The following is a 72089-nucleotide window of genomic DNA, read 5'->3' as shown; positions in this document are numbered from 1 at the left end:
CATGATTTTTTTACCTTACAAAGCAGTTCAATGTTTTCTAGCAAAAGTTAACTAAATCTCTATTGGCGTAAAATTTCTTTATGTGTTTCCTAAGCCTGTTTCCTAGCCTTGCTAACACCACAGCATCTTTTTACTGTCACTTCATTATCCTCATCTTTTCCCACAACAGAATTTAAAAACAAGAATATGGCTTCAACTCAGCCCTAAGAACTAGCAATGCTTATCTTCATATGATGACAGAAGCATAATTTAATGGTTATATATTATTAGTTTGTATTTAGTAATTCACTTTTGTGGATTTGTAATCTCTTACTAGAGAACTGTAAATATATAATGAAAAAAATTTTCTGGTCCAAAGGACCTTTCTTCAGTTACTGTGCTCTTTCATGTTTTCCCTAATGTTTCATAAGGAAAAGTTAGTAATTTTTCTTTATTTTTGATAGAAATCACATCTAAAGCTGACCTATTTCACATTGTTAGACATTCTTTCTCATTTTTTGTCCAAACTGGTAGTCATGAACATAAAAAAAGTGTATTTAATATTAGTCTGACATAGTGGCTGTGCCATAAAACTAAATCATGCCGTTTGAGGAGATTGTTATATTCACAAATCTGTTAATGTATGCATATGGGAGAGAGGAAAGGATACTGAAAGTCGTGATGCATCTTTTATTGAATGATTATGAAATAGTGCATTCTGGAATGACTACAGTAGCATCTGCAAAGCTGAAGTAAGACATCACTGTCATTGATTTAGACTTTTACGTTTTTACTTTTATTAGTAGGACATGAGTATATTTTTCAAGTTATAATGGGAATTTGCTCTGTACAATTTTGATTCTAGTTACAATTATTATCATTCCAATGCATTGCTATTGCTCAACTCAGAATTTTAACTATTACTTTCCATGAAAAGAGATTTAGTTGAAATACCTGCCTTCGGTAAGAAGGGAAAATATTTCAATACCATGCAATATTTTATTTTTAATAATGTTTTATTGTTTTGAAGTAAAAGAATATTCCATCTTTTGTGGTGGGAATACAGTTAAATTTATACTTGCATTTTCATGTTAGGATATGCAAAGGCTGTGCTGGGAGCTGAAGGTAAAACCATGGCACAGTAGTGAATAGACCATATCAGAGATAAGAATAAACTAAAGAGTGTCTCCTGGCTTTCTTTCCAGTCATATCTAAAAGTGAAGCTGAACTTTAGTTATTGTTGCCCTCTAACTGTGCTAGAGCTGTTAGAATTTAGTGTGAAAATGCTTTCTGATGAGAGTTTTATAACTGTCTTTTTTAGAGCAGTGAAGAAAATGTTAAAAAAAAAAAAAAAAAAGAGTATTCCACAAACAACATCTGGGTGCTGGACCAAGACCTGACAATCTATGTTCTGTTCCTGTCTCTGAATGTCTGACTGTGCTTAGTAACTCATATAACCACTTTAATCATCAGCTCTTTTCTGTTTTATTTACTTTAAGTGAGAAATAATTGTATCAGGGACTGTTTGGTAATATGTATGCTCAATGTCTTTAAATAAGATTACAGTTTTAGCTGAGGCTTCTCTCCCTAACTCCAAATAAATAATCACAAGAACTTCCTATTGAGCAGTTTGTGTTGTATTTCACAGATGTAAACTAAAGCAGTGTTCGTACACACTTTGATTATGTGCTAAAGCAATTAATGTAGTATTCCAAATCCTGGGGGGAAAAAATATTTTTAAGTACTTTCCTGTAATTTTTTTAATCTCTTCTCATGTTTGCACAGAACATAACTGAAAGTTTGCTATTGATTGAGCTACCTTGGTGACATGGGTGACCAATAGCTTAATCTAACCCACAATTCCTTCTGGCTGTTTCCTGTGAGAGATGAATAACGAAACCTAACTCAGTCCAGCAAGTCATAGTGAATGTTTAATTTCTGAGAGAAAGAAAAATTTTAGAATCCTTATTTCCTTATACATGCAGGGGAAATTCTGATCAGTACAATTTTTGGAGGTGTAATTGTAGAATGGAAGTGTGTGCACTTTAGATGTTTCCTATGTTTGCTGGTTATTCTGCTTTTTTTCGCTATTTTTACTTGCTGAATTGGTTAAAAAATGATCAGCAAACATAACAAACAAATTGCACTTTCCTCAGCTGAACTGTGTGAAAGACCCCAGAGACAATCCAAGCAAGCCTGGCACGGTCCCTCAGGAGCCTAGAAATTCCATTGGCCTTTTTAAGACTGTCTTCTCTGGGGAACAAATCCCTGCAGCTGCTTTTAAAAGTTGAGGGTTAAAAGCATTTTTGTTGCTGAGAATGCACATTGGAGCACATGTAATGCTTTAATGTGCATTTTAAAGTGAAAATACAATACAACTTTTCAGAACCCTTGAAAAGAATCACAGACTTGCTTCTGTGGGTGAATGAATTCAGAACAGTACTTTCAGGCAGAGCTGACTGACACTCTGAATATCCCTTGTAGAAGAAATTTTGATATTTCAAGAAAGTTTTCATTTTGAATGATAGTGACTTTAAGAACTGCTTCTATTTTCCTTCACTGGAAAAATAACTGTGAAAAAATGGAAATGCTTTGTTTTGGTTGAGGGTTATGTTGTGTTTGGGTTTTTAAAAGAAATTTATCAATTTCTACACTTAAAAGACTATTCCTTGGGTTGCTAGCTATTAGAAAATCCAAAGAATTCCCAGAATCCAAAGTAATCAATTGTCATAGAGAAAATACTCTGAAAACGAAGACTTAGAAATGGATCATAAAGTTTAGATTTTGTATGGTGTTACTGTGAAGAGGGAAAAAAGTCATGTTATCAGCACATTTCATGACATTAAATATTTTCCAAAAAGGGCAATGGAGTTCTTGGAAACTATGTAGAATAGCTAAGCTATCTCTCTTCAGTGATGCATTCCCTCACTTTACAATTGATCTTGCATCACTGAATGTTTAAAGGCAACTTTTGATTGATTTCATTTCAGAGGGAAGATTTTAGTAGAATGTGCTGCTGGAAGCTCTAGGACTGATTTTTTATCATCCACTCTGAAATTTACATGCATGAATATTCCAAACCAACCAACTTGTCTCCCTCAACCAGTCCTTCTTGGAGTCCACTGCCTGCCTGGTCAAGCTGCATATATACAACTCTTTTTGACTTTGATATTTTTCTGTAGATACAAAGGAGATCTGCTAACTGAGATGGCAGCAAAGGCAAAAGCTTTTTTCCTGCTTACTCCATAATACTCCTGTAAAATATCTCCAGAATGCTATAGGCCTGGAATGGAGAAGTGGGAAGGATGGTGGCAGAGTCTCAGGAGGTTTGGGCCACTAGGGTAGGAGTTAATAGATAAAAGTCTGCAAATACAGTGATATCAGAAGAGAATTAGTACAGAAGTATGTTAATATCTGTTACCCTTAAAACTGTGATACTACCATGATGCTGACACATTGCCCATGACTATTTAGAATCATTGAAGATATTTCCCATTCCTTCTTGTACCATGGCTTATCTACAACAAGTGAGCCACACTTGAGACGAATAGTGCTAAGGAGCAACTTGATCCTGAAATGACTCCCTTGTGATATTGGACCTGCACTCAGAAAATGCCAAACATCTTACTTCCTGGTGTGTGCTTTAATGAGTGAGCAATGGTGAAAAATAGGGTTTGTTTGTTCTCCTTTACTGTATGTGTATCCTGAAAAAGATGCCAATAACTCAGCTATGTGTCCTGAGCTAAGTGCCCATACAGACATTTGAACCTTATGTATATTTTTTTTCTTTCTCTAGACAGCATCTCACTAATCATGGGTGTTCTGGTTTCAGCTGAAACAGAGTTAATTTTCTTCACAGTAGCTGGCACAGTGATCTGTGGTTTGGATTTACTAGGAGAATAATGTTGACAACACACTGATGTTTTAACTGTTGCTAAGTAACTTGCTCTAAATCAAGGACTTCTTGTGTCTCAAGTTCTGCTGATGAGCAGGGGCACAAGAATATGGGAGGTAGCATGGCTAGGATTAGGTGACCCAAAGTGACCAAAGGGATATTCCATACCATAGAATGTCATGCCCAATATATAAACTACTGAGAGTCACCAATCGCTGCTCAGGAACAGGCTGGGCATCAGTCAGTGGGTTGTGAGCAATTGTATTGTGCATCACTTGCCCTTCCTGGCTTTTATTTCTTAGTCTCTTTTTGTTGTCTCTCTTTTCATTATTACATTACCATCATCATTATTATTACTATTTTATACTCATTGTTATATTTTATTATAATTTTTTATTTCATCAAATTATTATTATTATTTTATTTAGGAAATTATTATTATGTCTATTTTATTTTATTAAACAGCTATTAAACTGCTGTTGTCCCAAAACATGAGTTTTAACTTTTTTTTTTCCCTTCCTACCCCATGGAGGGGTAGGGTGGAGTGTGAGCAAGCATCTGCATGGTACTTTGTTGCTTATTGAGGTTAAACTGTGACAATGGGAAAGTGGTGAATTATCTCAAAGAGGTACTTATACTTGTTTTGTGAGGTTAGACCTCACAGACCTTCATTTAGGTTCTCTTATATATCCCTCTTGACTAGTACCTGTCTTTGCATAGTGTATTTTTATTGCACAGGCGCTCTGAAACAATTTGCCTATTTTGTATTCCTACCACAGGTGGCTTAAACATAGATCAACAACCTGAAATACCCCATTCAATTCTGTAAAGTAGTAGTATTCTAAGAAAAACTTAAAATAATCTATTTTGTAGCACCTAGCTTTGAATTCTCTTCTAACAGAAAATGGGGAATATGACCATTATAGGTCTATTTTTGTAGCTGTAATCACAGTTAATGATGCAAATCATAACTCATTTTCACTAAATGGTGGGTGTAAGACCAGCAGGTGTAATGTATCACTACTTAGAGACTGAAGTAATACCGAGTACAGTGATCTGTTCACTTAGCCATATTCTTTGTATTGTAGGCATATCAAATTTTAAATGTAATTCAGATGGGACTTTGATGGTCACTGTCCATAATAACCTGCTAAATTTAGCTGTCAAAAAAACCTCAGAAAAAGCATGAAGCCTAGCCAAATCGTTATGCTCCCTGCATAGTCAATGAAAGCCAAACCACAGACTCTTCCCCCAGGCCTTTGGAGTGACTGTGGGGAGCATATACAATGATTGTAGGTATCTGTCTGACTTACACATATTGCATATTCAGTAAAACCATTTCATCTTTATGTTGTGATGATACAGACTTGTTTCGTTTTCTGTTTCATGTGTATCTTACATACCAAAGTTCCTGGGACTCAGAGAAGGATTTACTACCATTTAGTAATGAATATATTGGCCCTAAATTGTAATTTACTGTAATACTGGCTCCAGTGTGGGCTCCTCTACTAGCCACAGAGCCTCATGAGAAGCACCTTCTCTCAAGTAGGACTTCTGTGGGCTGTCATCCCTGCAAGGGGGCTCTAGCATTGGTCCTGCACGAGCCTCAGTCCTTTGGGAGAAAGGTGCATATGTTCGCTTCACCGTGGAGTACCTACCCCTCCTTTGAATTTGGTGTTTCCTCTTGTTTCTCTTTCTTTGTTCCCTTCTCTCCCATTTCTTGACCTTACGAAAACATGTTTTCACAGAGCCATGATTAGCTTGGCTTGATGGGCTCAGCTGTGGCCTGTGGTGGATCTGCTGTGGAACAGGCCTGACCTGGCCATGTCTGGCACAGGGCAGGCCCTCAATTCTCAGAAGCCACACTTGCAGCCCTCCTTGTACCAAAACCTTGCTGCTTACACCCCGTACATTAACAAAGGGCCTGAATCAGTTGCCTGAACAGCTGTCATCTGACATATCTTAAGGTACCCTCTATGTCCATATGGCAACACAACATACGGCACAGGTGAGGGTCAGGGCAGTAGATGCCCACGTGTAGACAACAGAGTTACATTCCTGAAGTCTGTACTAGTTTGAAAACAAACCAGTGGGAGATTCCAAGTCAGAAGTACAATTTAATAAGAAAATTAATATAAAGGCAGAAAACACTGGCTTAAACTGACAGTCAGGATACAGCCTGACATCCTGTTGGTCAGGGTGGTGGTAGCAGTCTGATTAAATGGTGGCTGCAGTCCTGTTGAAGGGATAGATGTTGTTTTGTTGAAGTGGTGATCCTGTAGAAGAATCTGGTCTTCCTCTGACAGTCCAGTGGTGGTTATGTAGCTCTTGTCCTATGGGAACCAAGTATGTAAGGCCAGCTGTGGTGTTCCAAACCTCAGATTATATCCAGGCAGGAATGCTTGGTTCCTACCCCTGGGTGGAGCATCTCACAATGGGATGATGTAATTTATGAGTCATGCAATAAGGCCTTGATGGCCCATTAGCAGAATATAGTCTCCTGAGGGAGTTATCAGGGATGAGTCATGAAGGAGATAAGGAACACTGCCCCACCTGCTTTAACAGCTTATGAAGGTGGTGATAGAATATATACTTTTGGTTACATCTTACATTGTAACCTAAGTCCTTGAACAGATCATTTGAATATCCTTTTACTAATTTTCAGAAATCATGTGTTCCAAAATTTAATTCTGAATGTTTATAAATTTTTGATATTTCTAGCCTAGAAAGATGCAAAGTAATGCAAGTTTTTTACACTGTACAAGATCTTAGCTAAAGAGAATAAAAGAATATGCTATACCTATGCTGAAAATCAAGATGTTGGGCTGAAAGTAGGTTACCAGTGGAGTTTCTCAAAGCTTGGCTCAGAATTGATGTCATTTAATATATTCATTTACGACCCTGGCACAAAAAGCAAAAATGTTTTAATGAAATTTGCAGGTGGCATAAGGGTGAGAGGCACTATAAATACAAAGCTGCACTTGAATATTGTGTAGAGTTAAGAGACCTTGAGGACCAGGGTAATAGAATTATAATAAGATTTAATAGTACAAAATAAAAGGTCACAGAATTCAGCCTTTTCATCTTGCCCATCATTACCTGTCTAAAACTTAGAGGCCTACTTTAAGTTGTTCACCTGGGTTCCTTTAAATAATCATAGAGAAATGCCTCTAAAAGGACACTTCTATGCTAAAGTAGTTATTTAAGACAGGAAGGTTGTACTGGCTCTTAGAGATGCCTTTCTCACTACATTGGTTTTGTAGGAAAACTAGATGTCTGCTTAGCCTACATCCCCATGAATCCCAGCTTCAGACTTAATGTGAATGCTTGCTATATGCTTATTGTCCTTCAGTTGGAAAGAGAAAAATCCATTAACAACCAGCTTCAGGGAATGCAAATATGGTCCTTCAATATATCAAGCTTAATATTTCTGTGAAACAAAAGGAAATGAGGAAAATCCCTGTACAAATTCTTTATGGAATATCTTCTAGGACCTTCACCATTAAAATTCAAGAAATAGAAATTAATTGGAAAGATACAAATAGTAATGAGGGAAAATAATTTTACAAGATGAATTTACATGAATATTTTTCATGTAGCAGATTGGAGATGAGAGGCACATCAATTTTTGCTGACCTGAACCAATATAAGCACCAAACATATACGCCTGTTCTGTGTGAAATAACACCAGTAACACGTCAGGTTAAAAAGCATAGAAGCTATATTAGTGCTATACTGTGCCTCACAAAAACCATGGCACCAGTTGAGGTGACTGTCTTGTTTCTGAGATGGGCATGGCAGCAGTCACTGGCAGCATGTAGACAATAGTCAGTAGTGGCAATTGTAGTCCCCATCATTTGGACTACATCGCTGAGTCAAAGTATGCTGGGTTAGATGAGCCTTGTGAAAAGACGAGTGAGCTTGTAAGTGATTTAAAAGTTTATGAGACATTTTTTGCAAAAATATGCAAAGATTTTTTCCAAAATATTCCTTCATTGTCATGCCCACTATTTATATATGTATTCCAGCGTTTGCAGTAGACTAAAGGTGCTAATACACTAAGAAACTATCAGTCCTTGAGTAGTTCTGCTTAAGCAGAGCCAGCCCCACAACATGAAATCAGCTGGAGTGCTGTACTGGTATGGATGAGGGCACAAGTCACTGCTTTTCAAGCAGTTAAATGTTTTGGGTAGCTCAGCTTTTGTAGGTGTTGTTTAAAACATTAGAATTTCCATGGTTTTGAAAATCCCCATTTTCCTTTAAAAAATGTTCTACTTGCAGAATTTTCTAATTATTTGAAAACTTTTCAGATTATTTCTGCCTGTCTAATTAACTAGAATTTTCCATTTTATGATTTCATTACAGTATTAAAAATACAAGAAGTATTACTTTGGCTATTTCTTGAGAAGGGAACAATAAAATACGCAGACTGTAAAAGTCCCAAGAGAATATAAATCAGTCCCTTAGCTGGGAATAAAACTAGCTAGGACTTGGAAGGCATCTTCTGATTTACACTCATCAAATATCTGACCCATACTTATTACCAAAACACTGTGCTCTTATCTGGAAAAATAAGTGAGAGACAACATTTTTCTGGCTGACGAAAGCATGTTTCTTTAGAAAAACCGTTTAACTCAAGTTCAGGTAGCTTTGCACATTTCCACTAATCCATGGATGACATCTGAGACATAAGTATGATGTGAAAGTTGAAGAAGTGTTCTTAAAATGGATTAGATTTACTGCAGAGGTGGGAAATGAACAGTGCTGCCAGCTAAAGGAGATATTTGTTTGACTCTGTTTTGTGTTAAGATGCTACCTTGAACTTGCAGATTGAGGAAAAACAATACCGAGTCTTGGAAATACACTATTTTGATTAATGCCATCTACTGGAAATGAGCCAGTTGTATGTGCTTTCTTTGTTGTCAGCATCTCAACACTCAGCATGAACTCTCCCATGGCAAACTGTTGGAGTAAGTTATTTCTACTCTGTAATGAGTACCTCTGTGACATTATTATTGAAAATAACAGGTCTGAAATGCATACGGTATACCATTTTTCACCAAAGTACAATTTTTTTTAAAGTTAAAATGAGCATGAACACCCTTCTAACACTACTTTAAGTATAAAAGACTGAAGATAATATTGTCTCTATAACAACTAGAAAAAGTCTGTCTGTATGTGTATATACAATTTACAGTTGGTGCTTTGAAAGAATTGGGACACAATTTCCCCATAAATAATAAAGATATGTTTTACATTATCCAAAAATTTAGTCAAATAAAACAAATAATCAGATGCAACAAAAAATTTAGAAGAAAAAGGAAACATAGTGAAACTGGAAAATGTAAAAGTTGAATTTAATTAAGTATGTTTGATTGCCTAAACTAAAAAGAAAAATGAAAAAGCTAAAATTTTGTATGAATTTATGAATATAGATTGTATGTGAGTTTGAATGAAACATTTTAGGTTAACACAATTTCTTTTTCATCTTCACTCAGTGTTCTGGATATTTCATTGCACTGTGTCTTCCTCTTTCCCTTTGAATTACTATCCTTCTCTCTCCTCCTTTTTATTTGTGATTGATAATTCCATATTTTTAAAATTTTTCTGTAAAGAAAATTATTTTTAAAAATAAATATTGTTTACCAGTTTGCATGAACATTGTCACTATTATTTTGCAACTGGCTTAGCACTAATTAAAACATAAAAATGATACAGTAATGAAGGAGGGGCTATTTGGTTGAATGCTTCCTAAATTTGATGTTCAGGGTATTAGATGACTAGGCTAGCTGATTGAACTTCCAAAGTGTATACAGTGAGATGTAGATTCCAGCCTGTACCTCTCTGGCAGGTGTTTCACAGCGGGGTGAATTTCCTTCCGAAAGGGGCTGTTTCTCTCTGTGAGAAGTATGTTAGGAATCTCCTCAGTGCTAGTGATTTCTTGAAGATAGCTAAGGCTCTCAGAATTGTGTCTGATTATGATCTGTGGCACCAGCTCATGGCAACCTGAAAACCTTGGGCAAGTGCCTCAGATCTCAGACAATATGTTCCCAGGCTAAGCCTGTCTCAGAGTTAGAGCCTCTGATTGGAAAAGGGCAAGCAGGTGCAGCAATGAATTGTATAATGTAGATTTAGGGGCCTCTGTGCCAATTTTTTACTCTCCTGATCTGTTCATATCACACTGAATTACTTGCCAATGCAAGTACAACATAATCATAATATGTTGTAGTGTTATTCCACATATAAAGCTCCACAGTTTTGTCTTGCTGTTTTATAAAACTGTCGTAATTATTAAACCAACTAATCCTCAAATATGCTTGGCTTTTAATTTGTATTGATTATGAGAATAAAAGGTGTTTCCATCATTTGTTAAAAAAAATATCCTGAAGGAGTGAAAATATCGTTGCCATTTGCAGTGGGGTCTTAAGAACTGTGTGTTGAAGAAAGAGGGTGGTAATGTTTGTTAGAAGCATTTAAACCAAGGGTATGCATGTAATTTAAGGCTGCATGTGCAAATAGTGCTCAAAGTAAAAAAAGCAAAACTACACTATGACTCAGTTTTTGGAGGAATATCATAAAAAAACAGAGTGGAGAGCTCTGTTTCTCAATTCACAATGTAGAGCAGTTTTCCCAGCAATTTTGATGCATTTTGAGATATATTTTGTTAGTTCATGCTATGTCTAACATCTAACTCAAGACATCCAACCATATTCCCTGTTATTAAAATCACCACAAAATATTAATTTTTAATGTTAAGATTCTAAAACCAAGACAGGATTTCTCTATAAAAGTTCTAGTTTGCTAAAGAACTTACTGAGTTGTGAGACCAGAGAAATAGAGATATTCACCAAGATAATTACTGTTCCTCCTCTCTAGCAGATGATTAGTGATCAGCGCAGGTAAAGACTAACATTGGAAATCCCACTACTGACTAGCAGTGATGTCTAAAGATGAACACAGTAGCATATCAAATTTTGAAACTGGAGCATCACAGCAGATTTTTGTCTTCAGTGAGCTTGAAAAATTATTTCAGTCTCTTACTTGCAAAGTTAACACATCAGAAAATAAATCCAGTTTGGGGAGGCTTGTCAATAGAAGGTTTTGTGTCTCTCCAAAAATATGCCTGCAGATCTTTCAAGGTCTTGAGGGTTACTCTTTCTTCCTACAAATCTTCAGAAGTCAACACTGAGTGAAGAGAGACAAATACTTCTCAGTTGCAGCTCTCCTGCCACATCTTTTGTTGCTATAGCATGCCATCCTTCTAAATTGCATTCTCTTAACTCACTATTGTTTTACTGTGACATGAGATCAAATAAACCAGAAGCATCCATGAGGGATTAAGAGGAACTATGAGGTGAAGAGTAAGAGTGCTTAAAAAGGAATGTCTCCTCTGAACTTTACTCTTTTGTTTGGTTTTATTCCTCTTCATTAATGTCCTCTGCCTTCAAGAGAAATATGTACCATCTGATCTTTTTGAGTCCCTATCATACTATAATAATTCCTTGATTTATTGCATGATTTACAGTGTCCTTTCATTTTGGAGCACATATAAAACCTTTAGAAGGAGGGGATTTGGAGATGATCTAGCAAGCTGTAGTACTATCTTTAGGATACTTGTCTAAAGCTTTGAGACTCACATTAATTCCAGTTTCAGGAATAGTTTTTAGAGATTCACCCAGGCTCCTTGAAACAATAAATATACACATTTCATAGGAAACTCTTCTATCACTTGAACATGTTTGTTATACATGAGTATACAGCATATAAATTCTATGTACTGGAATCGTACATTTGATTGCTTTTCTCAAGGTGATACAGTACTGAGCTAAGCAGTCTAAATCTTAAAGTAGCAACAAATCATTGAGTAGGCTACATGTTCTGTGAATTTTCTTTTTTATGTTAATGTCAGCATTTCAATCTTTTATTTTTCAGTACTACACTAGTGTTTAAGAACTAAATGCAAGCTACAGACCTGACCTCTGTGGAGCTAAGGGAGCTAATTCACAGCAGAATTTGGTTATAATAATGGTTGTATTCCAAATAAACAGTTTTGGAAACATGCTATCTGTACTTCAAATGCACCTCAGGACTTATTTGGCTTGAGGAATCCATATCCTACCACAATTTGCAAGATATACAGTTTCCTGAATACAGGGGAAGCTTCAGGCAACTACTTGTTTAATTCCAAATGTGAACATTAGATTGGGTATTTTCAAAGTAATTTTCTCTCCATCATGTGCCACTACTTCCACCTGCCAACATTTTATCAACATGTTTTCAATAGGAAATTCATTTCATACTTGCTGCTGGAGTTTATTCTAACAGTTGAATAGCCTGAACATGTTCAACATTATAGGTCAGAAGGTGCCACGGTGTAGAGCTGAGATAAGGGAAAAAAGAAGACCTCCAAGAAAGTAAGTTTTGACTTGTTTCTTCTGGTATGTAACAGCCAGCATTTTTTTGCTATCACTGTTTCCCAAGTGTTATAATTGGAAATGTAACATTTAGCTTGATAAGGGTCTTTCTTATTTCAGTCAGAGACTTCTATTTCTGCTTAAGAGCATACTTCTAATGTATTTAATTGGAGAAATATGAATAGTTTGCATTCTGCAAAGTACAGAACTGCCACAAATTATTGTGGATTTTAAGCCTGTTAAGAATCATGCTTATATAGAGGCCATACTTGCAAAGCATATTCCTGTTGTTGGAATGTAAAATCAAGGAGGTAATCTTGCAATCCTCACTTAGTCAAAAGTCTTACTGAAGTCAGTAGAAATATTTTCTAAAATATCAATGTTTTGTACATTTGCCTATTACAAAAAAATCCCCAAACAAAACACCCTTCAAAAAATGCATAAACAAAAGCACAAATAAAAACCTGAAACTCATAGAAATTTAGAAATATTTAGAATAAGTCTATGCTTTGATTGTACAGTGAAAATCTAAGCAGACAGTAATGTGAGGCAAAGTTATGCCTTAATAGAAAGGTAAGTTGTACTTTTTGCAGAGCATTATATTCCTTAGAATAATTAAAGGAATAACTTTCTGGTTATCAAAATTTTCTTTAGAATACAGACTTTTGAATGGGATAAAATGTTTGATCAATGATGTTCCCGATTTTCTATATCACTTATTAAATCTTCCTAGGTCATCATTTATCAGATGAGAGTGGCTGCTTCAGTATTTATTTTAACTACAGTCTATTTATCCAAAATCACATTTCATTTAGCACTTGGAAATAAGAGTTTGTTCAGTACAATAATTAGTTTTAAACTTGAAGATAAACCAAATAAACACAATACCAAAGTTGTATTATAATTTTCAAAGTAATGCATTTTCCCATATTTTTTGAGTGAAAATGGAAACAGTCCACTTAGTTGGGCAAAAGTCTTTGAGTTATGCTGAAAGTTTCTATTGAACTCTTCCAGTTATTATTAACTTTATTTACAATAGAAAAAGTTTGATATCCAGCATAAAATAATGTCAACTTTTAAAATTAAAAGAAAAAAAGGCTTCAAAATTTGAACATATATTGCAATTTTGATTGCCTCTTCTTTAGTGATTTCTATTTAGGTGAAAAATAATTTGATTATCATGTACCACCATTTTATTTCTCTTCCTTCTCTGACTTCACAGTTCCTCTTTCATGAGAAAAAAAATGCACTTCAAGAAGGATGTCTGCTAGCTTCCTTTTAAATTTCCTGTAATTTGAAATAAAAGTTTCTCTAGTTTATCACTAGAAATAATATATAGAACAGTCTACTGATAGTAGGAAAGGAATTTTAAGTTTTATTGGCTATCTGAAGAACTCCAGAAGCCTGCATTTTTCTGAAAACGCCATCTTTCAGTATTTCTGAGGCAACGTAGGTTTGGAATTCCGATTGGTAGAAATTTTTCACTTTTTTTTTTTTTTTTTTTTTTTGTTTAGACTTTTCTCTGAGGGAAATTTTGGAAACAATTAATTTTTTTGATGAACCAGAAGCTCAAAAGTTTTTTGTTCAGTTCACAAAGCAGTGAGGGAAGATAGTTTCACTTCATGCAGGAGAGAATTTAACTGGGATCTGCCATAGAGGAGTTTTTCTGCATCACTGCATGCAGGTTTAGTAAATATAAGCAGATGAGGTTTCCTGCAGTGAAATCGAAGGGAGGCACAGATGAAATAATGCACAGCTTCAGGATCAGATACGTAGTAGAGGGTCAATGGCACTGCTATCTAAAGACAGAGGTGTTCTTGACTATAAGCAGAGAGCTACAATGTCTCTCCAATGACATAGAAAAACCAAAAAGGATGATTATTACTGGCAATATTGGAATGTGGAATATGGAAGCTAGACTTTCTAAATAAGCTCCTTTTGTTCACAGCCAAAATTTCAATATGAATACAGTCCAGTTTTAAGTATTCAAGAAACAAGAAGCTTCGCTAAGGCTTTCGAAGGGCTTATTGCCACAAGTTTCTCCCTGCTGAATGTCTGCTGAGGGGCAAGTTTGCAAGAGGAGATTGACTTCTGCAGCTAGCTTAAAAGCAGAGGTAAAATGTCCCCAAGGCAAGGTGGTTTAGGAAGAAAGGCATCAGCTAATTAAACTTAATTGGGTTATCCAGGTTAGTCTGATTAGCATAATTAATTTAGGCCTCTGAGTAGGCTTGAGCTGTGTGTGTTTTTGTGAGGGATCCTTTGAGGGAAGTGTTTGAGACTCTGAAGTGGAAAAAGTATTTAAATCTCTAAGTCAAGGGAGAGACATTGTAGATGAGTAGGAAAGACAATATACAGAAATACAGAGGATTTATCCTGCCTAAAGGCTATGTACTCTTTTGAAATGGGCAATAGTTAAGGAAAAAACCAGAGGGGCTAGTTAGAGGATTTTAATCCTCCTGCAAAGCATGAGGAAGGAGTCTAGCCAGCCTGTTACACTTGTGCTTGACAATACTGTGATATGAGTAAAAATATGGTGTCTAGGGAATAGTGAATAGGGTTAAAACCAGACTGCAAAGAGGTAGAATCCTCCAGTTAGGGGAAGTTGAAATGATTTCACCTTAACTGATTTGGGATCTTTTGCTACTGCGAAAAGTGAATTAAGTACTGTTTTAACTGTTTTTGAGAGCTTTGTGTACTGTACTCTTAGCTCATGAAAAGAATCCCTAAGAAATAAAAAATTTTCAAACATAAAGGGTTTTCCTCAAATGAAAGAGAAAAACAAAAATTTTGATCACTTGATAGCACTTTTTGTTATACAAAGTGGATTTGTAAATACGTATATCCTATCTTTGATGGCAGCACTACTTTAACGGAATCGATTGTGTAGTTTTTTATTCCTATACTAAGTTATGTATTGTGTCAGTTTTGTTGGGCCTAAATTGTGTGTCGTCTGAACTGCCTTCACATTTCAAGGCTTAAAAGTTTTCTGATTTTTTTTTTTTTTTTTTTTTCCTAAGCATTTAATTTTCAACTTCACTGTGGGTGATGCAGTGGTCAAACGAGCCTTTGTTATCCTCTGTTTTCACCAAAGCATGTCCTGGCTGCCAGGCAGATAACTTTTCAGCTGAGAAAATAAGGTACCTCTATTGTTAAACTTACCCTAGAGCTGATTGGTATAAAGCATATTTGGGAATCCCAGAGGGGAAAAGATTGTAATGCTGCCCAACCAGTACTTTGCCCAAGTACTCCTGTGAGTTCCATTTATTACTCTCTGATCTACAATTTAAATCACTACAGTTTCAACTCCAAGATCAAAGTGAAAATGGGAATTTTACACTGAAAAACCTTATAGTAATTCTGTATACACATTTGTGACTATAGACTACTCTTAAAAGACACATCTGAGGACTTTTCATTATTTATATGAAGGATGACTAATATATAATCAAGGATATTTGGGATGTAATTTTGTGAGTGTGGGTTCTCCTGACACCTTGAGAATTTTGACTGAATATGATGAGATGTCTGCAATAAGGAAATGTAGTTATTAAATGTTGAAAAAGAAATATGTAATTTGTCCAAATAAATTATGCAAATTGAAATATTGCTTTTTGTAACTAATGTTTGAATTGCTTTTTACTTAATTTCATTCAGATTTTTTTTTAGCTGATTTTTCAGATCCATCCAAACTATCATGCACTCCTTGAAGTTTCGTATCCTAATTAAAGTATTGATATTTTAGTTGATGATTTGGAGGAGAATCTCAGTATGTGTGAAGGCAACATGGTCTTATATTCTAAGACCATGTTATGTGATAGCCTTTGGGAAACATCTTGGTTTCATTCTCACTTGAAATAGTATGAGAGCAATTTTACAATGAACAATTTTTTTCTGGTGCTAGCTGGACCTGGATGACAGAATAAAGCATGAAAATCAGAATCAAAGCAAAGCTGATGTACCAGAACCAAGACAAATAAATAAACCCCAAAGTTTTCCTTTTCTAATACTAAAAAGGTTTATGTTTAGGTCAATTCTTGCCCAGTTCCACTTCAGAGCCATTCAGATGAGATTTTACAAAAGGAAGAAAGGAAAAATGTTGCTAAATTGCTTTGAGAAAGGTTAGCCACTCAGCATGAATAAACTAGGGTTTGCTACACCACAAATATATATGACATGTTGAAAAATGTTTTAATGAAGTAGCAAAGGTCTGCTAGGGAGTGAGTTAAAAGAAAAATATAGCAGTGTAGTACACTTTGAAAAGACAGAAGCATTCTTTTCTTCTTTTTCTTAGAGAAGAATTGAAACCATAGTGTTTCATGTCTTTGTTTTAAACTCCGTGGCAACTCTGTATTGTTTAATATGCATACTCCAAATTTCAGGTTTGGCACCTGCATTATTTGAGGTATAATTGCATTTACTCCACGTAATTAGAACACAAATTTGTGTTGCTGAGGCAGGATAGTGTTCTGTTTTTTTTTCCTGGGAGGTAATGTTATGCAGTCTGGTTTGTGTTCAGAAAATTTGCCATGACAGTGCTTCATAATAGAACCAATTATCAGGAATGCTGTTACACATAGCCTTCCAACCCCAATTTAAACAGAAGCAAGTGACAATTCCTTCTGTGAAACAGTCTCCATAAATCAGCCATATGTGAAGACCTACATGCTTATTGAGGATAAAACTAGAAATAAGAATTTTTAAAAAATAATTATGTGTTTTTAAGGTGTTCTGATTAACTTTCAAACTAAGGGGAAGCAGCACATATTAACAGCACCTACCAAAACTACTTTCCATGTATCTTTAATAGGTATCAGAATACTTTATTCATTCACATTTCATTTTTAAGTAGCAAAGCTCCCACTTCCAATGCTTTGAAATAGATGTTGTCTACTTTCCAGCATAATAGGGGACACTGCAACTGATCCTGCTATCTTTGACATTCTTGTCCTGTATGAAATGACATAGCTGATTGTTGATCTTTATTTTTAGTGGGCATTCTCAATAAAAATGCACAAAACTGAAAGAATAGCCACTATTTTTGATACGTAATTAATATATCCTTTTTTTTCCTGAGGCTTCACTTTGTTAAAATGATCCAAATAGCTCAGCTCATCCTCAAACACACTTGGGAACTTTTAGGTGTAATACTTAGAACAGCTTATAATTTATGTAATGTTTATCAAAAACAATGCCCTTTATCTTTGAGCTATCTATCTCTGAGCACAAAAACCCAAACACTGGCTTAAATGTCAAATTTCATTTTTCCATACATTGTTTGTAAGCATTTCTAAGGTATACAGTGATACACTGGAATACAGAAACTTCAGACAATTTTCTTTCCTTATACCTGCTTTTTTATTTTGGATGTGTTTCTTTAAACATGTAATTACGTAGGTGTTTTTTTAATACTATATTATAATTACATGCCACTTGAAGTTTTTCTTGAAGGGCAATCTAAGCAATAAGCAGTTAAGAATAGCAAAATTTTAGAAAAATGTCTAGGAAATAACATAGCAACTTGGGCAACAAAAAGCGAATTGAATAATTTAAGACACTATTTTACTGCATAATATTTCAAAATATACTAAAAGTGCATTTAATAAAAAATATTTTTATTTAAAGTAGAAAGCTTAATGAGTTTTTTGCTATGTTTCTATTTCGTCCTGACTGGTTTGCCTACTGGCAAACTGGAAATAGATGGGAATAGAGTGTTTGAAAATGTAGGAAAGCCTGCAAATTTTCTAGATTTTCTTGGCCAAAACTGTAATTAAAATTAGCAGTTTCCTAAAGAGAACGTGAAATTTTAAATAAACGAGAGTTACTAATAAAAATTCCAAAATTGTTTACTTTTCTTTCACTGTTTTATGTATAATCAGACATAGGTCAGAGTTACATTGAAAGTTCTGTGAAAGAATGAGGGCATCTCAGCCTTCATGTCTCTGCTTTCATTTCATTGAATTCAGTGAAACGAGTAAGTCTTGGCTTTCTGACTCCCAACCTGTTTTCATCTAGACATCCATACCCTGCTGTTGCAGAATTGGCAAGGATCACTCAGGATCACACAGTGCTCACCTTAACATAATTCAGTGCCATGCTTGTAAGGTTTTCATGCAATTTATTTGACAGCAAAGGAGCTATGAGATGAGCTGTGGTTGAATGTGTGAAAAGTAAGGAAAAGGGACTGTCTTAACGTTGTATTTTTCACTGTTATGAGGCAGTTTTGCAGCAAAGAACTTTGCTCTGCTTGTGAATTCATTTTTTCCATTTATCCAATAAACTGAGATTATCAGACTGAATCTTAGGCAACAAAAATAACAAATTCATTGTTTTCTCAGAAGAAAAATAACTATAAAAAATTTCATTTCTACCTTAGGAGCGTGGGGGGAAAGAGAAGATAATAAAAGTTAAAAATATTTTTGATCTTATCTTTAAGTTACTTAAAATATTTCTCTCATTTCTTTTTTTAAAAATTAATATATGAGGTATATGGAAATAAAGCACCATGAAAAATGAGACTTTTTTCATTCTCCAAGTTTAATTGGCTTTCAGTTCTTTTGCTCTCTGTAAGAGAAAAATTTACCAAAATATGTGTTTATTGGTACTTTAAATCTACCTTTTGTGTAGGTGGTGATGGGGGTGGTAAGTTCAGTCCAAATGTTTGCTGCAGATATTATGATGGTAGAAACAGAGTTCATTTGTTTTCTTGGCACTGGTAAATTAAAGCTTTACTTTTTATGTGTTTTAAATCTGAAATGTGTAATAAATATTGACTAGGTCTAGCTTTCCAAAACATTAAGCATTGTAGTTTTTTAAAGCAGAGAAACATGTCAGAAAACTCTGCTGCATTCTGCCTCTGGAAGTGTGCTGGTGTTTAGTTTATAAGTCTCAGTTTGTGCAAATCTATAGTTTTCCATTGATACAAAACCAGTAATTTCACATTTTTTTTTCTTTCACCTACTTGAAAAGGGGGATTTCTGCTGTCTAACACTGCTATGGTGAAGAAATGTCTCAGTATTTTAAAATAACATTTGCAGACCTATAAAAGGGATGGCTTGGGATATAAGTATCAGATCTAACCTCTCAAGATTCCTGGAAGTTCAGATTCACACATTATTGATTTGATTGACTCTTTTACTGAAGTTGACCCTTATATTTTCAATAAGCTCACTCTCTTTGTGGTTTTGTATTGTCATCTGAGAAATATTGAGAATGAAGAAATTGCTGTCCTTGTTAAGGAGAGAATAAAAGAGAGAAGGAATAAAATTTGGAAGATATTTCAGTTTTCTAGAAATAAATTTTCTTTTCCATGTATTTAGTCAATGTGCTGCTGTTTACTGGCTTCCCACTTAACTTTCACTCTGTTTTACCTTGAATGTGCTTCCACTTTAAAAATGTCATAGGTATACAATAATTTTTAAAATATTTAAAAATATTTTAAAATATTTGGATGGTAAAGTGCTTATACAACAAAGGAGTTGTCTGAAGCTCATTAAAATAAGAGGGAAACCTTCCATAGTCTGGTATTTGATCTTCTAGTCAGATCCTGATTTTTTTTTTTTTTTCTCCTTTAAAGAGCACTTCTCAATTCAGAAACTATTCTGGAGATAATATGATGTTTTAAAAAAATCAGGAATTTCAGAGTCTAAAATGGTAAAGATATGAGTTCTGCCTTTGAAATCATCACAAATTCAAATGAATAGTGCCAGGCTTTCTGACTGTCTATTAAATAAATTAATAAAAAATGTGTTTTACTTTCTTGCCAACCTCTCATGACAATGACCCTCTCATTCTCCCTCCCACAGAGCTGACATTTTTGCGTATTTTTTTTTTAAATTAATCTTACTGACAAACCAAACATTGCACTTGAAATCGGAAAACCATCAGAACACCATTGTATAATATAGTATCACAGTTTGGGAATGGGCAAAGCATTCAATATTTGTCAGGATTCTTCAAAGACTCTAATAGAGCGGAAGCTGATATGGTGATCCTTCTTGAGTGAGTATTGGAAAGAACGTGCTTTTCTTCTCCTCCAGCACATGGTTCACTCGGGTCACAAGGGGGATGGTGTGTGCTGAATTCCTTCAATGCCTTGCCTTCGTGATAGCATTTCTTTTCATAGGAGCTGCTGGGCTTTTTCCAGCTGTGTTACTAGTTCTCTTATCCACACCTGTTTCTGACACCTTTGTTGTCCTGCTTGGTCTCTGAATGGCCTCTTGACTACTCTTCATTTTTATTACTATTTGAACCATTTTTTTCTCTTTTTATGCCTTCAAAATTCTATGTTAGGGACAAAATCTGTTCTCAGTGTGGCAGACAGCCATTGCCCTTACTGCCCTGAAGAGCAATGGATAACACCTAGGTATTTCACTTGTTAGCTGTTAACCCAGGGTCAAGAAGGAGTAGACAAAGGCACCTTAGCTGGATACTGAAAGGATATTTGGACAAACTGGCTTCTGTGCTTGCCCTGTTCTTATGCTTCCATGTGTGTCCTCTCTGGCCACCATTGAACTTGATCACTGGGTCAGATAGCCCTTAGTATGAACCACTAAGCCATTTCTGTGTGACATGAACTACCTTTAAACTGGACCAGTGAATTTTACAAAAATGAGGGAGGTATGTAACATGAAACTACTTTCCCTTAGTACTATCAGAATCCATTTAGTGTTGATTTCAGCCATATAGTCTTCTGTGGAGGAATTTTCTGCTTTCTCTCACCCTGTTGCTGGCACTTCTCCAAAGTGTTTGATTAGAGGTTATGTCTGCAGTCAGTGCCTAACAGAATGAAATACTACTTTTCAGGGTGTTTCTCATGTCCTCCCTTTATCATTTTGTATTGTATGCTATTCTTTGATCAGGGATACTTAAAACTGGCGAGTAGTTTGCCTGCAGGTTTGCAGGATTTTATTTTGCTATATTATTTTCTTTTCTCAACCTTAATGATAACTTTAAGCCATCTGTATGTGAAAATAATCACATAGCAGTCACATGCATTTATATGGAGGATACAAACGGTTGGTTAAACCTTTATATTCTATTTTTAATTGTGTTTTCGTTGTTAGGCAAGTGGGTATTTTTTACAGGGGCGCTTTTGTTCAAAGCTTTTTTTTTTGTCTGGTGAGTGAAAGAAGCATCTAATATCTTGAAAACTCAGTTTTTCTTTTCACCACAGTTTTTCTGCCTACACAACAAAAGCTGATGGGGCATTGTGCTGAGGAGACCATGACAACTTCTTTTATATTAGCATGAACACCTCTGATCAAATCAAAACACCCAGTGTTATCAGACTTGTTTGAGCAGCCCCACATTGTATTTTCCAGGCAAGTTTCCTTCAAAACCTCATAAAAATAGAAATTCATAAGAGAAAGAACATTACACTGGTGATGCTGAACTGGAAGGAATCGCTTGGCCAGCAGTCCAAACATCGGAATGGGTATTTTTACAATATCTTATATGAGACTCATCAATTTACATTGACTGTGGCTGCAAAACTGCAACTACAGCAAAGACAAGAAAGTCAACACATTGCAGTAATGCATTTAAGAACTCTCGGCTTCTCAGCTAGACTGCAGATCCTGTTGTAAGGATTGCCCATCTGGAGATATTGGCTCTACTTAATAATTATATTTGAAGGGAAATTTGAGAATAAATCTCCAAAAGATGTTTAGCTATAGGTGTGATTTTTTTTCCCGTGCAAGCAAGTGTACTCTGTTTCAAACTGATATAGCAAATTATGGTCATTTATGTAACATCATTCTTAGGAACATCCTCTGTGATGTGGAGTAATTCAGGGTGCCAAATATCTAAATGCAGATAGTTTCTTAGAATCTTATAGAGAAATATCTGTTGTATTATACTACTGCAAAGGCATAACTGTTTATACTGAGTTCATAGGAGTAGATCTCTTTCAAACATAGGCAACCCTCTAATTTTAACCCTTCAAAAACATATCAGAATGAATATAATTTTATTATTTTTGTTATAATGACACCTTTTCTTTGATCTAAAGGCTAAACAGAAATAATAAATGGAGTAGCCAGTAAATTTAGAAGAATAATATTATTCTACACATGGGATTGCTGACACCAAAAACAACATACTGTTCCAGTGTTAAGGTCTAAAACTGATAGCTGAAATTTGTGAAGAAAAGGCCAAAAAGAAATTCAAGAATACTTTAAATTTTTAGAAATTTATTTTGAAGCTATAAAGTTAATAGATTTAACTTTCAAATACAGTGAGCAGTCTGAAAATTCTGTGTAAATAGCCATATGAAGAGATTTCTGATGGTAAAGGTCAAAAGGCCAAAAACCTTACTTATTTCTAAAAATCAGATCTGACAATAATGTAGGTGATCTGTCATTTAAATTGGGAGGGGGTGCCTTTTTGAAACATGTGTTGACTGACTCTAACAGATGGACTTAGCTGAAAGGGAATGAGCTGAACAATGTACATGAACTATGTCCATCAGAACTCTAACTACTCTGAACATGACAATCAGGAATAATTAAAAGCACTCAAAAATCTTTACCAGAAGAAAATTTGAATCTGTGGATCTTCAAAGCATTCATGGCACAATGAGGTGAATATCTGCCTGAGCAGCAACAAGCATCCTTTTGTAAATGCAAAAGATCCCTGCATGGGGGGATCTACTAAAGGAAATGTGGAACCCAGGAAGGACTTGTAACCAAATTGTATGGATGGTGGGGTTTGAAGGTAGCACCCTTGCCAGGATAAAGTATAGACACACTTAGTGCTCATTTAAATACTGGAATCATCACTTGTGCTTTGAATGTATTCCCTCAGCTTGCTAAATCATGAGCCAATTGAGAAATAATCTTTCAGATAGAAGGTTAGACTTCAAATCAAGAGGTGTCTTTTCATGTCCCGGAACCACTCTCTAGTGGCTTCAGGTAAGCACATTTTCATATTTTTGTTTACTGTGTGTTAAATGGAAGCAGTAATTACTTCCTAAACTGCAAAGTTGTTGAGAAGTTTTAAGACACGCAGGTGACGGTAAGGGGGTGTCATAGGTTAGCAAGCATAGTCCCCGAAGGGACATCCTTGCTAAGGGGTGCTTACAGCTTCCTCTGGGACCTGATAGAACCTATCAGCTGGCCAGTTTGAATATGGACAATTCTTTAAGCCACTTAAAGGTGTGACCGCCTCTGTGATACACACTTAAGAATAGACAAACTCCCCCCCCAAAGCTCTCTCTCATTTCCAGCGCTGGGACAGTGGGCCCGGCCCCTGCTCGGGCCAGGCCGGGCTGGGCCACAGCTCCAGGATGACCCCCCCAGCAGGGCTGTGGGCAGCCAGAGCAGCTCGGAACCCCCCCCCCCTCCACTTTGGCCGAGATTCAGCAAAGCGGCACCTCTGTCCGGCAGAGGCCAGGTGACCAACAGCGATAAGCCACATTCCAGCTGCAAGGCCGAGGTGAGATTAACCCTTTTAGTGCTGTGAAGAGCTGAAAACCTGAGGGAAGAGAGAGAGGAGATGCTTAAAGCTGAAAGTCTGTTGTGAAGCTATGATATATCAGAGTATCCCGTTGTAATTTCATGAAGATCTGGGGGGTGGAGTGTTCAACTCGTAAGCAAAAGCACCTGTGCTGAGATAGGCAGATGCTGACTCAGCTGTAATTTCATGAGAAGTTTGGACAGGGAGAGATGGAAGCGATGAGGACTTTTGCTCCAAATGGGAAAAGAGAAAACCTCAGTTCCTAGAGATGCTCCCAGAGATGGGTGAAGAGAACTTTTGTTTCTGAACAGCTCAACCTTAAAATTGTACCCCAGAAAACTTTCAAGAGTGGACCCTCGAAAGCAGTTGCGGGAAAAGCTGCAAGTCAGGGGAAGGGACTCACATTGCGAGCAGAGAGACTCCTCTTCCTAAATGGACTGAACAATATTTGGAAGTGGGTGGCTGTCTCGTTGTGATAATGTTTTCATAGCATGAGCAAGAAGAGACTTCTCTTTCTAAATGGACTGATCAAGGTTATTATGGAAGTGGTAAACAGACTGAACATCTGAAGGGTTGTCTTTTTACATTGTCAGTGGGAGAAGGGAGGAAGGTGGGGGAAGGAGGAGAGTTCTAAAGGTGTGGTATGATTTTTTTTCCCCTCTTTTAGGTCTGTTAATAAACTTCTTTATATTCTTTCAAGTTTGGTGCCTGCTTTGCATTTCTGCTAATTCTTATCTCACAGAAGATAAACAGTAATGAGTATCTTGGACCAAACCACTACACTAAATTGGTGTTTCTGCCCGGTTACAAACCCTGAACCTGCTACAGGGGGAAAAACCCTAAATAAATAAAAATGTATTCTGAAAGGGAATCAGAAGAGACACGATATGATGGCAGAAAAAAGGAAAAGAGGTGCAGAGAAAGCAATGTTTTTATGTAGCAATATAAAACCCCCTATATTTGCCCATTAAATATTTTAGTGTGTGTTACAGTTGGGATACTGCAACACGTGTATCAATCAACGAGGCCCCTGGAAAGAAATATATATGGACCAATTCTTGATAGATGTTTCAGAGAGATTTCCCCAGCCGCTTGGCCGGAGCTCTGCTGAGGAACTGCTCAATCACAGGACCCAAGGGTCCTTGCCCGCCCAGGGGAACACAAACCAACCAATGGGGAACGAGGCTGACCAGAGGCAGGGAAACCCCGTGCCTCCCCCCAGGGCCCCTCTCCCAGGACCACACGGCAGGGGGGAAGGGAACCCGACAAGTGTGTGTCAATCAGGACATGCTAGAGGCCTTAAAAAATATCTACGTGTATTTAAATTAGGAAGAAAAAAGGGGAAAGCATTCATTTTCAAAGTAGGAAGGATTTAAATTTTTTGTTTTTAGATGAATATTGCTCCTAAATCTAAATTGAACCATGATAGGAATCAGAGTGGAAAACTGGGGTTGCACCATATTGATGCATGTTAATGCACCTGTATGCTACCATGTGCAGCTCCTTGAGAAGCAAATTTCCCTATTCATAAGAGTTACCTTCTTTCTATTAGTTTTTCTGCCCCATCTTTTACCTCCAGAAGAGAGTGTCAAATAAAATTAATACTTATGAAGAGGGTGTACTGTGTGATTCCTACATGAGCATCTCTTGAACAGGAAGAAGCTGGGCTCTTTATTACCTTTTCTGAACTTCTGAGTATTTCCAATTTCTATAGAAGTCAAAGGGAATAGAGCAAGTTGTCAGCATGAGCTAACTGAGACGCAGATTTTTAAGACAGTCAAGGAACAAGCAGCTCATGCTGTAAAGTTCTTAAGTGTTATAATGAAGACAGATATTTAAAAGCATTGATTAATGAGAAACTAATAATTGCTCTAAGGAAAATTAAATATTTAGCACCATCAAGGGCTGAGCACAGATCATAATCAATATATTTAGTGTAAACAAAACAATCACATTTTATAAGTAATTAAAAGCATTCTCTCAGGCAAACCTGTAAACGTAACTGAATAAATGCAGCATGAGAAATAGACAATTGATTTTTCAAATCATATTTTGTAACATTTCAGACCCATACTCCCTTAGAAGAATCATAAATATTCTTGTAAGATACTACAGCATTGCAGTTACAAAATATGGCATTTTATACCTTTTGATTTTCTTCCTCAAAGATCTTCATAAAAATATAGGAAGAGAAAACACTGTAATGCTTTTCTTTAAATAATTCTGATATTTCCTAGAACTCCATATAAAGTAATACATTTCTTCAGTTGGAGATTCAGATAGTTAGATAGATTCAGTGCTTTTGTTCTTACATTAATGAAAAAAAGATTTTTGCTGTGTAAAATTCCAGAATAACCAAATGTGGAAATATCAAAGTTAACTTTTAGAAAACATGAAAGTATTTCCTTTTGTGAAAAGATAAATTACAAAGGCCATTTTTTCTGTTCTTGAACAATGCTTTGTTATTACTCCTTTTTCAGCTTTTTGTGTTTTCGTGTGTTTGTTTGTTTTTGATGTGAGTTTAGTAAAGTGTAGAACCAGGAATTGCACTTCCATTTAAATGCAAAAAGATCAAACTTCGGATTTTATAGCAAAACTTTTGCTTTTCTTGGACATTCTACAAATAGAGGAAGAACCCTTGCCCATTCATTATGGCATGAGATTGTGGTAGACATATTGATGAAATCTACTGAAAAAGTACTTGTTTATATACATGGTCTTGCAGCCTCTATCAAGAAACTGGAGAAGATACCTTATAGATTTCCAAGTCATGGATACATTTCATCAGCAAATCCTAAACTTTGTTTCAAAAGTGATATATGTGGATTTATAAAATGTACACAAATATACAATATAAACATTAGGCTTAAAAATACTACAACACTACAAATACGTTGCCAAATCCAATGAAGAATTAAAGTCTGATATTCAACATGATTAATGATTATGAGGATTTAAAAAGGAAAATAATCATGGAAATAATTATTAAAAAGTTATTTAAAAGAGAACTTTGTCAATCTCAAGATGGTATTTTTAAGTAAACGCACACATCAGCATTCTGCAAAAGCTGAGAAGAGGAAAAATAAAAATAAATCAAAATTATGTTCACTGTGAGAGAAAAGTAGCAACCAGATTGTAAGCTAATGCTAGAGACCTATATAAAAAGGCTTAAATGTTCTGAATTTATCTCCAGCTATCATAAATTAGGCTATGCCAGAGATGTACTGAGAGAGAAAAATATGTTCTACACCCTGCCTTTCATTCTGAAGGTTCTGCAATCTAACTGAGTACCAGATAAGCAATGTAAGTATATTAAACCTGAATGCTCAGTCCTCAAGTTGTGCTCACTCTTTTTTTTTTTTTAATACCTGAATTATAAATAGGGCGATTTGCTGTCATTGATGGAAGAAATGTTTAATAAAGTGTTGAAGTGAATAAGAAGTTTGCATGAACAGCAGGAGAAAAGCTTCTGAGATGACAAGTAGCTCTTCCATACACATTTGGATTAGGCATAGTCCTACTTTGCCCATTAGTATATGGTATTAAAACAAGAAGCTGTGGAAGAGAGTGTTGGGCATAAATTCAAACAAACTGACATATCTGTATTATCCATATTGTCTGATAAGGAGGGGAAAAAGAAGATATGGCCATAAATCACCTCTGAGTCAGAACAAAATATATAATTTAAAGAGTGTGGGAACTAAAAATAGTGTACACTGACACTAGAACATGCCGCAGTGAATGAAAGGAACAAATGTAGACTCCAGTCTTGTCTGGAGACAATAAAAACTAATCATATGGAGAGAAAATAAATAAGATCTGTAACTAATTACAACACGTGGAATGATCTTTCTAGTTTAGTTATCTGAATGCACAGGAATGCATAACTGCTTATTGACAGGTGTGCAGCCGTATATTTCTCGTGGTGCTTTAGTTCATTACAGAGGCTTTTTGACTACTTGATCTATATATATTTTTCTGCATCTCTTGAAGACTCTGTATTAGTCATAATGGCATTTTTCATGAATTTAGAAGACATGAGCATTCCCAGGCTGTAATGAATATTATTGGACAAAGCAGATGGCCCAATAAAGGGCCTGTGTGACGAGATCCTCCTAAAGAGATAATTATTATGGAGTTTTAAAGTTATATTAACACTGGGATTAAATTTGTGAACGGGGGTACTTTTCTAACAAATTGCAATTAAAACAATTGTATAGTAGTATCTCTTTAAACTTTTGAAAGTTTCCAAAAGGTGTAAGCAAAACTCCATACGAAACAAAAGCTTTTTCATCATAGTATTTGAAATAGGTAGGATCACTTGCTGTGCGATATGTAAAAACAGTAATGTTTTCCTTCTTCTTGGCTGACAAGTAGTTGACTAAAGATGAACTTATTACCCTTGAATGGATGGATGCTATAGAAATGAATACTACCTCAGTCCTATTACACTGTTTCCCCCCCTTTTATAAAAATTTAAAATTGTTTGAAACAGTAAATAGAAAAATCCTGAGAAAGTAACATGGAGTTTGGCAAACAAGCCTGGTATTCAAGGTCAGTCTATCTTCTCATGAAAAATATTGTGCAGGTCTTGATGGTTAGGAACTGCCTTCTCATCCCAAACTCATACGTTTCACGCCTACTAACATGCAAAATTCATCCAGATTTGATGTATTTGAACAAAAAAACAGTAGCAAGCTTTTTGTGCTGACTTTTGCTTGTACTAGCTATGCAATTTAACTTTACTGTGATGGGGAATAGAAGAAAAAAACACTCACACCTTGAGCCATGATCTCAGCTGGAAACAGGCACCAACAGCTGTGAATCTACTGTGCGATGTTCCCCTTGTCAGAGCAATGCCTGACTGAGAGAAAGCTTCTCGACTTTATGTCAGTGCAATATTGAAGTCTAAGCTTCCAGCTGTTTGCTCTGAATGGAGCTGTGCACAGTTTTATCTAAGCAGACTTCCTTGCTTAACTTTTAAATTGTCCCTTTCTGTAATAAAGATGCCTGAAAAAGTGAGTATTTTCTTCCAGCAAAAGCTATGAAAGGGCTAAATTAAACTATTCATCATTACAGGAGAATTAAGCTGAGGAATAACTCTCCAGTTTAGTACCAGTCTCAGCTTTAAGGTGCTGACCCATGGCTGTGAAGAGCATGACAACTACCTAAGGCCATCAGGAGAGATGGATACCTGTTTACATGACCTCCTTAATTGCTCCACCACAGTGAAAATCATATTAATTTAATGCTTTTTTTTTATCTTGTTGGTTTGGATTGTCAGGAGGGCAAAGTGGGCGGTTAGACCATGAGAGGAATAATTAGATATAAACTTAAGTGCATGGTGATATTACACAAATACCCATATATTGTTGGGGTTTTCTGTAACCCAGAAAAGGCTGTAGTTTACTCAGGCCAGAAAGAATTATTTTTTATTTTCTTTTTATCAATAGAACATTCGGGAAAAATAAAAATTAAATTTTTAATAGTTGCTTTAATTCCCTTTAACAGAAGCATTCAACATTTAAAAGTTCATATGTCTTTCCAGAACAGCTCTGAGCAATTTCTAGGTGTGACTTCCAAGGTAGAAAATGGTGATTGCTTTTCTGAAGTTGCCATTTTTCCTTTGGAATATTCACAGCTAACTTGTGTATGCATGTGACTGGTTGTGGGCATGCTCACATGTACATATACTCCCTTACTTTTTGAATTACAAAATAAGGCGAAATAAGAAAAAAATTTTGATCTGAAAATGCAGAACACAAGAGTCCAAAACCAAATAAGTAATCCAGAAATTTTCTGAAAAAAGTTTTGTACACTTTTTGTTTTCTGAAGTCTCACTATTGAGTCCAGTTGTACCCAAGGTAGTTCTAGGATAATTCCACTGACACTGGTGTTCTTCTGTGTTTGTACTAATGAGAATGAGTCAAATTTTGTCCCTAGGCTTTTTCTATGAATTTATTATTTCTAGAACAAAAATTGTGTGTCATTTGCCACTGCTCAGAAATTACTGTGAAGTGGCTACTGGGCATATTTATCATTATCCGTTTGTGTTTGTCTTCTACATTTTCTTGCATTCAGCTTGGTTTTGTGTTTTTTTATTTTCCTTACTACTTGTGAAAATTTAATTGAAGCTATTACACAGTATTTGACAATTTATTAATCCCATGTCCTGTTGTTATAGGAAATGAGGAAATCTCCAATGTCACCTTCTAGCATATTCATGTAGGTCATACATGTAATCGAGGTCAGAATTTATACAAGCAGCTACTGTCAGGAAGTAAATTTTGTAAATACTAATGAATGTAATGCTGTCTGAATACTGATACCCTGAAACAAAACCAAGTGTCTTCGCGTCTATAGTTTCATTCTTTAGTGTTAATACCATTATCAGCTTGTTTTATGAAGAAATTGAAGTTGAAAAAACCACGAATGCATTAGCTAACTTTACTGTCTGGACATATGGTAAGCCATAGGATCATTAACAATAACACATTAGCCCCAATAATGTTTTCTGAAAGCTCACAGGGATTTCATCTGTTGTTGCATATTAAAGATACGCATATTGTTTCCTGTCACCTTACAGATCATACTGAGTCTACAAAAATAACACCCAAGTTTTATTCATCTGGAAACTTACACGGAACAGCTGCGGATAATTTCTGTCAAAATGTTCTTGATTTATCCATTAGAAATATTCCCCCTTGCATAAGGCAATAGCCATTCATTCACTCTGAAACTAGAGAATCTAACTGTGTTCTGATCTAGCGGTAGGGTGTTTCTATAAAGAGACTTATTTGTATGGATGGATATCTGGGAGGAGTATTAGGTTATCATATGGATGTTATTCCAAAGAAATGATAACAGGATTGACTGAGTGGTTTAATAATATATGCTACTCTAACCACTTGATCAAGAAACAACTTTGTCTGACTTAAATGGTATTGCCGATGAGTTAACTCAGCTCCCTGGCACAGTTTGGCCATGGAAGCACAGGCTAGATGAGTCCTGTAAAGGTACTACAGGTTGATAATGAAGAGTTCAAATATTTTTCTGTTACTTTGGGTTCTGCAGTGTCAACACACTTTAGGTAAAATATCCCAAAATCCCTAAAAATGGGTTGTTATGTCTAAGGAAAGCTATGGGAAGTAGTTTAACAAGAATGGAATTTATATAAAGAACCATTGTGGAAAAGAGAGAAAGACTCAGCACTGGGGAAAGGTTAAAAAGGGACAGAGACTGACTGTTCCTGCTATAGCGTATTCTTTCCTAGGGCTGGGCCCTAAACCTTTTCCTATATATCACTTAGTTGTCAAGTAATATTTATCAACAGCTAGGTAATCTACAGTAGCAATACTTGGACAATTGAACTGGTGGCAGACTGTAACTGATGGGTGGGATGATGGCATTTCATCATAGGCTTCTTAAATCTGCTTCACCACCAAGAAAAGGTGAATGGAACTGCAGTCTGATTCTGAGTATCTCATAATGAGCTGGTCCACAGAGACAGCTTAGTACCACAGATCCAGCAAGTGAGGTCAGATGAAAAAAGATGGAAAGAAGCTATTCTTTATGACTAATAAAATTATTGAACATCTGACAGTTTAACACACAATAAAATATAATTCGCTCAAGGCATTTATTAATTTGAAAGTGCAATTTTTGTTTGAATGTCACTAAATCTATTACTTTCTTTAGTAGATTTAGTTTCTTCCATAGGGACTTAAACTGGCCCATATGATCATAAAGTATGAACTAGAGAGTGATATGTGGGGTACAAATTCTTCTGGCTAATGAAGCATTTCAGATTGTTTCCAGGAAATCTTTTCTTCATGAATTATTTGCCAAAAGCTGTACCAGTACCTTTCATGATAGCTGGTATCCCCTTTGAAAAAGTATTTTAAAAAATCCTTTAGCATAAGTTGACAGTTACTATGCTGAAGTAATCAAAGCTAATTGGATTTAAATAATACAATGAAACATTTTTATTTTAAGTTGAATGTGCAATATAATTGTATTTTTCTTTCCGTTTAGAATTAACTAGACTAGCTGAAATTAGTATATATGCACTAGTATAAATTACTTCTAAAGACCTACATAAATGGGTGTTGACTGTGAAGATCAAAATACTTATTAGGCAGGACAGCACTTCCCAGTGATTCATTGCACTTCTGAAATCTGTGGACAGCTTTCCATTAATTTTAATGGAGCCTGAACCAGGCCCTTGTAGAATTATATAAACAGCCTAGTATTCATAATTTCCTAACTCCTGAGAAACCTGTTGTCACCAGCTATTTCACTGGTAATTTGAAACCACAGAAATGCTTTCCCATTGCTTGTAAATTAAGAATGACACAAACTCGGGGATGGTTGTGATAATAAAGTGAGGAATAATAGCATAATGATATTTAAAAGTTTTAGTCCATCCACAGAAGTATAGATAGCAATGTTGGTACAAAACCACCTATATTTTGCATAATATCTTTTTAATTACGTTGCTAACCTAGGAAGTAGTATCTGGCTTCCTAATCACTGCTTCATCCTGAAAGGCTTTCATTCACCATTTAATAAGACTGAGACTCACAGTGTTTACCTGAATATATGACAGGGAGAGTCTCCTTTCTGATGCCTAAATCACTGAGCGCTAAACTTCTACTACCTTCACATGGCTTGAATTATGAAAATGTTTATGTCCTTTCAGCTTATGTTGTCTTTTCCATTTTGTAGTCTGGAGAAAAGGAGGCTGAGGGAAGACCTCATTGCTCTTTACAACTACCTGAAAGGCCGTTGTAGTGAGGTGGGTCTCAGTCTCTTCTCCCAGGTAGCAAGAAATAGGACAAGAGGAAATGGCCTCAAATTGTGCCAGAGGTGGTTTAGATTGGATATTAAGAAAAATTTCTTTATGAAAACAGTTGTCAAGCATTGGACCAGGCTGCCCAGGGAAGTGGTGGAATCACCATGCCTGGTGGTATCGAAATGATGTATAGGTCTGGAACTTATGGACATGATTCAGTGGCAGACTTGTCAGTGTTGGGATAATGGTTGGACTCGATGATCTAAAAGGTCTTTTCCAACATAAACTGTTCTAATTCTGTGATTGCTCCACCTGAACTAGAGATCTACATCTTGTCAATGGACGTGGAGGGGCTTCTATTTGCTACAATACAAAATGAGCACCATCCTTAGGAATTTGTTTCCCTGAACAAGTGTAGGGAGCAATTGCCAAGATAAGTGCCTATTAATTTGCAGGATTTCTCACATCTTGCTTGGTGTTCTCTCTTATTGGTTTGAATATCATGGCTTTTCACATGATATGTGTTGTCTCTGGATAGTTGTTGCTTTTCTTTCTCTTACATCTCACATCTATTTTAGGAAACCTAGTCTGACATTTTGGTGCTGTATATCTGACCACTAGGTACTGTCATGACTAAAGTAAAACTTTGTAGTCTTGCTTTAGCTGGTTTTAAAGCATTTCTCCTTTTAGTGACTATCAAGTTTTACTGTTTTACTGCTCCTGGAGGTTGATATAAATATTGAATTAACCTCTTTTAACATCTGTTTCTTATGCCAATACATCTGAATAAAAATACACAGTCTGCCACAGGGTTTCTTTTTGCCCTTTCATCTTCATTTTTGCTATCAAATACTGCCTGTCACCATCTGAGGTTAGGCATGCTTGCAGCTGTTTTGCATTTATGTAATGAAAAATAAATATGTAGGCCATTGTAAACTGTTCTGTATTTCTCTCTTAAATCTAGATCTAATGAATGAAACTTTGATGCCCTTATCAGTTGCATCAGTTTTACCCAATTTTTTCAAGCCCAGCTCCAATTTCAAAGTTCATAGTGTAAGAAGGAAATTACCCTGGGGAAAGTTTCTTCCAGTTTGTGAGATAATAGTTGTTCAGTAATTATTATAAGTCATTAACCTGTTTTGAAATCATTTGGTCTCCTACTGCTCACTTGGTGAAAGTAGCTATAAAGTCTGTTTCCAGTAACAATATTTTGAGGTAATGATTTTCATGGGTTCAGGAGAGGATTGAGTTAAAGCTTTCATAACAATTAGTGTCACATCCCAAGCTTGTGCATATACATGTATTGGGATTTTGGCATTGTTAAGGACTGCATTTCTTCCATGATAGTCATAATTAATGGGTACAAACTAAATTTGCTAGAGAATGAAAGTTGAAATTACAGCTAAATGAGTTCTATTAGGCCTAAGCAGAACAACATGAAAAAATTCTACAATGCAATTAAGAATTATAGTTGCTTGACTGGTTCTAGATGTTTGTTTCTTTCCCAGGCAGAAGCATGCTGAATTTCTGAATTTCTGAAGAAAATGTCACTCGCAACTTTAATTTTAATATCAGGATTTTTTTCCCAATTATTCATTATAAATTAAACTTTTCCATAAGCCTCACATTCTGTAATGCTTTCCATTGCTTTTTTCAAGATGTTGCTGAATCTATGTGGTACAGGAATACTTTGTAAAAGATGAGAGAGAATAAAGTTGTCCTAGTTGAAACATAGTAAGATTTATCAAATCTTGTCTTGTGGTTCCTTAGGAAAAAAACAAACCCTTTCATGGTGGAAGAGTATCTGAAATAGACTTTATGACATTTATTTTTTAAATAGTTTTCTCTTTTATGATACAAAAAATGTTCTCCATCATTGCTTGAATAGAATGACAGTAGAATATGATGTAAAATGAAAAGACAATATGTAATATGTGATATTATATTAGATCTGCTCCAATGTGTGCATCACAGTGTTTTAGTCTTTTCAGCTGATAACACTTGTACATGAGTACATTACTCTCTGCAGCTATTTATTTCTTTTTCTAAAAGACAGAGAAGTAAATTCTAAGAGCACAGTGAACGAAAGTAAACCGAAATATTTGCTCAAATGGTTAGTGAAGTTACTTTCTGTCATTACTGACTGCCCATGAACCCAGCAGAATTGCCACCCACCTGTAACTTCTGACTTTGTTTACTACTATATGGAACAGTAAGTAGTTATATATTTCAAATGTGTAAATAATAATTTTGCAGAAATACAGCTAAGTCAGCTTCCACTGGAATTTTGGCATGCCCACAAGACCCCATGTTTCTTCTGGTTACACAATACTTGTAACGATCCACTTAATTACAGCTTTTAAAACCTTGAAATTTTGTGGTAAAATGGAATGCTATAGACCAGCTGAGTGTCAGTAGATTAGGCTTTTAGGGGGCATATATGCCTTGATTACTTCCTGCTGTGAAGGTTGTTACGTTTGAAAGTTTCTGGAATTACTTTGTAATGTTATCAGGTATTCTTTGAAACTCTTCACTATCCCTCACTGCCTATTGCTTGAAAAAATCTGCAGTATAATGTGCAATGAGCATGCCAGATAAAGACTGACAGATATCATATTCCTTCCTACTCTATAATTTAGTGATATATGTGCTTTACATTGTACAAACAGTTATAACTTTGTTGCAGCACAGACCATTGAATAGAATCACACAATCACAGAATGGTTTGGAAGGGACCTTAAATATCTAGCTCCAAACTCCCTATCCGGGGAATATCACTGATTAATGGAAGAAGGCAAAAGTCATACCCACTTACAAGAAGAGTACTGAGGAATATAGACGCCCATTAGTCTTATCTAAGTCCCTGGAAAAGTAATAGAGTGAGTCCTCCTGGAAACTGTTAAAAAACAAATGAAGCAGATGATTGGGAAAAGCCAAGGACAAATGTGGGAAAAAAAATTCTGTCAGCATGGGGAGAACTATGGATGTTGTTTACCCAGACTTCAGCAAAGCATTTGCCACTGTTTCCCACAACCTTCTCCTGGAAAAACTGAGATGATACTGGATAGGTAATCTGAAAGACGGGTAGGAAATTTACTGTCAGGCTGTACTCAGAGGGTGGGTTTTACTCAGGCTGGCAGCCTGTCACAAGTGGGTCCCCCAGGGCCCCATGTTCTTCAGCATCTTCATAAATGATCTGGATGATTGGATTGGAAGCACCCTCACCAAGTTTGCTTGCCCCTGGATGGTAAGGTGGACATGTGTATTGGTTTTGCATGGCCTGGTTTTGGTAGCAGGGGAGCTACAGGGGTAGCTTCTGTGAGAAGCTGATGGAAGCTTCCACCATGTCTGGCAGAGCCAATCCCTTGTGGCTTCAAAAGATGGATGTGCTGCTGGCCAAGGCTGGGCCAGGTAGAAAGGATGGTAATGGCTGTGTGATCACATATTTAAGAAGAAATCAAAACAGAAAGTTGTTACACAGTTTTAATCTCAGCAAGAGAAGAGTGAGAACACATGGGAGAACCAGCTCTGCAGACACCAAGGGCAATGGAGAAGGAGAGGGAGAAGGTGCTCCTTGTGCCAGAGCTGAGATTCCTCTGCAGGCTGTAGTGAGGACCATGGTGAAGCAGGTTGTCCCCCTGCAGCCCATGGGTCCATGGAGAATGCAGAGATCCACCCACAGCCTGTGGGGGAGGTGCCCATGCTGGAGCGGGGGGATGCCTGGAGGAGGCTGTGATCCAATGGGAGAGAGATGGCCCTTGCTTCCAGGGTGGAGCAGCCTGGTCCTTGGAGGACTGCACCCTGTGGAAGAGACCCACGCTGCAGGAGTTTCAGCGAGACTGTTGCCCATGGGATGGACTCACACTGCAGCAGTTCTCAGGCAGCTGTTGCTCGTGAGATGGACTCACATTGGAGAAGCTCTTGGAGAATTGTGTCACGTGGGAATGACTCCTCTCCCAGAGCAGTGGGAGAAGCCAAGGGTGACGAACTGACCATAACGCCCATCCTCTGCCTCCTTGCACCACTGGGGTAGAGCTGGAAAGGGTGGTGGGGGGATAGGTGTTTTGAAAGTTTTATTTTACTTCTCATTATCCTGCTCTGATTTTCTTAGTAGTAATTTCACTTCATATCTCTAAGTTGAAACTGTTTTGCCCTTGATGGTATTTGATGAGCGATCTCTCTCTGTCCTTACCTCTATGCATGAACTGTTCATTAAATTTTCTCTCCTCTGTCTGGCTGCAGCAGGGAGTGAGTGAGCAGCTTTTGTGGGTTCCTGGTACAATGTGTCTGAAGAGACAGCATCTTAAAGACCTGGACAGGCTGGTAGCATGGGCTAGAAATAACAGCATGAAGTTTAACAAAGACAAGAGCATAGTCCTGCACTTGGGACAAATAGCCCAGTACTGGCTCAGTTCTGTGTGGCTGGGGAGCAGCCTTGCTGAAAGGAACCGGTGGGTCCTGGTGGGAAATGAGCTGAGCAGAAGTCAGCAGAGCGCTGCTGCAATGACAAAGGCAAATCAGTCCCTGGAGCATTGCTAGTAGAGGTACTGACATGGTCATTCCACTCTACTCAGCACTTGTTGGGCTACATTTGGAGTAATGTGTGCAGTGCTGGTCCCCACAATTCAAGAAAGGCAGGGAGAGTACAAGAGGATCCAAAGAAGGGCCATGAAGATGATCAAAGAGCTGGAAAATCTGCCCTGTGAGAAAAAGCTGAAAGAGTTAGGCTTTGTCTGACTGGAGAAGAAAAGGCTCAAGGGGGATCTTCTTCACAGTGTTCCAGTACTTAAACGGTGGCTACAAAGAAGATGGAGGCTATCTCTTTGGAAGAGCCACATGGGGATGACAAGGGGCAACAGATATAATTTCCATTGGAGAGGTTTCATATTGACATAAGAAAGAATTTTTTTTTGTTCCATTCACTGGAACAACCTTCCCAGGGACATGGTAGAAAAATTGTTAGGCTATTTTTACATTTTGCTTTTTGAAGTGAGAGTGCCCTGTAGTACAACTGGAAAGATCTTGGGATATGCCTTTACTTTCACTTATGGACATCTCTGCAAGTTCATAGTCACAAACCCAGCATAGTGAATCTGGGAAAATCAAGCCATATTTCAATATAAATTACCTTAAATAGTTGCAGGAACATCAAAACAGGCTTATGTGTGTATATATAAAGGCTTATCCTACATGAAGACATTCTCTTTCACTAGACAAAAAACCAACCAACCAACCAACCAACCAACCAACCAAAACCCAATTAAAAAAAAAACAAAATAAGACACCTGAAATCTCTGCTAATCTGAAATTAGGCTCATTTAATTGTAACTGGCCCCATTTCCAAGCATGAGGTTCAGCAATACCAACTTATGAAACAAGTAATAAGGTATTAAGTGGCCCATGGTTGTATGTCCATGATCAATTACTAAAAAATTCTCACTTTTCATTAATACTAAATCATTTTAATAGTTTAAACTAAAGCATGTATTACAAGAAAGGTAATCATTCATGTAAAATCTGATTGGGAAATAAGGTATGCGTTTGGTTTTGAGTAATTCACATGGGTCAATTCTACCTGCAGCAAAAGTTTAAATTAACTTGGCTGCACCTAAAGGATCTCTTGATGGCAAATAAAACCTGGTGGTAAAAGAGATAAAAAACCCCCTAAAACATCAGGGAGAAATAAAGGACTCAGAGTTTGAATGTAGGAACACTAGGAATGCATCACACCCAAGATTAATGCAAGACCTTCCTTTATTATATTGAGTTTTGTGCACATTCAAATTTTCAGCTCAATTTCAAGTTTCTTATTTCTCATAGTTGTCTTTAACCCTTACCCTTTCCAAGAATGTCTGTAAGAGGATTGCTGGAAAAGAGTATCTTCCTTCTATTTTTCAGTCTCGACTTTGCAACACAGGGGACTTTGAAATATTTATTATTTCTCAGTGGATTTTTTTCTGTGATTTTTTCCCCTAAACCTCATATAGACTGCCAGCACAAATAAGAACCTTTGGCAACAACTCTCCCAGGTTTCCTGCTAGGTGAATTATTAGTTTCAGTTTTAATTGTTATTTTTGGTGTTGTTATTGTTGAATCTTGCTACTTTCCTTTGATTCTTCATAGTTCTTTTATTGTAAAAGATGGGGAGTGACCTTTCTAGTCCACTCATGAAAGTCAGATCCCATGTACTATACTCTATATTCTCTTCACTCTGTATAATTTTTCACACTGAAGAGCCCTTAGTCTGCTTAATAATTTCTTGGACAGAAGCTGAACGATATCTTTGAGCTTGCTTGTCTGAAGCTTTTACATATCAGCCATCACTTCAAATGCCTTTGTCAATTGTATCTGAGGTATTTTAATCCATGAACTAATGCTGACAAATCTTTTTTTTTTTCATTGCTCAGCCAGTGCTGACTGAGTGATACTTTCAAATTTTGAAGGACTCTTCCTTCATGAAATCCCATGACAACATTTTTGGAATTTATTCTTTAAACTCATCAGAGACTACATGAATGAAAATCCAACCTTCTGTCAGTTCTTAAAAAGCTAATGTTTTCACCTGCTCCAGATCCTGCCTCACCTCACCAACTGTAGTCTTGCTTACAAAATTATCCTACAGTGATTTAAATTAGACATAATCCATTGAATTAAATGTATTGTAGTAAATCCGCTGATTTCAAACTGGACAATGATCTGGGCTTTTATTCATAATATATACCACAATGTCAGTATTTTGAAAGATACAGTATAAATTTTGTAATATTATTACATTTATGTTTGGCATTTGTAGCTATGTAAAACAACCAGTGCTTGAGTATGTTACACTATTGTGTTCTGAGTTTTTATTGTGTGAATGTCCTTAATCTCAAGATTATGACTAGCTCATTTAAACTCCTGCCTCATAATGGTAATTTAATGTCTGTGCTACACTGAAAATATCCAATATGAATGAATTAATGAATATTAAAAATGTAATCAATTACTGAAGTAAGAAAACTTTACCTTTAGTGGAGAATAATTTTTACACAGCAAAATACAGTATGTGGAAAGGGTAACTTAACACTGAAGTAGAGGAGAAAAGTTTTATTAAAGCCATTAAAGTTCCATCTCCTCTTACTGCAGTGAAAAGAATAAAAAACACAACCTCCTTTTGTCTAGGAAAAAAAAGAAAAAAAGACTGAAAAGCATGCTTGGATCTATGGAATGGAGAGTTGATGGACAGGTAAAAGAGAAGTTGGAAGCTAAAAGAAAAGAATATATTAAGTATCAAGAGACTGCAGGGGAGAATGTGAAGGACATATTGAAAAGAAAATGTTCCTGCACCAATACTTTGTGATTGTAACAAAAGTAAATATCTGGCTTTTAAGAATGAAGAGGTCATATAAAATATTAGTTTGTTTTGTTTATATATTTGAAGGATGCAATTATGTACTTCTATTTCCTGAGTTCTCCTAGATTTTCCTGACTGCTTGAAAAAGAAGTAGCCATTCTAGAACCCAGAATGGTATACAACAAGTGCCATTAATGTTAGGAATTTGTCATTTCAAATCACTAAAAGAAAGTATGGAAAGAGTTTTAGAAATCATCTCATGCCTGAATAAGAGGGAAAAGGAAGGAACATGGTCAATTTACAATTGAGGGGTTTTCTACTCTCTTCTTTCTGGAAGGTTGCTGTTCTGTCATGTGCAGCATGCTGAGGACCTCATTTCTTTCTTACCTCATTACTTAACATCTTTTTTTAAAATCGATGTCTTATATACCAGGTATGGCAAATCAGTTTTAAATGGTTTAATGTCTGAAAAATAAAGCATATAAAATTTATTACACCCATGAAGGCAAGGAAGTGTAAGCATATCTTTTGTAAATAGCACAAATAAGCCTATTGACAAGGTTGTCTGAGGGACCAATGTCACTTGTGCTAGAGTATTCATTCTGGAGAGAACTAAAGGGGAAAATTTAGGATTTGCATCAGTTTCTATGAGAAAAAGTTAGACCTTTTTTTCTCATAACTAATTTTTGTTTAGTTTCATCACAGTGTCTCTTTTCCTTATCATGAGTTCATAAATGCTATGCACTATGTAACCAAGAATGTGACAGGCCCTATTGAAACATGTCGAAAAGCTTGTTTCTTTTCATTTGCCCAAGCATTATTCTGGAGTCAGAACAGTCACTGCAACCACTGGTATTGTGCCAGAAAGAATCTGAATAAACTGATGAGATTTAACGGAAGGTTTTTAAGGCAGTGAGTCCATTAGTCTAACAAAAATCTGCAGAGAGATTTGCAGATTCATCTGTCTTTGAATTAAAGGAAGAAAGGAAGCAGACGAAAGAGAAAGTTATATAGCTAAAATTAGATATGATGACAGATAGCAAATCTCTAGCCTTTATCAAATGGTTTAAACCTTTTTCCTGATGGTATTTAGGCTATAAAGAGAACTCTCTGCCTTAGGAGCAAAATTATGAATACATTGTGTGGGAGGATTATGTTGGAAGTCTGGCATGTACTTGTTAAACTTGTGAAATTCTGCCAGATCTCTCCTATTCAATACTGACCAGACATGAGAGGACTATAGTTTCATTTTCAGGAATGGATTCTAGGGACTTAGTTTATGCTGAATTTAAAACTCTTAAAAATTTTATTCTTGTCCTTATTTCCCTACACTCTGACAGTTTAAAGCAAGGAAAACTGAACATATGTTTTCACCTTACACATTTTCAAAACTCTACAGTTATTCAACCAGTTGAAGTCTGAAGGATGATTTCTTCTGAAGAAGAAAGAGTCGCATTTTCAGGAAATTTTCCAGAAATGGCAAATGGAAACCTTTTTTTTTTTGATAGGCTGTTCTGGAGCAATAAGTGGGAAAAAAAGAAAATCCTGAGAAAGACAAATGTAAAGAACAAAAACCCAACTGAAACTTGTGTTTATTGTGGCAAAGACTGTTGTTATGTCAAGTCACAGTAGATGGTGCTGATGGGCTGGAAGGCATAAATTCATTCTTTTGGGTCATACTCTGATGAGGATGTTTTATAGAAACATATATAAATAAGCACTATTTGGTGTAAGTAACAATCAAGTCTATTTATTATTCACACACTGTCGTTACTACATTTGATGTTCACTGGATTTTAACTGATTCAGCTGGTATTAATGAGGATGTCCTACTACTCATCTGTCCCTAAGAAAGAATTTTTTTACTAGAAGAAGGCATCAGTGAGAAAATTATTGTTATTGCCTACAGTAATAAATGGAAACAGGGAAAGATTTTTTTTTTAATAGGGAGGGAACAGTGTGTAGTTTGATGAGAAAACTGAAAAGCATATTGATAGTAGCATTAACTCTGCTTGTGCTTAGTGTGTTCTTACTGCTGTTCTTTGGATTATGCAGCTGATTTGGTCTGACAGAAAGGGATCTCTCCCATGTTTGCTGTGCCATGAAAATGCTGAAAACATCCTGCTGAGCTAGCCAGTTGGTAATAGCATTACTGGATATCTGCTATGGTCCCATCATATTAATTGCATCTTCTATCCTGAGATGATGACAAGGGAAAAAAACACCTTGAAATCAAGTTAGTTTGGCTGCAGACTTATATTTACAGCTCAGTGAAACTGGGGGAAACGTTCCATCTAAAGGCAAAAACTGCCTCCTGGAACACACAACAGAAATAAAAAAATAGTAACATGTGCAGGAGTAAGTATGAATACTTATACAGAATTTATGCTGGCAGATACTAGATAGTTCACTTTCTAAGTAAAATATATGAATATAAGAAGTTACTGCACAATTGTTTCAAAAAATATTAATGGCTGTCAAAGATGTTATTGTTTTGTGTCACAGGGTTATTCCAAATAAGAAAATTAAACAGCAGAAATTGATCAGCTGAGTGAAATGATTCTGCTAGATTTTATTTCTTTGTTAGATCAAAATTAAATATCTTTTCTGACTGAGACCCATTATAAGTAACAGATAAGAGCTAGATTTTATGAGTAACTTTTTCCTTGACTTCTTTCTAGAGCTGACCAAGGCCAAACTCCTGACCAATTAATCAGAAGGATTTAAAGTCCACTTAACTTGTGGAAAAGAGTGCTCTAATTATGGAGATAAACTGTGCTCTAGCATAGGTCTTTCACCTGTCAACTTCTTGTACTGTTCCTGAACTCTGACAAGTAATTTTCCAGGTTTTACCTTGATAGGAATTGAAATGTATAAAACCCCTCTTTTTTCTGTTATCAGTCAGGTAGTGATAGGAATGTGAAGGTTTTATTTAATGTCACATTTGTGTGTTACTTCAGCTTGCTTTTTTGTGTTTCTTTTCCTTTTTCCCTTGAAGGAAGCAATGTGTAAGTAGGTGCACTAGCCTAGGGCTCTGGAGATCTGTCCCCCACCTTTTGTGAGACTTTCAGTGTCTAAGACTCTTAACTCCCAGCCTCACTCCCAACCTTTCTGCACTTTGCCCTTGCTGGCTGTTATGTTGTTAGGTCATTCAGTACAGGAGTTTAAAATCTATGAATGCAAAGTACTAAATAACTCTGTGATAATAATAAATCCAGTACACTGTAGGACCCACTGCTATCACTTTGGTAAGACAACTATATGTCTTAAGTCCATGCACATTCGCAGCAGTGCTTTAACTATTAAAGACAATAAAGCTGAAAGCAGGTCGTATATTATCTGAAGCAATACTTCCTCTACACTTGCCTTCTGAGAGTGATAAAAGCTATTAACTTTGTGTGTGAATGTCATTTAAATTTTGCATTCCTTTTTTTTCTCCCCAGTGATCAACAGTAAATTAAACCACTCCTTGGCTTGTTTTTACAGATGAAGAGAGAATTGAAAGCAGTGCTTGAGGGAGCTTTTCATTCCTTAAGACCTCACAAAAGCCAATTTCAGTGGAATGAACCTTCTAAAAGAACAGTAACAGATCATTTAAAATGTATTCCTCTACAACTCTATTTGTAGTTTCTTAATCTGATTTTATGAAGATGATATTATGTTTGCACATGTATGAGAATAAATGGGTTCAAAAATTACACAGATTTTGCTCTCTCTTCTCAGCCAGTTGTATTATTTTTAAATTAAATAAATACAGTGGCAGCCACTAAGCCTGTCTGTGATATTGTGTCTTTGTCAGCAGTTTACTTATGGCTTTCCTATTTAATTAAATGGGAAACAGTGATGCACTGCTATGCATGGTATGTAGGACAAACCACACCTGCCACTATGTATAAAATCTGCTTAATGCACATGATGAAAGCACAAATGCACATAGCATATGTGCATGTGTGTAGATATTGTGAAGAGTTAATTCCTTTCCAAGGTATTTGCAGCTCTTCTTTCTTTTTGAACACACTAGCCCTTATCTTGCATTTTCCTCAGTTTATTTACAGAATTTTTAGTCTGCTTGCTCTGGCTGAAGAATCTCCTGAGCAAGCAGACTGAAAATTCAGTAAACAAGCTGAAGAAAACTTGAGATAAGGTATGAAATATCCAGAAGAAACAAGAGCTATAGAGTTCAGAAGACTGAACTAAACTTTCAACATCATGGATTTTATACAGTGAGCAAAATACTTTTCCTTATAATGTATACAAGTTCTACCACTCAGCTATTTTCCTAACATGTATATTAAAGACTAACAACGCTAAAATGTTGGTATCTGCAAAAATCTGACCTCCTCAGTGAACATCGCTCATCATCTGCTTTACATCTTCACTTTATATATCCTATTTTCTACAATAAAGCTTACCACTGTAAGCTACGATACCTTTCTATTTCAATTGCATCTTAGGGTCTGCATCTCAGTTTATTTTTGGCCTGAAAACCAAATGAAGTGCAATGGTATTTTCTGATTCAGTGTCCAATTTCAGTTTTCTTTTCCCTTCTCTACATGAAGGAAGCAAAAGGTTTTTTTCTCCCTTTTTCTTCGACACCTTCCCATTCCCTCACTAAAAAGGCTGAAGTAAATGATGGCTCCCACATCTCCTTTTCAAAAAACGCCACTGAAATTAGCAATGCTGAAAAACCTCCCTAACAGCCATTAATGCATTCTGCAAATGCCAGCAACTAACAATGAAATGGTTACTTCTGTGTGCAGACTTCTTTATGCATCCTCAAGTCCAGCCTTGGCCAAGACCTGAAATGGCTTCTGAATAATGCATTTATCTCTCAGGGAACACCATTCTATTTTAGAACAGAAGAAGCCACGTGACCTTATCACACTGCCCCTTCCTTCACAATTCTTCTGCTGCTTGACATGTCCCCTAGGCAGACCGTGTGAGACAGACCTTTCCTCTCTCAGATTCTGCCATTTTTGGCAGCCTTCTGACATATACTCTATTCATTGCCTGCATTTACTGGATCTCAGCTGAACCATTCTCAACTGCCCATATTTTGCTGTTGCATTCCTCATCCTGCTATCACCCAGCTCTGTAACTCTATCTTGTGTAAGAAAATATTCTCACTTATGAAATAGAATGGTATGAAAAGGAGCATAAACAGGCTTTCCCTTAAATCTTTACATAACTCACTTGTGTAAGAGCCTGGGGGGAGGTAAGAGGTGCAAACACATGCCCTGTGGGCGATGTTCCAGCCTCCAGGCTGGAATTATGACAAGGACATTTAGACAGTCTTCTTGACAGACTGGTTCAACAAGTCTCTTTAAATGCAAGTAAAGCTTTTGAATAATACTACAAGATTTTATCTTTTTCCAGATCACCCTCTATATTTAAATATTTATTCCTGGTCTCTCTGTTCTGCTTTCCTTCTCCAGGTCTTTTCTGAGCATCCTCGCCTTCATCACTGAAAGTGAACATGTGCACCAAGCCTTGTGTAGACCTTCTGGACAGTTTTTGGACTTCTAAATAAAAAAAAAAGTCTTCCTATTTGACAAGCTGTGCACATTTCCGTAAAATTTTTATCTCTAGTGTTGAAATTGTAGAACTCATTATGCTGGGATATTGTGAATGTCAAAAGGAAATTATATTAGAAAAAAGATTAGACAGATTTAGGGAGGATAGTACACATGTAGCTAGTAAACAAGGCAGAGGCAGTTTCTAGTTTAGAAAGTCTTCCAACTTTTGAACAATTGCAAAAGCCAAGTCGTTCCAGGGGATGGTTCATTCTGAGCTTTCTGGTGTTTCTTTTTTCACTTAATAGAAAATTTTGCTTAATAGAAAATTTTGCAATATTTTTCATGATGAAGTGTTTACTTAAGACTTGTCCAACAAAGAAAGTATGAAATTTAATTTTTAAAGAGGTTATTTTAATGTGAGGTTTAGTCAGTTTAGGCCATGTTTCAAGGATTTGTTATAAGAAATACCAGTGACACTTATTTTAAATATAGGAGCTTAGTTTAATAAAAATTAAAACAGAATTGGCTGTACACTATTCATAGATGCAGATATATATATTTGGGTCTGTAAAGGCTACATAAATGGATACATCATGCATAAAAAATGAGACTTTTTTTCCCATTACTCATTATAAGGCAGTGCTGTCTAATGGGAATAAACTAGGTTAGTAAACTGCTTCTTCAGCAATTTACCTTCACAGTTGAATCCAGCTGCAACAAAAAGATAAATCGCATACAAACATTTCCAGATAGAGAAATTACAAGCAGTTTAGATTTTTCTCCTCTAGAATTGTGTATCACATTTTTAAGATCTTTCTTCGAGTTCCCAGTCTTCTATTGTAACTCCTTTTGGTAAAAGTTATTGCAACCTTAGTGCCTTGCTAGCAAAAATTACACATAGAGGACATTTCTCCTCTGGAAAATGAGTTAGTGTTTTGACCTTGATTTTTCATCTACGTCTTTTTATAAAATGTTTTCAGTATGGTCACCTAATTAAGGCCAGAGATCATGACCTGTATGATTATTTGCATTTTCAAAACAGAAGCAGAAAAATTCAAGTTGAACTTACTATCTATATAATGTGTATAAAAATGTGCATACTAGGATGTTGCTGCCTGTTCTGAACTTCCCCTCCCCAAGACACTTGCCTGTGCCATGTGCTCTGAACTCCTTTGTTCCAAGCGCGGGCAAAACCAAATGTGACTCAAACCCTTCAGCAGTGTCTGACTGGCCGCTCACCCCGGGTCCGCCCCCAGTCCGCCCCTTTCCCCTTCTCCGAATAAAAGAGACGATCAAGGGCGGCCCCGCCTGTCTTGGCTCTGCTGCCCTTTCTGCGAAGATCTCTTGTTGTCTGTTTTTTTTGAAAGCTTCTAACTGCGGGAAATTGAGCGAGCAGGGAGCTGTATTTCTCCCTCTTTGCTTCTGCTGATGGTATTTGCTTTGCAGCTGATACAGGTACCGATTTTAGAGCTACTAAAGTGCTAGATTGCCCGTGCTACCACTCTGGGTTGCTCGAGGCTTTCTAAGGCATTGAAATACAAGCGCTAGCCGGTAAAAAGCTGAAAAGGTACCTCCTCATTAGGAAAACTTATTGGACACACTGTTTTAAAATATTTTGAAAATAAGGTCATAATTCATGAAAGCTTTCAAACCACAGACACTTTATAATACCGTGTATAAAAATCTTTTCATTCTTACTGAGGAAGTTTTATTAATTGTAAGCTTATAAATATACATTTGAGACACAATGCTAGGTACTTTTGAGACATGGACACTTATGTAATTGAAGGATAATTTATGTGAAAATTAGATGACTATGTCCATTACCACTACCTTCACAACCTTGCTTTATGCACTTAGACATAGAAAGTGATGACACAGAACTCCTTTCCCTCCTTAAAACTTACATGAGTCAGGTTACAGTAATTTCAATAAATGCCGTCCAAATCACTCTCCAAAACAGGGTTGCTATCATGCATACTGGGAAAATTCACTCTGCTAGGAACAGTCCTCTGTCCATGCTGTTCCCTGAGCATTTCCCTGGCATGTTTTTAAAGATTGTTTTTTGTCCATACATAAAGTAAAGCCAGCCCCTACAGCCTGTGTCCAAGTCCTGATCAGTTTGCTAATACAGCTGTAGTCTAAGAAAGCTCCAGGGATCTATGTTTTGGACATAAAATGTATTTGTAAGATTAGAAACCTTCTACTCTGAGTGTTTGATATTCCTGGGGGACAAAGAATCCTGAATTCTGGACCACTTGTGCATTTTATTTACTGATTCTTAATCTAGAAAATAAATAAGCCATCCCCAAAAGAACAACAGAACCTTGCTCCCCCTTCCTGTCTGAGAACAGCTTAATGTCTGGCAATATTCGATTTTCTCTTGCACATCTGCTGACTTCTTGGCTTATATATCCTTATATAGACTGTCTGCTTTAGCTATTGTTATACATCCTTTCTACCTGGTGGTACAGTCTCAGCTATACACACTGAGAAAGTTCTTTCTGTCAGGTAAGTTGCTGCTGTTCAAGTAGGCCATGAGTTTATGGACAGAACACCTTTCCTGATGCATTTGAGTTGATATTTTGAAGCTGATGAGGGACTAGAATAGACATTCTTTATATCCTGGAGGAACATCTAAAGGTGCAATGAAATAAGTGAAAAAAAAAATTTAAAAAGAAAGGGTTCTTGCTGCCATCAAAATGCCAGAAAATAATGGAGCAGTATTGAACTGTGAATCTCAGTCTCATTTAGTTTTAGGCCCACACAAGGACAGGATATCACCCATTCCCTTTTCCTCTGCATGTAGTGAGACTTGGCTTAGATGTCCTCTGAACTACTATATGGTTGTTTAGATTGTCTAAACATGGGCAATTCTTCCCATTCAAGTGATTTTGGGATTTAGATAGCAATTTAGATCACCAAAACCTCCTGAAGGGTGTTATATAATATTAGCCATGGGAATATTTGGACCCTTTGCTATATTAAAGTCATGTTCATATTTTAACAATTCATTTATCTTTAAGACTGTGCACAGCATTATTAAACTCTGCTCTTCTACTTAATTCCCTCAGGCCTGAGTTATTCCTATATAAGGACTTACTGCACACTGGAAACAGCTGCTGTCAGCAAAAACAGCCTATCTGTTAGCAGCTTAACAGACCACTACAGAACAGAGGTGTGAAGTTTACTGAAGTCTAGTTGATTAAAGTCACATGCCAGCCTTAGCTGGAAAGCAAAGAAAAGAGGTATTTATAAATATTTGGAAAAGTCTTTCAAACAGAGTTGGCAAGTACAGCTTCCTTGAAGATTTCTCTGTCTTTGTTGTATTGGGATAGATCTGTAAGTAATTTAAGATAGTACACATCCTTCATTTTCAAAAGTACATCTGGGCTTGCAGGAGCTGAGACTCTCACCCTGTGAATTTTAGAGCACAGCAGGGGCTTATTTTGTATCCATAAAATACCCTGCTGTGGAGTCAAAATTATTGCCTAACAGTCATGCATATTTTTTTTAAAGAGTGGTATCAATCATTTGGCTCATGACTAAAAATTTATCAGAAACAACATTTAGCAAAATGTCAGGGAAATGTGACCAGTTGAGAGGAAGATATTTTGATTTAAGTAGAGCAAATATCCTTTCTGGAAATTTGAAATAGCACAAGTCCAGATAAAATTAATAGCAACCAGAGACTATGATGCATCATAGTACAGTTTTACAAAACTCCTAGGTAACTAGGTAAATCCTCTATTGAAATGCAAGGTTTTCTTAATTTCAACCACTAGTGAATCAGAAGTTGCCTTTATATACTTGCATTAAGAGTTGTCATGGGTACCATTTCGTTTGTGGATAAAATGGTGCAGGCCTTCAGAGAAGAACCTTTCACAGTCACACCTGGTTCTTATCAAGCTCAAGATACCTAGCTGGGGGTAGATGTGGGAGGTGCTGCAGGAAGAAGAATTAGCAAATGAGATTTTATTTTAAAATTATTAGTATCATATTACTTTGCAGACATGGAGATTTTAGATAAAGGAATGTGGAGTGTAGAAATCCTAACAGATATTCTACAGTAATTGGTGACTGATAAACTGCTAATGAAAGCGGAAAGCTTTTTCCTTATAAACCTTATAACATCTTCCCTTTAATAGACAACTTACTTGAAAACCTCCAAAGATATTGCCTGGGAATGGCCGTAGATGCAATTTTCTTCCTTTTTATAAATATATAAATATATATATATATATATTTTTTTTTTTTTTTTTTGTGGAATCAGTTTTTAAAAGTGTTCAAAAATTATCTATCAAAAATCAGATCAAATGGTGAATTAATATAGTATTGAAACATTATCTGTAATTACTTTGATAAATCTGAAACTGAAGAGGCAACGTGGGTGAGGGTTTGTATTTCATACAAATAATTTGGAATAGCGTTATAGGTTAGAAATTAAAAGAAATTACCATTCTGATATTCAGGGATCCCATTGTGTTTGGATTTTAGTTCCTTACTCTAAAAGCTTGGATAGAAGGTATAGATTGTGAAATGAAAATTGTTTGTTACAGCGGCCTTTCTTTTTGGAGGTTGAAATAGAAATAAGAATGGTCAAAAACATGCACTTAATTCTTGCACAAAAAGAAAGAGATGGTCGCTGCTCTGAATTTAAAGGCTTTAAAAGATGATCTCAGATGTTTCTGCTAATGCAGGCATGATTCATCTGGTTGTATTTCCTTTCCAAAAGTTCCTGGGTTTGTGTCTCTTTTATAAAATTCAAATTGTGTTGTAAATACTACTGGTTAGTGTTAGACTGATCTGTGATTAATTTTTTCCATGCTAGGAAAATGGCTCTTTATCTGAGGGTGTGTCCTCAAACGTTTCTGTCACTGTGTACAGTGCATACTGACATGAACAGTGTAAGTCCTAGAAAAGAAAAAAACAAGAACAGAGATTTGAGTTTATTCTGTAAAAACCTTTATTCTTCTCTCCTTTAGCAGTTTTAAAAACACAAATTTAGTTTATTGGTCCATTTTGTTTTTAAAGACATAGTTGGATGGAGAACACACATAGTTTTGTAAGTACAGGAAATGAGGAAATTATGATGTTTGGGTGTGTCCGAAAAAGACAGCTTTTGTAAATGGATTCAAATGTTATACACAGGTTTCAGCTCAGATTGCAGAGGGAATATGCTGCCTTAAGGTAGAGCAGTAGAGCTAATCAGCCTGTCAGAATTTAATGATAACCAAATGTCTTAAATTCTAGATAATGGAGACAAAACTCTTATGTTTTTGTTTAAGTACTGTCTCAGGGATTTTTGTGCTCTTGGCTACACAACAATAATAATAATATTTTGGTGAGGCAGCAAGTGGAATTAGGAGTTATAGTTAAGGTCCCTCAGGCAGAGATAATGGATCTTACAGTTCCTGGCAGCCTGACCTTCCTTTTACTTGTTATTCAAACACCTTGCTCTTTTTCCACCAATATGTTGGGGTTTTTCTTAAAAGTAGTTATGACTGTGAGCTTTGCATTGAGTAACACCCTATCTCTATGAAAGAGGTGAATGTATTCAGCATTCATATCACACTGTACCCACTGGATAAGGATGCAGGAGCCAGGGGCCTTCCTTTGCTGACAGAGGGTGATTTTGGACATAGGCTAAAGCTGAGGTTTAGAGATCATGGGAACTAGAGGGCTGCTCAGAGCAGCACCTAGAGAGGCTTCTGTGTCTCTGAGGTAAACAGCACTCCGGAGCAGGCTTTCCGGATCATATTCTTGGACATTTACAGTCTGCTAAATTCCCATAGAGACAGAATGTGGGTGGTCTGGATCCTGCCATGGAACTGTTAGCAAAGAGATTATTCTGAAAGAATGAGTTACATAGAGTGAGAGCTACATTGTTTGTCTAAAATTTAAAAATCTATGATTTGAACAAATTGTCATTTTATCTTCCAAAGAACACATTACCTCTGCTGTGTGGAATACCCATATGATCTGCACTGTCAGATTCTATTATTATTGTGACAGATACTGTAGCATATAAATTTTAAACTAATGAAAAAAATGTCATCTATCTTTTGGAGCTAAGTGTTCAAAGTGCGTCAGCTATTCAATTTGATAGATCATTCTTCAGACAGTTTGAGAAGAATTGCATATTAAAAATACAGTGAATGGGAGAAACCCTCACTTTTAGCCAGCTTCACATTTCTTAAACTAATTCTGGAGAACTCATGAGAGGTCTACTTCCAAAAATGTTTCTTTACTCAAAGTAGCTGGGAAAAAAAAGGTAAATAAAATATTTCTCTATTAAGATAAATTTGATTTGAATAAAAAAAATAAAACAGGGTATTAAAACTTAATAATGCTGTTTTTCTGTTTATTATGGTCTCCTGGAAACAGCTGAAAGGGGAAGGAATAGCTGCGGTTTATTGCTTTCATATTATTCTGTAAGTCAATGGTATCAACATTTATGATTCTCTAATAAAAGAACACACACTTGGGTTTTATAGGATAGAGCAGTTGATAAATTCCATTAAAGGCTTTAATGAAAACAACTTTTTTTATGGAAAGAAAAAAAAAAGTTTTGCAGGTTCCAGATACAACAAAATTTTGGATTTTTAAAAAACTGGATAGAAAATGAAGAGCTTGAAAGGTGAAACCCTTAGATAATTTCAGTTGGAAGACACATGAACGCAAGGGCAACTATGAATCTAAACATGAAATTTCCTAGACTGTTTTGTTAGCATGTTCATTAGCATTTTCATGTTAGCATGTTTCATTAGCATCAACATTTCCTTATGTTTCAAATGTGTCATTTCACCAATTAAATCATTGCTTAAAATATCAACTGGTGCTCATTATTGGTGGAGGCATAAACATCACACTTCTGTTAATGTATGACTTGTTGCTCTCATCTTCCCTCTTTCTGTTACACAGTTTTGGAAATAGCTCTTTTGGTAATAGCTCTTTACTCCCTTCCTCACTTTCTGAAAGTCAAAATTTGAGAAATCCACCATTGCATTTGGCTTCCAGACATTTTCCATCAACTTACTGGGAGAATTTCCTTTACTTATTGGGAAAAAGAGGGAAAGAGAAACATTTCTTCAGCAGTAAAACAATCCACACTTAGAATAACCTGTAAGGCTTATCCTGTCAGTGGAAGTTTGGTTGTTTTTTCAAATGTGTTTCATTTCTATGTTCTCCGTAGATACAAGGGCTTTTCTTCCCATCCATGTGTGTGTTTTTGATGCCTTGAGAGCCAATGCATGGAGAGGAAATTGGAACTTTTCAGGACTTATTTGGGTGAAGCAATGGGAAAGGAAACTTGTCATGTCCATACTCAGCTTCCTTCCAAATAAAGCCCTTGTACCACTTTGGCAGCTAATGCTGAATAATAAATCAAGTTATAGAAGATAAGACGAATGAAAAGAAAACAACAGATTTTTCACTCTAAAAGGGAAGACGTTCTAGTATGAAGAAACTTGTCAGTCTGAAAAATCCGTGACATTTTGAAAATCATCCCTGCAGTCTGATTAAATATGGAAATGATCTTTAGACAAAGTGAACATTTCACAGTTCTGAGCTCAATATTTTTTTATTTATCTCCTGCAGATTCAAACAATTTCAGAGGATATAACTTCACATGTGGTTTACCATTGATCTTTACCATAAATCAGAAGAATGATGAAAATTGTGAAAAAAGGTCAGTGAACTTTATTCCACTTCCCCTTCACTTATATCTTCTGTTATTTAAAATAAATTGTATTATTTTTGTGCTACAATAACTTCTTGTTTTGGGGGACAACAACTAATATCCAGGATGTTATTTACTTTGATTCCATAATAGAGTTTTGTTCAATTTCTGGTATGAAAAAGCCTCAGAGAAACACAGCAGGAGCTGTGATATTAAAACAGTTTTATTTTTTGGGCGAGCAATAACAGGCATTATTTACTTGATTTCAGCTTCATTGCATAAATAAGTAGTAGTTAACCCTTGCATTTTAGTGGGAGGAAAAAGATCTAGTTTTGCTAGGATTACATTATCAATGCAATGTAATAAGTAAAGTATTTTTCTTTGTTTTTTCTGAAGAGATATTTTAGAACTGGCTTGAAGTACAGACACAGTATATTTCCAACAGGGGAATGAGAAAAAGGTGGAGCCTTCTCCCTTACTCAAGGCTGCATCAGGTTTTTGGTCATGACTTCATCCACCATTCATCAATTTTTTTTTTATTTTTGTCCATCAAAGACCAATCTGGGAATATTTCTTCTTTTTTGAAACATAAGAAATGTCCAATTTATATGAATATATTGCATAAAAAAATCTTCAGTACTACATGTTTGACTTCTCAATAAATAATTTTACTGTATGAAATCAGAGCTTCTTATTATATTTGGTCTTATTCATTTTGATGTGCTGTGATTTTTCTGCCACATGCTGTAGGTCATGCTGTGGGATTAGTAATACAGCCATTCTGCTACTGTCTAGTAACTGACAGAAGCTGTTTTCATAACCTTTTTTGAAGACTGAAACATCTATATTTTTATTTCTGTTTTCCAGCTTATCTTGACTTTTCAAAATACTTGAAAGCTCCTTATCAGTAGAGTTTCAAAACTTGCAGTAAGGAATAAGTTCATTTTTTTAACTAGTGTGCTATTGGTTCAGGAAAAGTCACTTAAAAACTTAAGCAAAAGAGTCAATATATTTTAATTGTAACCTTAAGAAAAAGGAATTTTATCTCAAATGATCAAGACTAATTATTCAGGACTTTGGAGATCATTATCAAGACTTCAAAGTCAAGTTGGATATACTAGATAAACATGACTGCTGGATGGACTTCGGAAGATCCTTGAGAGCAAGCTGCTTTGGTAGGCTGACCTTCATCTGAAAGACACGTGTACATGTGCACTCACCCAACTGTGTGCTTGTGAAATGTTTTGTGCAGAAATAACATCCCAGTCTATTTTTTTCCTAAATCAGAGCATTGGACTTCACACATGAAAGTTTTCTTTATGCTTGAGCAAACCAAATGTACAAAAAATTGTAGATGATCTTATCTTGATGTGCATGAACAGCCTAGAGTAAGTATTATTATGCATGTGCCTAAAGACGAACCATCTTACTCACCTTTGCAGGATGGAGAGAGCAGCATTGTGCCTGGGTTTAACGTTGCTGCTCTTCTATTATGAGCTATTGAAGCAGCTTAAATTCTCTAGATAAAAAACCGCAGTAGCAGTGGCTTTAGAAGTGATGAGTCAGTGTAGTAAGGAAAAAAGCTCTTTCTGTATATTTTCACTTTGTAGTATGAAGGTTTGCTCTGAAGTGTGAGTTTGAAGGTTTTTCCTGGATTTTAAAATGTATTTTATTTTGTGTTACAATCTGACTAGCGACAGATGCCTTTGCCCAAACTAAGTGCAAACAGACCATATGCCAAAGTCAATAATATGGATTTTATTTAACAATGAATGTGAGGTAGAGAGATAGAAAGAAATATAAAAGGGGGATAGGGAGAGAGAGATATCAAGGAGGAAAAAAAGCTGTGAATCCAGCAGTGTCCCTTGGTCCTTCTTAATCCTGGGCTTCTCAGTAGTGGGAGTCCCAGAGTCATTCTTCTGTGGGTACCACCTTTACACAGTCCAAGTTTCAGTATCCATGGGGCGGTCACAAATGCCGTTCCCATAACTTGGGTATGTATGGACAATTGCTTCCTTTCCCACAGTCTGTAACAGTGGGAAATTTTTGTCTAGATGTATTAAGCAGGATGTGCTAACCAGACTTCCTCTTCCAGGCCTGGAATTAGTGCCTTTCTGTTGCAAGTGCCTCCCTTCTGTGTGTATCTCAAATTCCTGCTGTGGTGGCTTATCTTATGACAAGATCCTTCTGTGGCCTTGACAGTGTTTGAGACAGGCAGTTGGGCTCTTTAAGTTGTGAAAAGTATATTTGATGGTGTTTTAGTATTTAGAATTTAGTATTTAATAATTAGTGTTTTAGTAGATGGCTTGCTAACTTTAAGATTGACTTTAAATTAAATTGTTTCTTTTTTCCTCCCGAACATTGTTATTTTAATTCAGAATTTGCTAAAATTTGACAGGAATATGATATATTAAACATAATGATAGTATAAAGACTTATGGAAATTATTTTTTACACCGACTACTTTTAACACTGTATTTTACTGTATTCTAACAAATAAACAATATGTTCTCAATATACACCATTATAAGCCCTACAGCTACTTTAACAAAAAGCAAAGCACAACATGACACAGCACAACACAGAGAATTAATTTCATAGGGTATCTAGTTTGATTAGTGCATGGTACTACCCATGAAATGCCCTAATGCATTTTACTAGACTTAAACATAAAAATGAAAGTTAAATTTCTGAAGGTTCAGTTCTACTCTTTCTTTTAAGACAGTAGGTAAATCAGAAAGGAGATGGAACTTCTTGTGCAGTAAGGGAAATTAAAATTGGAAGGGGTAATTTACTGTGTTAGCAGGTCTTGCATCACTATTTCTCTGACCTGAACAACCTCATTTAAATGCTAAGTTAGGGCAGGATGGGCTTTGAGGAAAATTTTGATAGAGAGTGAGTGCTTTCTAATATTTTTTTTTCCATCTTCATTTGAAACACTTTGCCACACACTCATTTTTTGTCCTCCATCATTTTCTTGTTTGAAATATTTTGTCACATTTTCAGATTAAATGATCCCTTATCAGTCATAATACAAGTCAATATTAGTGACTTTTACTCTATGTGAAATAGTCTACAAATAGAAAAAAAAAATCATAAACATACTAAGCAAATGGATTGTGTAGGAAAGAGAAGAAAGAGAAGAAAGGATGTATGCAGTCCTCAAATCAAATCGTTTCAGGTTACCCCATGAAGATCCATTATCAGCTATCTGCAGTGTGGGAAGGATGAGTTATGAAGCTCACAATTGCTGGGTTTTGTATTTTGTTTTCGTTGCAATGTGTATGTCTCAGCAGGTAGCTATTCACACACATTCTGTCATGCAGTGAGGTGGTGAGGGTCAGGGCAGGAAAAATTCTAACAGATTCATTAAAATCATGTTCATATTAATCTAAAACTCAGATATGTTGCAAATAATGAATGAGCTCTGCCAGCAACTCCAAATGAATAATGGCAAAATCTATGCAATAAATAATTCAGTTATATGTGTCTTCTATTTTATAGAAACTTCTAAAGTGCTATGAGAAACATTTTTCTTAAAGAACAAACTTCTGGGGGTGAGGCAAATCTCTCTCTCCAGCTGTAATGATAAGTTTCTTTTTAAGAACTATGACATGGAATAGTGCTTCCAGTTTATCTTTCAGAACTTTTTACTTGATCACAAAATGAGAAGCAAAGGCGAGTGCATAGATGTGTTGCTGGGTCCTTTAACTGCTATTCTCAGCAATACTTCTGCAGAACTAAGGTATATGCTTGTCATTAGACATGTAATCTAAGGCATATATATTCCAAAAAGGAATGCCTCTTGTTATTGTTTACTTTTAAAAATGGGAAATATGTCATAGCTGTGAGCTAAATACCTCCTTTGCATTCACATCTCTGAGTTTCCAAGCAAAACAATAATGTTAATGGAAGGTAGAGCATTTAATTTCAAATTTAGAGGCTTTTGTTGATAATGTTATTTAAACCCAGGAAGGTTATACTTAATTATAGATATGGCAGTGTTCTTGACAGTTCAACCTCTTTAATGGATTATCTTTCCTCATTTAAATATAAGAAGTAGGAATAATAAAAAAAATGAATCTACAAATGTAACAAGCTTCTTTTTATATGCTTAATAACTATCTTTGAAGAAGAATACACACTACGTTGAGCTTTAAAAAACTGACAATATTTATTAAGCCACAAAAGAGCTTATGTAGCTTTGTGATTATGGACAGGAAAGAATTTTAAAAAAGGCAAAGTTAGCAAAAAAAAAGCTTTAAAGTAAGCAGAAATTACATGTCAGTCATAGACATTAAAGCTGGCTGTTTTTAAACTCCAACTGCTAAGCCCTGGGCATGAAACAAGAAAATGATGAGGTAGGCTGAATGAAATGCACACAAATGCTAATGTTTAGAACCTTACCTAAAGTTAAAAATACAAATGCTTGCTTTAAGGAAAAGGTTTCAAAAATAAAAGAATCCATCACATGAGTCTGTATGAATACAAATATGCTGCAATCCACACACACGGAATATGTTAAAGATAGACTTTCCTTTTCTGTTGAGAAATCTTCCTACTATATGCTCTAAAGAATACTGGAGTTTACTGTTACAGGAATTCAGAAATAAGGGTTTTTTTGAATAGAAACGTATGATTTTATTGGGGGGGGGAGGAACCTGGCAGTCTTCAAGTGGAGTAAGACTGTTATTGTAGCATACAATACAGTCAGCACCAATTAATTTATTTCCTGCTTTTTTTGAATGCTTGCTGTGGTAAATCACAGCATTTACTGAGGAATTCTCCAGAAGAATATGGACTGAAAATGTTTCTTAGAATAATTTTCAGATGTTGCATAATTAAGTATTTGATTTAGGAAACTGCATCTTAATTTCCTTATCTATGGCATTAGATATATTTACATGTGCCTACTATAAATGCATACTTACATGAGGGTGTCTGTTTATGTGTGTGTAGTATTGAAAAAAATCAGTATTTTTTTCTACTGTGTTCATCTGCAAAATAAAGCAACATTGTAAAAATTAAAAAATAGATGTCTATCATAAAAAAATCCCCAAAGCAACAAACTAAAAACCATTTCAAGTTAGAATATTACTACTTCTCTTTCCTGGCCAAGAGTTCTATTTTGTACTTTCTTAGACTTCAAGAAAGGAGCACCGAGAAAGCAGTGAAGGGGCAGGGATTCCCAAAACTTACCATGTAGTCTTCATTGAAGCTGGGAAGAAACACAGAGGAATGAGCTCAAATATTTGCCAAAGCATTTGTGTTCCCTTCTCAGACTCCTCTGTCCTACAGACTTTTTTCCTACCCCAGTCTAATCACCTGGTGTGCAGCTGAACTGCAGCCAGTGGACTTGGTCTCACCACTTGAAGCAACCCTACTTCAAAGGGAAGAGCTGATGAAACTGCCAAACTCCACCAGTCTGAACAGGAAAATCTACAGTCTCTAGGGGATCTGTATCCCTTTTGTCTGCATTCATATTTTACCCTAAATGATTGCTAATTTATATACCTAGAGTCAGCAAGAATAACAGTGATTCATAATGACCCTGTTACGCCATTGCATATGCTATTGCTTTGTTTTGTTACTGCTACCATATAATTTCTGTTCCCTCATAGTGTTTCTGTTTTATAGCAAGTTCTTTTTTTCCATGGACCTGGCTGTGCACAGTACAGTCAGGCTGAAGCACTGCGTGAGATCTTTGCATCCTCCCATCACAAAGAGAGATAAACACTGTAGTTTTTGCAACATGAACATCCATTTTCAATTTCCTACTATATGTGTTAAAATTAAACATTCAAATTAAAAGGCTCTTTTGAGTCACAGCTAGGACATCCATCTTTAATGGAACAGTTCATCGGTCAAGACTATTTTGAATTTATTTGTCTCAGTTGTGTGTGAGCATGCATTTCTATGTGTGTGTGTCATCTGCCTTCAGAAATTAAAATAGAGTATGGAAAAAACTAAGGGTAACATTCCATCCAGAATGCTCTCCCTGCAATATCACAAGAAAACTGTTTTAACAATAACAGCTGGATGGACTCTTTAGTCCATTATTTTAGTCAGAAAACTTGAATAAAGATAACTGAATTTGATCTAATAATAAGGCAATAAATTATGTTACTATTGTAGATAAAGCCTTGTGAAATATAAAGCCTTGATGTAATGGCAACTGCTCAACTCATACCTTTGAAGTAAGAGCAGTGCTAGCTGTTTGACTGAAATGTTGCAGGCAAATGCAAGCTGCAAACAGCAGTTTCAAGAAAGTTGGAATAACAGAATAAGCTTTGTTCTTCTATAAGAAATACCATTTTGTTCCGAAAAGAAATACCTTTATGAGGTAATCAATACTTTTTTTATATGAGACAGATAAAGAACAAACACAGCTCTTAAGGTTGTCTGTGTTGAAAAGAAGTACTTTTATCTTCATGAAAGAAGTAGAAAAAAAAAAGTGAACATTCAAAATTCCAGCATTAATGTCCTTTCATGGTCTGACATGAACAATGTAATTCAAGGGCCAGAAACAAAAGGTCTAGCAAACTCCACAGCATTTCTGCATCTGGAATTTACAATCAGACCTAGCAAGGTGATGTGTCTGACCGTTGTATTTTAGCCTGTTCTCCTGCAACACCACCAGTTTTTTGCCATTAATATATGAAACCAAGTGCATTGATACAGCTGCCATTAGAATAAAAACCCTAATCTCCATTTTAAGAGTTGCTGTGCTCTAAAATAAAATAAAAATTATTTCTAGACATTGCCACAAACAGCACCTCAGGGATTTCAGATTTCTTAGAGGAAGCACTTAAAATCATGAACTCAGATTTCACACAGAAACTACAAATACATATTTTTAAAATAACAAGTACAGTATCCAGGTACTTCACTGTTTTCTGTGCCCCAAGCCCTTATTCCCAGCAGCAAAAAAGCCAGTGAAGAGATGCAGCACGCAATAGGTTTAGGAAAGGTACACATATCATTGTACATTCCTTGTCACTGAAAATGGGCTGGGTACACCAGTGGAACTATGTAAACTTGGATCCTGAAAGAAGGATTCACACTACAGGTCGTTTTTCACAAGCTTTCTGAAGATGATATTTCATCTCATGAATTTTCATCAGAAAATATGTTTCACTCCATACAGGTAAAAACTATGTCTTAAATATATGCAGTGAATATTCTTATCTGAAATTTGCAAACATTTATCAAGTCAAGAATAAAGCTGTGCACTCTGTTGCATCAGTCACAATTAAGAGCTGTTAACTCAGTCATCAAGTGTGCGGCCCTTGTGCTGCATACTTGTGGAGAATCCTATGCAAATAAAGAATGAAATCTAAGAAAAAATTAAGAAACAGGAAAAAAGTTACACCAAAATGATCATATTTATCATTATAGATGTAATAGAGATATTAGCTGGACACAAATCCAAAGGCTACTCCTGCACTAGTGAACTAAATAGTGATAGAATATGGTTTTCTTGCCAGTGTCAAAGACCTGTTGCTACATCCTTATCATTAAGATCTCAGCCATCAAAATCCTGTGCCTATGTATCACTCTGGATTTTTCAGGGGAATAGTAGGAGGCAAGAACAAAACTATGCCCCTGACCTTCTTATCATGAGTGTGGATGATGGCTTTCCAGTGCTTTTCTTCAATCCCTAACAATATAAACTTAGTTGTAATGGAAATATTGTGAAAAGCTAAATATGTAAATATGTTGGATGTGAATTATTGTAAATGTATTTAAAAGACAGTCAGTGGTATACTTTATTGTAATCTTCAATTTAAAACCATTTTATTTTAAGAAGTGGTCAGTTCCTATTTTCAAAAGTGACCCTAAGACACTGGGAAACTTAGGTTTCACTAGCTGCAGGGTGTCTACATGTATTTTTATTCCAAAATGGGTTTTCTTGATTTTTTTTACTCATTTTATTTGGAAACTTACTTATTTGGTGTCCCTCTTGTGCTAGGTACATGACAAGCTTCATATAGAGATCACAGTCCTGGAACTAGTCACTTAAAATCTAAAAATAAATGGTATAACTTAAGGCTTAAACAAACAAAGGCAGAGAAAAATAATAATAATTATAAAAAATGAAAAGACAGAAGAAAAAAAACTGCTCTGGACTTTGCCCAGTAGAAACAAATAGTAAAAGAATTATATCACTGAATCGGAAGAAGACACAGTTTAGAGACAAAAACTAGGAACCCCTGATTTTCAAGAGAAAAACCATTCTACGGGTTCTATAAGAATGTCTCTTCCTAACTACTTAATATACATCTACAATTAGATGCCAGAATACACAGAATACAAACCAGTATTTTCTGAAAGTGGAGAGGAATCCCCTTCTAAGAAACTTCCTTGCTTTTGTCCTTACATCTTCTTTCTGTAGGCATGTTCTCTCTGAAAAAAAAATTATATTCTTTTGAAAAACATTCACTTCAGTGTCAGCAGCAATACACAGTGAAAAAATTATCTGTTTGTCTGCCTTTTTCTTCATCTATCAGGAAAAAGACAGAACCATGTCAAAGAAGCAGGAAAAATGAAGGCTATTTTATCACCTTAATATACTGTAATACTTGCTTTATGATAGTCACTTATTTATGTAATTTTTAGATTCTTTTCTCATTTAATAGTAAGACAGTTCCTAAATATGGAAAGATGACTATTTTCAGATAAATCTATTTAGTCATAATTGTTAATAAATGTTCTTTCTCCTTTCATAGTAATCTGTGATTTCTCTCTCCATTCCATTCATATTGGCTGGAAATTTCAAGTGCATAGCCTTTTCAGTAATTCTTTCAAAAATTATTTCATATTAGCAGAGCTAGTGATTTTCTCCTTTACTGTGAATCACAAAATCTTTTTTATTTCCAAAGATAAAGAGTTTTGATTGCAAATTTGGTGAATGACATAAGGAGATTACCTTTTAATATTATTATTCCTTCTTTTGCTTTAGGAAGAGAGAAATATTCTGCAGTTTAAAACATAAATAAGTCATACAGCTGTTTTAAAAAAATATCCTTTAGAGATTTGACATGACCGGTATGATCACACAAAATTGTGCTATTGCAATACTGCTGTGCAGATTTGTCTGCAACGTTGGTGAGCAATTTTAACAGCTAATGCAATGGATCAGAATATTTCCTCCAGGATGAACAATGATGAAAATTTTTTGGGTCAGGCAGACCCAAAGTGTAACACATATTCTTCCTAAAATCTACAAGGACTGAAGAGAGAGGATATGTTAAACCTGCTTTTCAGTGGTTTCCCAGTTTCATTTTGAATGTATTTCTGTGCATAAGGCCATGTGTTTTGGTTAAAAAGACTTTTTTTTTTGTTTGCTTACAATCTGTGCTTGTAAGATCATCTTAAATTAGAACCCATGCTGGCACTATAAATGTGGGGTTTTTTCTGTAACTAAACAAAACACAAAAAAGAAAAGGTAAAGTATCTTCTTAAAACAGTAGGCTTATCAAAATAATTAGGTGTATAGCACCAATGTATTGGATTTTAATAGCATCTCAAGGGTTGTTTGATTAATTTTTAAATGAACGAAGGTGAATTTTCAAAGATTTAACAAACATAGGATATTCCTTTCAAAGTAGAAATTCCTTCTCCCTCTTCCTCAAATGAACAGTTTTGCTTAAGAAAACAAGAACTTGGTAAGTCATAAATGCAGTTTTGTTCTCTCAGGTAACGAAAATGTGCAGACAGAGAATCGGTTCAAACTGTGAGTTAATGCAGCCTCCTCAGTCTGTCAGAAGAACTGTAAATCCTATACAGAAGATTTGCACCCAAATGAAATGGATTTTGGCTATGCTCCTGCCCTAGATGGGTACTGTGAAGGTATCCGTGAACTTTCTATTATTAATCAGAAAATACACAGAGAGATGGAGACTCAGAACCCTGCAAATTCTGTGGCATCTCACTGCCCCACTTTTGCTGGAGAGAAAATAGCTATTTTGTACTGATTTTTGTTGAAGTGCCAATCACTTTTTAGCGGTAGTAATAAACCAGGAACTCTAGTTCCCACTGTGGAAATACAGACAATCAGAAAACATCCTACACATCTACACCTTTGCTTCACAAGGGGGTAATTTTGAGAGAAAGATTGCGTGAGCATGTATTAATAAATCCCAGTTTTCAATCATAGCACAATATATAAATGCTATTGGCTCATATTGGTAAAAAATTTTAAAAAACACTTTCATGGCTAAAACTACGTAACTAAAAACAAAAAAGAAAGATACAGGACTCTGTTTCTAGGTGTTGGTTTTTTTCCCCCCTTTCTTCATCTTTTGAGAAAATCACCACCTTCATTAAATGGGTCTCTCTAATATCATACTCCTAGATATAAATGCTTCCATTTAGGCTGAAAATCAGTTAGCAAACCTGTTTTGGTCCATATGGAATTGGCTTAATTAAGACAGACTAATATTTTGGACCAAACTAATTAATATCTTCGGAGTGGATTCAGCTTTAAGATTTTTAGCAGTCTCTTAAAAGTACGGTCTCTCAGAGGGAGGCAGCTGCTCATCATTGACATGCAAGACTAATACATTCAACTTGAAAATGAACCTGAGTAGTTCCAGCTGAGCTTTGCCACTGCAGTTATTGGAAATCTTCTTGTCACCCGAGTATTCCTAGTGCTTCTTCTTCCATCTAATTAGGTCTCAGATCCTAAAACAAAGTTACAGAAGAACTGGTGTACTCTTGCTGACTGGATTCATAGTGAAGTAGAAAAGAGCAAGGAGCAGAGAGGGCTGAATACACTGTCCTGCCATCTCCCATGGAACTGCAACACTGCCACCCATTTCCAGAGACTGGTGAGGAGGATAGTGCTTCCTCCAGGAGGGGGGGAAAGATGAAAGAGGAAGCAAATAATATAAATGGGACCTGCATTACTTTCCTTCTTTTATTACGGTCCAGGTTACAAAACTCATCTGGTCTCCTGACTGTTACTGAGCATTGCTTCTCACATTTATTCTAATTTATTGTTTCACTCTTCCCTTTATTATATTGCATGTATAATCACAGGAACAGGATATTGTGTTTATTTTATACTTACGCGCTTCCAATAGCACACCCAAGTCACCTGAGACGCCTGGACAGGATGTAGGTTTACAAAAGCTGCTGAATCTTGAATTTGCTTACTTGAGTTAAAGTCAGTCATGACAATATGATATCTGAATTTATTATTTAGTCCTTCAGCTTTTAACTTCTGAAATTGTTTTCTTTCAAAGATAAGAATTGTACATGACCTTGCATCTTCTTTTTGTCTCAACACAGTGTTCTCCTATGGGAAAAATGCTTTCTTCTCTACTGGGAGTTGGAAGATCAAATCCTCAGTGGATCAAGTCCTTGGACAAAAATTATGATGGTATAAATTGCCTGCAATCCTGCAATTATTGTTAAACATATATTATCTTACATATGCATACTGCATATTTATTTATTGCCTGTATAGACAGTGAGAATTTAGAAGAAGTAAATCAATCCTCAAAACTCACTACAGCATATGAATACATCTGTAACAATTTATTTTGCTCTGAGTAACATATGAATGCTTCCTTAGAGTAGCCATATCATCCTAATGACTCTTCTGAGGTTTGTGAATTATGCTAACAATGATCTTTTCTACAAGTAAACATAAAATTCACTAATATGTTAACATTGTAGTTAATATAGAGAAGGGATTTCTAATACATACGGGTTTTAATTTACTCCTTTTTTTCTGCCACTTTATTGTCTCTTCCTTTGGATTAAGCAGCACAAACATTTGGTAATTATTTTTCTCACTGCAGTATATGTTTGTGGTGCCAGCTTTTAGTTTTAGTCTGGGTTTCTTCATACAGGCAATGTTTCTGAAGATGTTATTCTTACAAGTTAATAAAAAAGGTATTACCTTAATCATATGTAGTTTCTTCTGTGAAATCAAGATGAAAGAAAAATATTTGAGAAGGTGACAGCTTTTGTATTTTGTGTTTCCTCGGTCAGAGCTCCTGCTGCTGCACAGCTCTCAATGTAAATGGTTTGCTTGAAAAATAGGGGTGTTGTTTTTCTTGGTACTTTATTTCATTTGGAATTGATCATACCTCTGCTTTCAAATTTACCAAGATTACAAGTACATCTGAATTAATGTCAGCTTTAGATATCTATTATAATGTCAGCAGCTTGAAATCTATTATATTAATGTCACATATATCTAGTAAAGTAGGAACATGGGTCTAGGAATATGGAGATCTGACCCTATTTTCTTCTTTTCTATAACTTTCTGCCTGATAATAAACAAACTTCTGCTGGTTCACATTCTCTGAAATATCTAAGTGCCAAATTGTCATTGAAATCAGTTAGTCATATATATCTGAGAATATTTAAAAGATATCAGCCCCAATCTCCTGTCTGTAAGAAAAGTTATTAAACAGGAGATATCTTTAGATATCTTAACCTTACTGTCCTTGCAGAACTGAAGGCCAACAGTGTCCTGGGCCACATAGGTAGAAGGCCTACCAGCTGCCCAAGAGATGTCATCCTTCTCCTGTAATAAGCACTGCTGAAACACATTTGAAGTGCTGTCTTTGTAAGAGAGAAATGGACATTCTGGATCTAGTCCATCAAAGGGTCACAGATACAATCAAGGAATGGGAGTGTCTTTTATATGAGGAGAGGCTGACAGAGCTCGGGATGACTGTTGTGCCAGAGGAGAATGCCCCAAGGGGGCAATATCAATATATGTATATATTCCTGTTTGGATGGTGTAAATATGAGCTAGACTTTCCTCAGTAGTAGCCAAGGAAAGGGCAAGAGGTAACAACTGCAAACTAAGATACAGGCAATTAAATGAAACATCAGAAAAACATGTTTACTGTGAGAGGGTCTGCCTTAATCTGGGACCTGAACTAGGTGATTTACAGAGGTGCCTTCCCACTTCAGACATTCTGCAGTTTTGTGATTTTGTGGTGAAGATCTTTCCATATTTTAGTTGAGGAGGAAAGGCAGAGAGAAACACAAAAATCTCTAAGAACATACCTCATAAGCAGAATTAATTTAAAATGTAAGATGCACACTTCTCCAAGTATGCAATCAAGGTGTTATCATACATAGACTCACAGAATAAGCAGAGTTGGAAGGGACCCATCAAGATCATTGAATCCAACTCCTGATCCTGTGCAGGACACCCCAAGAGTCACACCATGTGCCTTACAGCATTGTCCAAATGGTTTTTGAACTCTGTGAGGCTTGGTGCTGTAACCACTTCCCAGGGGAGCCTGTTCCAGTGCCCAACCATCCTCTGGGTGAAGAACCTTTTCCTAATATCCAATCTAACCCTCCCCTGACACAACTTCAGGCCATTCCCTTGGGTCCTATCATTTGTTCGCCACAAAGAGATCAGTGTCTGCCCCACCTCTTCCCCCCACAAGGAAGTTGTAGACTGCAATGAGGTCTCCTCTTAGTCTTGTCTTATCCAGGCTGAACAAACCGAGGCACCTCAGCTGCTCCTCACGTTGTTTCCCCTCTTCCACCATCTTTGTTGCTCTCCTTCAGACACTCTCTAATAGTTTAATGTCTTTCTTATAGTGCCCAAAACTGCACACAATATTCAAAGTGAGGCTGTACCAGCACAGAGCAGGGCAGGACAATCCCCTCCCTTGCCTGGCTGGTGATGCTGTGCCTGATCCACCCCAGGACACGCTTGGCTCTCCTGGCTGCCAGGGCACTGCTGACTCATATCCAACTTTCCACTGACCAGGACCCTCAGTTCCCTTTCCACTGTGCTGCTCTCCAGCCTCCCATTCCCTATACCTGGAAAAGCATGTGAAATCTTGGCAGTTCCACATAATTCTTATTCATTAAAAGATCATGGGATATCTTTTTGCTTGTTTGTTCCCTCCTGATCTCTCAAATGTTGTGATGCATCATACTGAAGAGGTTATACATAATTGTATTAAAATTTCTGTCAAATTAATAAAGTGAACTCATATATGAAACAGAAACAGTGGGACAGAATCATTCTGTGAACAAGGAACTACATATGCTTCTTTGTGAAAATGCTAGGTCTAGGGCTCTTCAGATTTTCTTAATGTTGAATCACATCTGGATAATTACATCAGAATCTGTAGATTTAGCAGATTAAATATTACCTCCTTTGAAGTGAGAGAGGTTTGATGTTCATGGAGAGGGAATATAATGATTGATTTAACTTTAGAACAGATACTGGGCAGGACTGTGTATCATTATCAGCTCTGTTTACCTATTAAGGGAAAAAAGTATTGTCTCACAAAATACAAGAGTTATTGTTAGAAACTTAGACAATATGTATGTTCAGAAATAAAAAAAATCAGCACAGCATTTTTTATGACGTAGGACAATTGCATAATTTCAGAAAAACTAAGAAAAATTAGGAGTTGGAGGGTAAGCAGTACATTTTTGCTCTGAGAGATAGGAGAAAGACTGGTAACAACTGAAATGATACAATTATTATCATGTAAATATGAGGATGAGTTGAAATTTACTGAAACCCTAAAGTAGTAGTAGTCTTTTTAGGAGATTTGAAATAGAATTTAGGGAATCTATAGAGATCTGGAATTACAACTGCTAATTAGGGAAGCTCACATTTCAAAAAGCAAAGGTTTTCTCATAAAGTGTGAAATGAAACACACACAGATATTGATCTTCAACATCTTTATGCTTTTGAGACATGAATACCAAAGGAAAGAGGACAGTAAAAAGATTTTTGATAAACTAAATTATTACAGATGAATGCTGTGAGTCAGTTACGCCTTTGTTACGACTAGAAAGGATAGAAGGATCCAGGGATACAAGACATCATTTGGTCTGACATTTTGTACCACTAAGATGACCAGGTGAAGAAAATTCAGTTCTGTGAGGCCTGTATGGGCAACTTACAATAACCATAGTTAGTCTCGTGGCAAAGAATAAGGTCAATCTGCTTGTAATGACATGACAGCAACTACAGGTTTGTGACCGTGCTTTGCTAATATAAATGAAGCATATGTATTCAATAGAATATGCTAATTGGCTAAGACAGAAATCTGTGCCAGGCACCATGCTAACAAATAGAGAGCATTGCACAGTTCAGTTTACTAACATAAATATGGGCATAGGTTCCAGCATCTGTTCTGGTGATAACTAAAGATGTCCTGACTTTGAAGCATTCTGGTCTGTGCTACACATACATAGGTACAGATAGCCCAGAGACAAAAGTCTGGCTATGCTCCATATCTGATCAAAAGAAGTGTTATTTCTTCTTTCAGTCTGGTATCACACCATCTTTTTTGTTTTCATCCCACAAAGCCTTCATTCTCAAGTCTAAATTGTCCATTGTGCTGTTGCTTGTTATGCAGTATGTTTATTGGACCCCTTCTACCAAACCTCAACAGATTACAGATCTGTAAAAGAACTAAAACTGCAAAAAATCTAGAGATGTCATATCTATGTCTCTCTCTATTGTCCTAGAAAATCAGACTTTGTGAACATTTGCTTTTTATTCTTTGCCATCTTCTGCTTCCCATTCACTACATAATGTAGCTAAAATGATCTTTTATTTTAAAAGATCTTATTTTTAGTGTATCTTAGAGGTTCTCTCTCCTTTCCACACTAAGCTACAACTCCATTGTCAAGGAGCTGTAGTAAATTGGTTGATCCAAGCTAATCCAAGATAGAATTAGTGACTAACTACCATTCTCCTTCATCTACATTGGAAGATGGAGGTGTGATTAAGAACAGTACTCCTAGATGCTTTAACAGCTTGATATTCTTTATCTTTCTCTTGTGTTTCTGCAAGATATTTTGCCTGTTTCTCTCATCCTCACACAAGACTTTCTCTAATTTGAAAGATTTGACCTGGTTAGAATTGACCTTTGGCAAGGTTATTAAACATTTTTGTATGGCAGGTTTATTTTTATTGATTTACAGGATTTTCAGATTAAAAAACCTCCAAAAACAAACCAGAAGTGATGTTCCTAGACCCACCAAATCTACAGTGAATACTCCTGCCTCCACAAAATGGAAAAAATCAGTTTCTGAACTACACTGTCCTTTTAGTAGTATTTCATGCATTTACTGTTAGTACAGTCAGTAGTTCTATTATACCAGCTGGAATTTCTCCACTTTTGAATGCTTAAATTTTTAAATTTGGAAAAAGTGAGAAAAACAAGAAAAATTCCAAATTTTTAAATTCAAAAACCTCAGCAACAACCTTGTTTTTCTTAATTACCCCCCATTTATGACAAAAATTAAGTCCTGGGTGAATTGTTATGGTAATAAGTTATATACTAGGAAATATTTACTATGGACAAACTCTCATGGGCTCAAAAACTTAGAATAATATCCAGCTATTACAGGGTCATTCTTTTAATGAAAAAAAGTAGGCTATCCATGTTGACAAAGGAAAAAAAAGAAATGTCAGTTTCCTAATGTTGTTATGTCATAATTAGGAGTAACAGGAGCAGCGGGATTTAACACTGATGGGATTTACTACTCATGGACTTCATCCACAAGAATTCACAGTACTAAGATTTCTGCTAGCATCAGTTAGGGTCCAGAGTTTCACAAGTATTTGTGAGATCTCATTATGAGATTTTGGGGTGCTTCTATCTGTAACTTTTGGTGCCACAAGTATTTTTGCAAGTCTAGTCTCTCTTGCTTTGACTTTTCTTACAGAATCATCATCTGGGCCTCAGATGTCTCCTGTAAATAAGTACGTGGGCTAGGCAAGTTCTAGGCATGACTTTTGAGCTCACAGTGGTGATAGTTTAGCTGAGCTATTGGCACAGTGAGCAAAAGTGGCAGCCTAGAAGATCTTTTAACTGTACAGCAAGAAGTATTTAACACTCCTATTTCCTAGGATTGAATAACCTTCTAGATTTTTTTAACTGAAAGTGGATTCCTTTTCCTTTGTTTACTTCTTAGTTAGTCTGTTTCTTCTAGATTTTGTTTATATTAATAAATTGTACCTGACTCCTTTTCGCCCTACTTAGGCATAGTTGGTAATGTTCCTTTGTTTTTAATGTTAGACATAGATTTTTCTTTTCTCATCTTATTACTTATCATTCATATTTAATGCTGCACACAGAATTATCTTTTAGACTCTTTTTACCTTTTGATTTCTTATATTTAATGACACACCCAATTGTTTGATATCCTTTTTTTCCCTGGGAACCTGTCACTGCTCTCTATTTAGCTGCTTTGAACTAGCTTTCATCTTTTAGTATTTAAATCATCTAAGTTCTCATGTATCATACTGCATTGTTCCTCATTATTTACTCCTTCTGACTATAATGTCATTCTCTTCAAACTAGTGCTACTTTTTCTTTGTTTCATGCTCTTTGTTTTTAATTTTCCAAGTCAGATTTACGCTTATTACATGACTCCCACACCTTAGCTATTGTCATTAACCTCAGATGTGAGACTTTATCAAAAGGGTTTTCAGAAGCTTGTCTGAAGTGTCTTATCTACAGCAGCTCATTTGTTGCCTGCGACTGAGGAGAGTTGTTGAATGACAGAAGGCTCCTCTCCCTGGAAGCTAAGTGCCCAACCCTCTGAGTCCTTTGTTTGAATGTAGGTCTCCAACATGGCAGTCTACAATAGAAGCATTTGACAAAAGGATTGATTTTTACATCCAGCACTGGAAGAATGCATATAATTTCCATGTATTACATGGTGTATGTACTACGTAATTTGAAACATTTTTTTCTAGCTGCATTGAATATCCTGTTTGAAGCCTGGGCTATACTGAATGTGATTTGTATTACAAAAAATGGCATTAACTTCAGAGTTAAACTCTCAGTACCGGCCATCACCACCACAGAACTTTACCACACATTATGAATTGTTCACTTGCCAACCAAAATCCAAATCTAAAGTGCAATTCCAAATCCAGAACCATGCTTGAGAAGTATAAGTCTATGTAGAGCATTATTGGAACTGGATGAGTTTTTCCTGTAGATACTTCAAAAACCAAACTTCACTGAATCTGCATTTACATTTAAAAATGCTTTAAATCCTGATGATTCATAAGGATCAGTAAATAAGGAAATAAAGTAATGCCTTCAAGAAAGTCAGTGCTATATTTTGGTCCTGAATACTCTGGGTAACACGGTTCATTCAATTTCAAGAAAAGTATTTCATCATTGATGAACAATGAAAAGGGGAATATAGAGGAAATCTAAATTATTAATAGAACAGGAAAAAAAATTCTACAATTACCAGCGTGTTTATATAGTAAAAGCATAAAAAATGCCCAAGTAGCAAAAACCAGAAGATCAGGGTCAGTATTCTCCATACCCTAGGCTTCATAAATAGGAGAAATTTCCTAGAAGGCAGTAAATGAACTTCAAAACTCATTGTCATCGCATCTCAGTGTCCATAAAAATGCTAGGAAAAATATCATACCCCAGTATTTAAGGCTATATTGAGCAATAGAGACCAAATCAAGATTTTTTGGAAACAAGGGTCAGAAGGCCTTTATTCCACCTCTACATACACCATATTTCTCTAATGTGTCTGTTACTTGCTTTCACTTGAGACTGTATGTAACACTGATGACTTGAATGACACCTTCTGCTGGTGCTCACTGCAAATTGTGTTAATAGGAAATAAATTAAATCCATTAGAACTGCTGTCTTCATATCTGACTTTAATTCAAAGAAGCTTTGAATCAAAACATAATCAAACTTTTAGCCTTGAGGCTTCACAATCAAGTTAGACTGATCAAAGGGGGAAGTTTTGTGTAATGTTTAATCTAATATAATTGAGGACCTAACACAGGTGGTTTTGCTCTCCTTCCTGTTATCCTTCTTCATATGATCCTGCCCTTCTTAAATCTTTGTGTCTGTTTGACTGAACTTTCTGATCTGGCTTGTTCTGCAGTTTCTTGCATGCTATATCTGATACTAACCAGGCACTGGAAAAACTATGGGTAGGAGATCACGGCAGCCCTTTTGAACTGGATTATGCTTAGTGAAAAATGAGCAATTAGATAAATTTTTCTTCTCA

General features: G+C 36.0%; 2 long non-coding RNA genes across 5 annotated transcripts; both read left to right on the top strand.

Moving 5' to 3' along the window:
* The first annotated feature begins 46710 nt into the window (after window positions 1-46710).
* Window positions 46711-53708, top strand: LOC138109105 (uncharacterized). Of its 4 annotated transcripts, XR_011150271.1 has the most exons (7): window positions 46711-46840; window positions 47811-47896; window positions 48460-48633; window positions 50217-50292; window positions 51773-51819; window positions 52985-53075; window positions 53463-53708. It is a non-coding gene; the product is annotated as an uncharacterized lncRNA (long non-coding RNA). The 4 variants fall into 4 exon arrangements; XR_011150270.1 differs by lacking the exon at window positions 50217-50292; XR_011150272.1 differs by lacking the exons at window positions 47811-47896; window positions 50217-50292.
* A 9067-nt stretch (window positions 53709-62775) lies between these two features.
* On the top strand, window positions 62776-64922 carry LOC138109106 (uncharacterized). Its single transcript, XR_011150273.1, has 3 exons — window positions 62776-62918; window positions 63743-63898; window positions 64362-64922. It is a non-coding gene; the product is annotated as an uncharacterized lncRNA (long non-coding RNA).
* Window positions 64923-72089: the final 7167 nt, after the last annotated feature.

The sequence above is a fragment of the Aphelocoma coerulescens genome, chromosome 4 (genome assembly GCF_041296385.1).
Source record: "Aphelocoma coerulescens isolate FSJ_1873_10779 chromosome 4, UR_Acoe_1.0, whole genome shotgun sequence".
Taxonomy (NCBI): domain Eukaryota; kingdom Metazoa; phylum Chordata; class Aves; order Passeriformes; family Corvidae; genus Aphelocoma; species Aphelocoma coerulescens.
This window is presented reverse-complemented; position numbering and strand designations above follow the sequence as displayed.